The sequence below is a fragment of the Xenopus tropicalis genome, chromosome 9 (genome assembly GCF_000004195.4).
Source record: "Xenopus tropicalis strain Nigerian chromosome 9, UCB_Xtro_10.0, whole genome shotgun sequence".
Lineage (NCBI taxonomy): Eukaryota > Metazoa > Chordata > Amphibia > Anura > Pipidae > Xenopus > Xenopus tropicalis.
In genome coordinates this window covers 82,468,988-82,527,392 of record NC_030685.2, presented here as the reverse complement: position 1 = coordinate 82,527,392, position 58,405 = coordinate 82,468,988, and the positions used below count along the sequence as shown (strand labels likewise).

Sequence of the window (58,405 nt, the reverse complement as noted above, 5' to 3'; positions counted from 1 at the left end):
TCACCCACATTGTTCCCCTGTTCACACCTCAGACAAGACTGTAGGAGCAGTAGAAACCCACAAATAATCCCTGCACACTACAAAAAGAACATATACTGAGGTGGTACTGCAATTAAAAAGTTTTTTAATATATAGTTATTGTACAGACTGTAGGAGCAGTGCCAGCATTGTGTCACTGTATGCTGCCTGTGTGTGCCAGGGCAAGCAGAGTATGGCACACACAGGCAGCATAGGGCAGGCAGAGTATGGCACAAACAGGCCAAGTATGGCACAAACCAGCCAAGAATGGCACACACAGTCAAAGTATGGCACATGCAGGCAGGGTAGGGAAGGCAGAGTATGGCACACAGGCAGAGTAGGGAAGGCAGAGTATGGCACACACAGGCACTCAGGCAGGGTAGGGCAGGCAGAGTATGGCACACAGGCAGGGTAGGGAAGGCAGAGTATGGCACACACAGGCAGGGTAGGGAAGGCAGAGTATGGCACACACAGGCACTCAGGCAGGGTAGGGCAGGCAGAGTATGGCACACAGGCAGGGTAGGGAAGGCAGAGTATGGCACACACAGGCACTCAGGCAGGGTAGGGCAGGCAGAGTATGGCACACAGGCAGGGTAGGGAAGGCAGAGTATGGCACACACAGGCAGGGTAGGACAGGCAGAGAATGGCAGGTTTTTGCTGTACTACAACCATTAATATGGGTATGGTCATGTGATAACATGGGTGTGGTTTCAAGTGGGTGTGGTTTCAAAAAGGGGAGTGGTCAAAACTGGCTTCCATTATCGGCCCTCCACCACGTAGGTCGGAAAAATTCTGGCCCTCGGTACAACAGAAGTTGGACAGCACTGTTATATACTATTATTAACCCCTAGAGCGCAGACAAGGTTTCTTTCTATAATAATATAAACAAATACGGAGATAATTTAAAGGCTTATTTGCTAATTGTTATTAGTGATAATATACCATTAAATGAAACACCACAGCAATTAAACAGCATGGCAGCCGACCTCACCTTCCACATATCGTTGGCCCATGTACTTCTTATGCTGCTCCACTGCTTTCTGCACATCCTCAGCGGACTCAAACTCAATGACAGCGTCCCCTCTCGGCTTGCCATCTCTATTGAAAATGAAGTGCACTCCCTCTGTGCCATTTCTTACGTTGGAATCTGAAAGGTTAACAGCCAGGGGTTCTTATGGGAAGCAGAAACATATACCCCCATATGTAATAAAAGGCACTCAGTTTGCCCAGAAGCAGTAACCCATAGAAACCAATAATGTGTGCTTTTAAACAGGCGACCAGTAAATGGTACCTGCTGATTGGTTGCTATGGGCAACTGCTCCGGGCTAACTTAGTTCCTTTTATTACATAACCCCCATTAAATGACAAAGTGGGTCCTGTAATACACTGCTAATATTGATTTCCATTTAGAACATATAGGGTTTGACATTTCCTGCAATTCCCTTTGGTGTTGGCCATAGTGGAGAAAGGGATTGTGTGTGGCGATTCCCAAAACCCTGTAGAATCTCTAGGCCCCAGGACTCTTTCTGGTACAGGTATCGTACCAGTTATGCAGAATGCGTGAGACCTGGTGTTTTCTTGATACGGGATCTTTCCTTAATTTGGATCTTCATACCTTAGGTCTGCAAAAAACTTATTATATAAACTCAATAGGATTGTTTTGCCTCCAATTAGGATTCATTTTATCTTAGTTGGGATCAAGCACAATGCCCTGTATTATTATTTCAGAGAAAAAGGAAATCATTTTTACAAATTACAATTATTTGCTTATAATACAGTCTATAGAAGATGGCCTTTTTTGTAATTCGGAACTTTCTGCATAACAGGTCCCATACCTGTACTTGCAATTCAGTGCTGTATATTCTCCTATTACCTTCTGATGCAAGGAGCTGTTAAATATTTAACTGTGCAAAATAATAAAAAACATTTTAAAAGGTATGTAGAAAAAGGTGTTTGCCCCGATTTCTACTCAGTGTGACCTCTTTTTTGAAATTGAATAAATTGCCCTTTGGCTGATCAGGAGTATACACCTTCACTTACCCATATTTCTCCACTTTTCCAATTGACACAAATCAGGCCCAGGCTGGCAATCTGTGGGTTCTGGCAAATGCCAGAGGGGCTGCTGTAAGGTGCCACAGACAGTCACTATTTATTGGGCTGGGTGGCTGTATGTGCTTCTGGGTACTGGGAATGCAAGGGGGGCTGTAAGGTGCCACAGACAGTCACTATTTATTGGGCTGGGGGGGGGGGCTGTTTGTGCTTCTGGGTACTGGGAATGCCAGGGTGGCTGTAAGGTGCCACAGACAGTCACTATTTATTGGGCTGGGGGGGGGCTGTTTGTGCCTCTGGGTACTGGGAATGCCAGGGGGGCTGTAAGGTGCCACAGACAGTCACTATTTATTGGGCTGGGGGGGCTGTTTGTGCCTCTGGGTACTGGGAATGCCAGGGGGGCTGTAAGGTGCCACAGACAGTCACTATTTATTGGGCTGGGGGGGCTGTTTGTGCCTCTGGGTACTGGGAATACCAGGGGGGCTGTAAGGTGCCACAGACAGTCACTATTTATTGGGCTGGGGGGGCTGTTTGTGCCTCTGGGTACTGGGAATACCAGGGGGGCTGTAAGGTGCCACAGACAGTCACTATTTATTGGGCTGGGGGGGGGCTGTTTGTGCCTCTGGGTACTGGGAATGCCAGGGGGCTGTAAGGTGCCACAGACAGTCACTATTTATTGGGCTGGGGGGGGGCTGTTTGTGCCTCTGGGTACTGGGAATGCCAGGGGGGCTGTAAGGTGCCACAGACAGTCACTATTTATTGGGCTGGGGGGGGCTGTTTGTGCCTCTGGGTACTGGGAATGCCAGGGGGGCTGTAAGGTGCCACAGACAGTCACTATTTATTGGGCTGGGGGGGCTGTTTGTGCCTCTGGGTACTGGGAATACCAGGGGGGCTGTAAGGTGCCACAGACAGTCACTATTTATTGGGCTGGGGGGGCTGTTTGTGCCTCTGGGTACTGGGAATACCAGGGGGGCTGTAAGGTGCCACAGACAGTCACTATTTATTGGGCTGGGGGGGGGCTGTTTGTGCCTCTGGGTACTGGAATGCCAGGGGGCTGTAAGGTGCCACAGACAGTCACTATTTATTGGGCTGGGGGGGGCTGTTTGTGCCTCTGGGTACTGGGAATGCCAGGGGGGCTGTAAGGTGCCACAGACAGTCACTATTTATTGGGCTGGGGGGGGGCTGTTTGTGCCTCTGGGTACTGGGAATGCCAGGGGGGCTGTAAGGTGCCACAGACAGTCACTATTTATTGGGCTGGGGGGGCTGTTTGTGCCTCTGGGTACTGGGAATGCCAGGGGGGCTGTAAGGTGCCACAGACAGTCACTATTTATTGGGCTGGGGGGCTGTTTGTGCCTCTGGGTACTGGGAATGCCAGGGTGGCTGTAAGGTGCCACAGACAGTCACTATTTATTGGGCTGGGGGGGGGGGCTGTTTGTGCCTCTGGGTACTGGGAATGCCAGGGGGGCTGTAAGGTGCCACAGACAGTCACTATTTATTGGGCTGGGGGGGGGGCTGTTTGTGCCTCTGGGTACTGGGAATGCCAGGGGGGCTGTAAGGTGCCACAGTCACTATTTATTGGGCTGGGGGGGGCTGTTTGTGCCTCTGGGTACTGGGAATGCCAGGGGGGCTGTAAGGTGCCACAGACAGTCACTATTTATTGGGCTGGGGGGGCTGTTTGGGCCTCTGGGTACTTGGAATGCCAGGGCCTATTTTGGATCCCAGTCCAGACCTGATGAACACCACCATCTCCATCTTCTTCTCCCCCACACCCATAGGGTGGCCATTTTCCAACCAAGGCAGTCCAGGCAGGGGGAGGGGGAGGCAGGGACTATGACACAGCAATTGGTGATTGGAAGATTGCAACATCATTCTCTGACCGGGTTCAATCATCCTGTCTGTAGGGATGTAGCGAACCTCAAAAAAAAGTTCGCGAACCCGTTCGCGAACTTTCGCCGAAAAGTGCAAACGTTCGCGAACTTTGCGAACCCCATAGACTTCAATGGGAAGGTGAACTTTAAAACCTAGAAAAGCCATTTCTGGCCAGAAAACTGATTTTAAAGTTGTTTAAAGGGTGCCATGACCTGGACAGTGACATGCAGGAGGGGGATCAAGGGCAAAAATTTCTCTGAAAAATACGTTGTTGACACAGCGTTGCGTTTTGTGCTGTAAAGGGCAGAAATCACACTACATTCCTAAACTTATGTAATAAACTGCTTTAAAAAGTCCGGCGCCTACATGCCAATCAAGTCGTGTAAAGGTTACGGCCAGTTCACACGCAAAGACAAAACGCCGCGTTTACTGCAACGAAAAAAAACGCAAAAAGCTTTAATGATACTGTCAAGTGAGCGAATAATAGTTTTTACTAGTTGCTTGTCACCTCCAGGAATATTTCTGTAGTGGTGTGTTTAGCAGTCACCGTGCTTGTGCGCACGTGCACGGTCAGGCAGAGGTAATTCAATGTACAGTGACGTGAACCAAAAAACACTGATTCTGCAGTGTGGGCCCAGTTTTGTACTACCTTTTTGATCACCTGTGGTGACCATAAAAGATACGATTTTGCCGCTGTTGCAGAACCCTGAAAAATCAGGAATGTGTACATTCCTGAAAAATTATGGTTTTTTTGTTGCAGCCACTGAAGCACGGAGGACAGAAAAAATATGTTAAATAAATGTTGAAAAAGTTTGTTTTTTTGTTGTCGCAGCCACTGAAGCACAGAGGACAGAAAAAATATGTTAGATAGATGGTATCATAACCAATCCTGAGGCAGAACCTTTAAAAAATCGAAGATAGCGTACCAAGCACAGAAGACAGAAAAAATATCTTAGATAGATGGTATCATAACCATGCCCCAGGCAAACCCTTTCAAAGAACTAAGATAGGGTGACAAGCACAGAAGACAGAAAAAACATCAAAGCTAGATGGTATCATAACCATGCCCCAGGCAAACCCTTTCAAAGAAATAAGATAGGGTGCCAAGCACAGAAGACAGAAAAAACATCAAAGCTAGATGGTATCATAACCATGCCCCAGGCAAACCCTTTCAAAGAAATAAGATAGGGTGCCAAGCACAGAAGACAGAAAAAACATCAAAGCTAGATGGTATCATAACCAATCCCCAGGCAAACCCTTTCAAAGAACTAAGATAGGGTGACAAGCACAGAAGACAGAAAAAACATCAAAGCTAGATGGTATCATAACCATGCCCCAGCCAAACCCTTTCAAAGAACTAAGATAGGGTGCCAAGCACAGAAGACAGAAAAAACATCAAAGCTAGATGGTATCATAACCAATCCCCAGGCAAACCCTTTCAAAGAACTAAGATAGGGTGACAAGCACAGAAGACAGAAAAAACATCAAAGCTAGATGGTATCATAACCATGCCCAAGCCAAACCCTTTCAAAGAACTAAGATAGGGTGCCAAGCACAGAAGACAGAAAAAACATCAAAGCTAGATGGTATCATAACCAATCCCCAGGCAAACTCTTTCAAACAACTAAGATAGGGTGCCAAGCACAGAAGACAGAAAAAACATCAAAGCTAGATGGTATCATAACCATGCCCTAGGCAAACCCTTTCAAAGAACTAAGATAGGGTGCCAAGCACAGAAGACAGAAAAAACATCAAAGCTAGATGGTATCATAACCATGCCCTAGGCAAACCCTTTAAAAAAAAATGAAGATAGCGTGCCAAGCACATTAGACAGAAAAATTCAGGATTTACCTGTCCAAAAAGTTTGGCTTAAAATTAAGCCAGTAGGATTTGCACCCTAGTTTGTACGGTGGTGGAGGAGGACGCTAAAGGACAGCTGTGTGTGGTGTCAAGTGGCGCGCAGAGAAGGACAGCTGCATGGGCAGTCAGAACAAGTCTTCCGGCGTGCAGTAACCCTCCGAGATCCATGCCTCATTCATTTTAATAAAGGTCAGGTAATCAACACTTTTGTGACCTAGGCGAGTTCTCATCTCAGTTACAATCCCTCCTGCTGCACTAAAGGTCCTTTCTGAGAGGACACTTGAGGCAGGGCAAGACAAGAGATTTATGGCAAATTGTGACAGCTCTGGCCACAGATCAAGCCTGCGCACCCAGTAGTCCAGGGGTTCATCGCTCCTCAGAGTGTCAATATCAGCAGTTAATGCCAGGTAGTCCGCTACCTGCCGGTCGAGGCGTTCTCTGAGGGTGGATCCAGAAGGGTCCTGGCGCTGCCTTGGACTGAAAAAACTTTGCATGTCTGACGTTACAGAGTGTAATTTGAGTGCAGTCAGAAACTGAGTCTTGGGAAGCCCAACACCCACTTAGGTACAACTGCTATGCGAAGGCACATGAACGCCAAACACAAAGCACTATGGGAGCAACACCTCAAAGGCAGCAGCCAAACACTAAGCCACCCTCCTTCTGCTCCAGCATCTTACTGCTCTACCTCTGCTGTCCTTGACCCGTCTCAACCACCCTCCACTCCGCCTTCCACCTTGACCACCAGTTCCTGCTCATCTGCCCCCAGCCAAGTTTCTGTGAGGGCCATGTTTGAGCGTAAGAAACCAATGTCTCTGAGTCATCCCCTTGCCCGGCGTCTGACAGCTGGATTGTCTGCACTCTTAGCCCGCCAGCTTTTACCATACCAGCTGGTGGACTCTGAGGCTTTCCACCAATTTGTAGCAATTGGGACACCGCAGTGGAAGGTACCCAGCCGCAATTTTTTTTCACAGAAGGGAATACCACACCTGTACCAGCATGTGCAGAGCCAAGTCACCGCATCTCTGTCATTTAGTGTTGGGGCAAAGGTCCATATGACTACTGACACATGGTCCTCCAAGCATGGTCAGGGCAGGTATGTCACCTACACTGCCCACTGGGTGAACCTGGTGATGGCTGGGAAGCAGGGAATGCGTGGTTCAACAACAGTGGAGTTGGTGTCACCGCCACGGGTTGCATGCGGGTCTGCCACCACCTCTACTCCTCCTTTGCTCTCTAACTCGTCTTCTAAGTCGTCTTCTAAGTCGTCTTCTAACTTGGCTTCTTCCTCGGCTTCTTCCTCCTCTGCTGCTGTGTCCTCCTCCACACCTGTGCACCCCCAGCTCCACATAGGCTATTCGACGTGCCAGGTACGCCGTTGTCATGCTGTCTTGGGCATGACGTGCCTGGAAAGTAGAAACCATACCGGATCTGCACTCCTGTCATCTCTGCACTCACAGGCCGATCGGTGGCTGACCCCACACCAACTGAAAATCGGAAAAGGGGTGTGTGACAACGGAAGCAATCTGTTGGCAGCACTGAGACTGGGCAATTTAACACATGTGCCCTGCATGGCACATGTTTTAAATTTGATAGTCCGACGGTTTGTCTCGAAGTACCCAGGATTGCAGGACATTCTCAGGCAGTCCAGGAAGGTGTCTGGCCATTTCAGACGTTCCTACACAGCCATGGCACGCCTTGCTGACATTCAGCAGCGGCACAAGTTGCCAGTCAGGCGTTTAATTTGCGACAGCCAGACTTGCTGGAATTCCACGCTAATGATGTTTGAACGTCTGCTGCAACAACAAAGAGCCGTCAATGAATACCTATTTGAACTGGGTGGTAGGACTGGATCTGCAGAGCTGGGGATTTTTTTCCCCCGTTACTGGGTGCTTATGCGCGACGCCTGCAGGCTGATGCGCCCTTTTGACGAGGTCACAAATATGGTTAGTCGCACTGAAGGCACCATCAGCGACCTAATACCCTTTGCTTTTTTTCTTGAGCGTGCCGTGCGACGAGTGACAGATGACGCTGTAGACCAGCGTGACCAAGAGCATGATTTCTTGGCGGAATCACCAGAACGTTCCCAGGCACCTGCTGCAACGCAGGGAGAGGTGTCAGAAGTGGAGTCAGAGAAGGAAGGTGGCTTTGTGGAGGCAGAAGACCAACAGGAGCAGGCTTCCCGGGGGGCTTGTGGTCACCTTTTGTGGAGCCCTGGTCTTGTACGTGGCTGGGGGGAGGAGACGGTGGTGGATGAGGACGTAGTCCTTGATAATGAGGAAGGGGAGATGGATACCTCTGCATCCAACCTTGTGAGAATGGGGTCTTTCATGCTGTCATGCCTGTTGAAGGACCCCCGTATCAAGAGGCTTAAGGAGAAGGACCTGTACTGGGTGGCAACGCTACTAGACCCTCGTTACAAGCATAAAGTGGCAGAAATGTTACCAACGTACCACAAGTCCGAAAGGATGCTGCATTTCCAAACCAGCCTGCAAAACATGTTGTACAATGCTTTTAAGGGTGATGTCACTCCACATTCCAGGGGCAGAGGTGCCGGTAATCCTCCCACGAGCACACCTGCAAGGACAATGCACTTTGGCCACTCTGCAAATTACAGCGCTTTTGAGGCACACACATTAAAAAAATGCCACACTGCTGAGCCTTTTGATGTGGGCTTTCTAGCAGTAACAGTAGAAGTTGGCGGGTGCATTGGCTGGCTGACCACAGGTGCCGATTCATGTTGTTGCCCTACTGTTCCCTGGGAGCTGTCCCTGCTTCTTCTAAGTCTTATTCTCCTCCTGCCTCTCTGACTCTCCGTCTCTCCATCTGAACTATCCTCCTCTTGCTCTCTTCTTGTGGGCACCCACAAAATATCAATCTCCTCATCATCATTCTCCTCAGATGCATCAATTTCTTCTGACAGCTAACAGAAGACAGCAGCAGCGGGGACCTCATCACACCTTATGTCCATCTCTGTTGTGTTGCCTGCCTGAATTATGATATCTGGTGTAACGTCCTCATCTCCTTCATCTTCTTCTGGCAATAATGGTTGTGCATCACTCATTTCAAACTCATGAGTAAATAACTCCTCTGACTCCAGTGAAGAAGGGGCGGCGGTGGTGGAGGAAGTGGTACGTGGGGTGCCCATAGCAGAGGAGGATGAGGATGTTGTGGCAAAGTTAGAAACAGTAGAGGATGGGGTGTGCTGTGTAAGCCAGTCAACTACCTCTTCAGCATTTTGGGAGTTCAGGGTAAGTGCCTTCGGAAAACTGGGCAATTTCCTAGGGCCACAGGATATCATAGCAGCACGGCCCCTAGTGCCTCTGCGTGGCGGCCTGCCTTTGCCTGGCATTTTTTTTGTTTTTACAAAACAACAACAACTTGGGTGATGTTTCTGGACACGGAATTATTATTGTTATTTAGACAAATTGTGAAAAAGATCACACAGCTAGTTGGCACTTGGTTGCAGACACCGGGCAACATGGCCTGCAAGGGCAACGTATACAGTAGTGGATACGGAATATATTATTGCTGGTGGAAAACCGTCACTCAGGTGATGTTTCTGGACACGGAATTATTATTGTTATTTAGACAGATTGTGAAAAAGCTCACACAGCTAGGCGGCACTTGGTTGCAGACACCGGGCAACAAGGCCTGCAAGGGCAACGTATATAGTAGTGCAGTGTTTTTCAACCTTTTTTGGGCAAAGGCACACTTGTTTCATGAAAAAAATCACGAGGCACACCACCATTAGAAAATGTTAAAAAATTTAACTCAGTGCCCAGCAGCAGTGCCCCCCTAGTACATTGGTGCCCAGCAGCAGTGCCCCCCTAGTACATTGGTGCCAAGAGCAGTGCCCCCCTAGTACATTGGTGCCCAGCAGCAGTGCCCCCCTAGTACATTGGTGCCAAGAGCAGTGCCCCCCTAGTACATTGGTGCCCTGCCTACGGCACACCAGGCAACATCTCACGGCACACTAGTGTGCCGCGGAACAGTGGTTGAAAAACGCTGCAGTAGTGGATACAGAATATATTATTGCTGGTGGAAAACCGTCACTCAGGTGATGTTTCTGGACACGGAATTATTATTGTTATTTAGACAAATTGTTATTTAGACAAAAAATACAGAGCAGTAGAAAGTAGATTACTAGCCAGAAAACCTACTTAAACTCTCCCTCAAATCAATACACAGCTCCTCTCCCCACACAAATACAGAGCAGTAGAAAGTAGATTACTAGCCAGAAAACCTACTTAAACTCTCCCTCAAATCAATACACAGCTCCTATCCCCACACAAATACAGAGCAGTAGTAGATTACTAGCCAGAAAACCTACTTAAACTCTCCCTCAAATTAATACACAGCTCCTATCCCCACACAAATACAGAGCAGTAGAAAGTAGATTACTAGCCAGAAATCCTACTTAAACTCTGCCTCACATCAATGCACAGCTCCTATCCCCACACAAATACAGAGCAGTAGAAAGTAGATTACTAGCCAGAAAACCTACTTAAACTCTCCCTCAAATCAATACACAGCTCTCTCCCTAAACTATCTCTTCAAGCACACACAGGCAGAATGTAAAATGGCTGCTGGGCTTCGGTTTATATATGGAAGGGAGTGGTCCAAGGGGGGGGGGTGGCCCAGGAGGGAGAGCTGCCTGATTGGCTGCCATGTATCTGCTGGTCTGGGGTGAGAGGTCAAAATTTGGCGCCAGCTAAGGCGAACCCAAATGGCAAACATCGCCAAAAGTTCGCGAATTTGCGGACTTGCGAACACCCGATGTTCGCGCGAATTAGTTCGCCGGTGAACAGTTCGCTACATCCCTACCTGTCTGGATTTCAAGATGAGCAAATCCGGAGGATGTTTTGACCTGAAAACTAAGCAGTCAAACCCAGGCAGGCAGAAACCCTACCCACCTGTTTGCTTACCTGCATCGTACTACACTTTTAAGGTCCCCATACAACGTAAGATCCGCTCGTTTGATGATGTCGCCAAGCGAGCAGATCTTATCCCGATATCCCCCACCTACGGGTGGGCGATATCGGGAGAATCCAGGGTAATTCGTTCGCTTGGCCCTGGGACCAAATTATCTAATTATATTGACGGGCAAAGTTGGTCCAGGGACCGTATCAACGAGCCGATGTGGTCCCCAATCCGACTAGATTTTCTAACCTGCCCGATCGAGATCTGCCCAATTTCAGGCCACATATCGGTTGGGCAGGCCCGTCAGTAGTGCCCATACACGGGCCAATTAGCTGCCAAATCAGTCTAAGGGGCCGATATCGGCAGCTAGAATCGGCCCGTGTATGGGGACCTTTACAGCAACACCACGGCCAGAGAAGGCAGCAGTGGCATGTGTGTAAGGCCCTAGCGCCCCTTCCCATTTGCACTCTAGTCACTTGCCTCTTCTACCCAACAGCAATGCTTCTCTATCTCATCTGGAGGGCTGTGGCAGGGGCTGCAGTTGGAGCAGTAGGAGAGGAAAAGAAAATGAAAAAATTTGAGGACTTGCCTGGCCCTTCGCTATATTTTATCTAGGGATGCACCGAATCTCGGATTGGGTTTGGGATTCGGGCCGAATCAACTTTTTTTCAAACCTCTGGTCCCGGCCAAATTGAATCAGAATCATAAGTGTTATAGAATCATATGTTATAGAATGTCCTATTCTTAGCAAATTTGCAATTGGTCTTCATTATTTATTTGTTATAGAAATATGAAATATTTGCCTTACTCTTCTACATCATTTCAGCTTTAAAATGGGGGTCACTGACTCCAGCAGCCAAAAACATTTGATCTGTGATGCTCCAGTTTTATTGTTACAGTTTATTCCTTATATTTATATTCAGTTCCTCTCCTATTCATATTCCAGTCTCTCATTCTAACCACTGCCAGGTTACTAAGGTAAACAGGACCCTAGCAACCAGATAGCTGCTAAAATACCAAACTAGAGAGCTGAAAAAGTGAAATAACTGAAAAACCACAAGAAATAAAAAAACAATTGCAAACTGTCTCAGAATATGGATGTCTATATCATACTAAAAGTTAATTTAAAAGTGAACAACACCTTAAAGCATCTCATGTACAGCACTGTAAGTGGGAACATTGTAACCCATTTTAACTCCTATTGGAGTAAACATGATGTGCGCCATTATGATTAGACGAGCTTTAGTTTCCCTTTAAGCCATATTAACAGAGCTGCCTACATTTCAGAACACGGAAAGGCAAGAAAATAAATAAACTCTGTGTAATGGAACAGAATTAGGAGTCAGTGCTGGGTACATGGGAGCAACAGAGCCGGCTGAGCGCAGACAAAGAATGTGGGAGTTCCCACTGTGCAGCCAGAAGCCTTTCTAGTGATATGGAATGGGCAAGGGGCAGTCACGTGGCCATATTGTGTAACTGACACAGCCATGACAGGGCTTTCCTCTCTTATGCACAGCCCAAGGCTGATCAGGAACATCCAGGCGCAGCTTACAGGCACGATGCCCTCTGCTTCCAAGCTGGGCTTTCTGCCCCTGGGTAGGTGCCGCTGGCTGCTGCACACAGGCAGGGGGGTAAGTGTGAGCCAAGGCAGGGCTGTGGCAGGGGCTGCAGTAGGAGCAGTAGGAGAGGAAAAGAAAATGAAAACATTTGAGGACTTGCCTGGCCCTTCGCTGCTCACCAATATATACTGGGTGTTCCTGAGAGGGTACATACTCTACACCCACGAGCTGCAGGTAAGTGTTTAACCCTTTCAGATTCATATATTATTATTAGCATTTATTTAGAACATATCCCGCAGCGCTGTACAATAAGTGGGTTACATAAATTGGACATACAGAGTAACATATAAAGCAATCAATAACCGATACAGGAGGTGAAGAGAGCCCTGCCCAAAAGAGCTTACACTCTACAAGAAGAAAGGGTTGAGACACAAGGTGTGGGAATGGGCATATACAAACTAGGAACAGATAAGCCCCCTGTTCTCTTGCACCCCTGCCTTCCAGTTTGTTTTCTTTCTTTTTAAAGGCAGCAAAGCATTAACTTTGTTTACATTTTTCCGTTTTTCCTTTTTATACTTTGCTTTTTTCCTGACCTCCGCATGAAAGCTCCCATACACTCTGAATGAGCCCAAAAACGCTTGGCCAACAAACTGCTCTGAACTGCCATTACCCTTAGGGCAGGGGTGCCCAGACTTTTTCCCCGTCAATCTACTTTTCACTCCTCCCCGCGTACGTACACGTATTTCCCGGCTTAGACGCGGCCCACCAGAAATCAACGTTGAGTCAACTGGTGGACCACGATCTAAGTTTTGGCCACCCCTGCCTTAGGGTATTTAGTCTGTGAGACCAAACAAAAAAATTGGAAGGTGGAGGCGGGTTACCCCAATTATTTCTGTATAGAACAGACATTTTTAAGCTGTGGCTGTGCAGCTATTGAAGACGCAATATCCTTTACACTCACACATACCAATATATTAAGGGCATTATAAGATTTTGTCTATAAAGCTACTAAAACTCTCCCCTCCCAGGTGCAGATTTTGCCCATAGTTGATATACAAGAAACACTTACCCTTTCCCTGCAGTGATTCCTCTCAGTGTCACTGGAAATGGGTGACTGCGGGGCAAACAACATTGCACTAACACAGAATAAAGGGAAGAGCCCATGTAGGGTTGCACCCTGGCTTGTATCCCACTTAAAGCCAACATTATTAATAAGAAAGAACGGTGGGGACAGCTGTCTCGGGCCCAGACAAACCTCGCTTTAAAGGGGGCCTGGCCATGATACCATTTTTTTTAGCTCGGGCCCCTTTAAAGAATTACGGGCCCTGAGGACGCGGGGAGGAGCTGGAGGATGCTGGGGGGAGCGGGAGGAAGCAGTGGGGGAGCAGGGAGCGCGCCATAGTATGAGGACACTGGGGGAGGACCAGCAATGTTTTAGGGGGCCATGGGCTGGCTAGCAATGTTTTAGGGGGTCCCTTCCCCGGCACCAATGCAATACGTAACCCCTGGCTACCAATGTTTTAGGGGGGGCCTGGTTACCAATGTTTTAGGGGGGGCCTGGTTAACAATGTTTTAGGGGGGCCCTGGCTACCAGTGTTTTAGCGGGGGCCTGGCTACCAGTGTTTTAGGGGGGCCTGGCTACCAGTGTTTTAGCGGGGGCCTGGCTACCAGTGTTTTAGGGGGGGCCTGGCTACCAGTGTTTTAGGGGGCCTGGCTACCAGTGTTTTAGGGGGGGCCTGGTTACCAATGTGTTAGGGGGGCCCTGGCTACCAGTCTTTTAGGGGGGGCCCTGGCTACCAGTGTTTTAGGGGGCCCTGGATACCAATGTTTTAGGGGGGCCCTGGCTACCAATGTCTGTGTGTCCTTTGTACAGATGGGAGGGGTCATTGGGGGTGGGGTGGGGTGGGGTGTGGGAGGAGGGGGGGACCCAGAAAATCCTGTTGGGAGGGGCCCTGTGATTTCTGATGGCGGCCCTGGCTGATATTGTTCTCCGAAAAGGGGCCACCCTAACCCCCAATTCTTCCGCTATCTGAGGTCATTTAGAAAGGGTTTGGGCTTTTGAAGCAAATTCAGGTTGAGATTATGGGTGGGGGGGCTGTTTGTGAGGGTCACTGAGACTGGGGGCCAAACAAATTAGGAACAATTTAGGAAAAGTGCAGCTGGCAGACATTTACTGTGATGACTCTCTTCAGTAATGTTCAGAGAAATGTTATGTTACTGTATCCTCCTGTCAAGAAACTGTTCTCCCTCACAGGCATAAAAGCAACTTCCTGCTCCTCCATTACTGCTTCCTGCTCTGTGCCCCGCCCACCTGTCACTCACCTGAGCCGCACATTCCCCTCAGATTTGCCTCCAGGCGAATTCCTCAGTCAGTGTCAAGGGCAACTGGTACTCCCTCAAGTGGCAGTCCGGCCTCTCCCAGTCAGTTCCAGTTGGAAGGAGAGATGGTCACCAATAAGAATATATTATAAATAGATATATTTAGGGGTGTGAAAAGTAGGACCCCTTCACAGTACATGTGTCTGTCACTGCCCCATACTGAGGTAAAGGAGTTTGTGAAGTATTTACTATATAGTTACCTGAGGGTCTGTGCCTAGGGTGAAGCTTTAGGGGAAACCATGTGGTCCCCAAGATTTAATTGCTTTGAATTAAATAAAAAAAAAATCACTGATGCTTCCAGTTAAATCCAGCAACAGCACTGGGGGGAATGGGGGTTCCCCTCTCTTTGCAATTGGTGCATATCCAGACTGTCCTGCACGTGTACCAATGGGAAGAGTCCAGGCTGAGGCAACACCGGGCCTAAATACAGCCCTGGGTATAACATAGTGTTAGGGATCATGGTAGCACCAGTGTATGGTATAAGGCAGTTCTGTCGACTCTCCTGGATCCCCTCATGGAGGAAGGTGTGTAGTTTGAGGAAGGGAGGCCTCAAAAAAGCCAGCTTAGCGACTTCTAAGGGCCAGATTTATAAAGTGGATGCCGCATCAGTTAATAGAGCTTCTCCAGCAGAATCCTGCATTGTAATCTGTTTTTCCCATGGGGCTAGCCATATTCTTCATTTCCCAGGGTGCCACAGTCATGTGACCTGTGCTCTGATAAACTTCAGTCACACTTTACTGCTGCGCTGCAAGTTGGAGTGATATCCCCCACCCCCAGCAGCCAATCAGCAGAACAATTTGAAGGGAGCAAGATAGCAGCTCCCAGTAGGTATCAGAATAGCACTCAATAGTAAGAAATCCAAGTCCGGCTTGGGACTCCTCCAGTTACATGGGAGTAGGAGAAACAATAGGTTAGCTGAAAGCAGTTCTAATGTGTAGCGCTGGCTGAAAGCTCAGACTCAGGCACAATGCACTGAGATGGCGCCTACACACCAATATTACAGCTACAAATACATTTGTTGGTACAAGAATAAAAGGTTAAATGGCAGAGGGAATTATTTGCTGTGTAACAGTGTCATTTAGAAATAAAAATTACATTATAAAAATCATGACAGTATCCCTTTAGGCTCCACCAACTAGATAGTCGGGTTAGTAAGTGTAGGAGATGGCCAAGTAGAGGGACAGGTAGTAGTTATAGGCAGAATTAGAAATCCCCCTGAAGAATATGTGTGAGAGAGGGGGCAGTAACCTACTGTGAGTAATGATATTGTAATTTTCCCACTGATATTTCTATTAAGGCCATTTATAAGAAGAATTATGGACCTATGTGGAAATCTACTCTGGGACGCTACAAAACCGTAAATATTGCTGATGTCGACATCTTGGAAACGGTACTGAGGCAGGAGGGAAAGTACCCTATGAGGAGTGACATGGAGGTCTGGAAAGAACATAGACGCCAAAGAGATCTCTCCCTGGGCCCTTTCACAGAGTGAGTCTGCAATAAACATTATTAGAATACCCATAGGCCAATGCCAAAAAGGGGACCAAAGATATTCTAGGGGACCCACACTGTAATTAGATGCCAAAGTCTCCTTCCTTTTCAGTACAAAGCAGCAGTGCTATAATGCTTTAAGTCTAAGGTTCTTGCTATCTGATCCCCATTGTAAGCAGCAGTCCTGCCCTGCTTTATGGCTGAGATTCTAGCTATCTGTATAACAGAGCATTCTGTCACAGTGGCACAGATCCTATCTGATCCCCCATTGTAAGCAGCAGTCCTGCCCTGCTTTATGGCTGAGATTCTAGCTATCTGTATAACAGAGCATTCTGTCACAGTGGCACAGATCCTATCTGATCCCCCCCCATTGTAAGCAGCAGTCCTGCCCTGCTTTATGGCTGAGATTCTAGCTATCTGTATAACAGAGCCTTCTGTCACAGTGGCACAGATCCTATCTGATCCCCCCATTGTAAGCAGCAGTCCTGTCCTGCTTTATGGCTGAGATTCTAGCTATCTGTATAACAGAGCATTCTGTCACAGTGGCACAGATCCTATCTGATCCCCCCCCCATTGTAAGCAGCAGTCCTGCCCTGCTTTATGGCTGAGATTCTAGCTATCTGTATAACAGAGCATTCTGTCACAGTGGCACAGATCCTATCTGATCCCCCCCATTGTAAGCAGCAGTCCTGCCCTGCTTTATGGCTGAGATTCTAGCTATCTGTATAACAGAGCCTTCTGTCACAGTGGCACAGATCCTATCTGATCCCCCCATTGTAAGCAGCAGTCCTGTCCTGCTTTATGGCTGAGATTCTAGCTATCTGTATAACAGAGCATTCTGTCACAGTGGCACAGATCCTATCTGATCCCCCACATTGTAAGCAGCAGTCCTGCCCTGTTTTATGGCTGAGATTCTAGCTATCTGTATAACAGAGCATTCTGTCACAGTGGCACAGATCCTATCTGATCCCCCCATTGTAATTGTAAGCAGCAGTCCTGCCCTGCTTTATGGCTGAGATTCTAGCTATCTGTATAACAGAGCATTCTGTCACAGTGGCACAGATCCTATCTGATCCCCCCATTGTAAGCAGCAGTCCTGCCCTGCTTTATGGCTGAGATTCTAGCTATCTGTATAACAGAGCATTCTGTCACAGTGGCACAGATCCTATCTGATCCCCCATTGTAAGCAGCAGTCCTGCCCTGCTTTATGGCTGAGATTCTAGCTATCTGATATAACAGAGCATTCTGTCACAGTGGCACAGATCCTATCTGATCCCCCCCCCCCATTGTAAGCAGCAGTCCTGCCCTGCTTTATGGCTGAGATTCTAGCTATCTGTATAACAGAGCCTTCTGTCACAGTGGCACAGATCCTATCTGATCCCCCCATTGTAAGCAGCAGTCCTGCCCTGTTTTATGGCTGAGATTCTAGCTATCTGTATAACAGAGCATTCTGTCACAGTGGCACAGATCCTATCTGATCCCCCCATTGTAATTGTAAGCAGCAGTCCTGCCCTGCTTTATGGCTGAGATTCTAGCTATCTGTATAACAGAGCATTCTGTCACAGTGGCACAGATCCTATCTGATCCCCCCATTGTAAGCAGCAGTCCTGCCCTGCTTTATGGCTGAGATTCTAGCTATCTGTATAACAGAGCATTCTGTCACAGTGGCACAGATCCTATCTGATCCCCCCATTGTAATTGTAAGCAGCAGTCCTGCCCTGCTTTATGGCTGAGATTCTATCTTTATTACAGAGCATTCTGTCACAGTGGCACAGATCCTATCTGATCCCCCACATTGTAAGCAGCAGTCCTGCCCTGTTTTATGGCTGAGATTCTATCTTTATTACAGAGCATTGTGCGATAGTTGCACAGATCATATCTGAAGCAACAGTCTAAGATTCTTAGCAATTATCAATTTCCCATGTGAAGCAATAAAGTATAATTAAAGAATAAATAATGTGTCTCGTCCCCCACCCACCAGGGAAGGCCACAAATGGCACACCCTCCGCTCAGTGCTTAACAAGAGGATGCTGAAGCCAGCAGAGGCCATGCTCTACACAGGGGTGGTTAATGAGGTGGTGACGGACTTTTTGGTCAGACTAGAAGAGATGCGATCAGAAACTCCATCTGGTGATATGGTGAATGATATACCAAATGCACTCTACAGATTTGCCTTTGAAGGTACTGGGTTACATCTACTATAGATCTTATAATGCAGTTTTCCTGTTTGCAGTCCCTGGCCACTAGTGTTTCTACTGAAGGCTTCATTCCCTGCCATCTACTCCTTTACCTTCGGTCTCCTGTCTGCCTTCCCCAAGCACTTCTATTGGAATCCTCCTCTACCTCAGCCACATGTACCTTGACCTGAGATTTCCTGTAAGCCTTCCCCAGTCACCTGCACCTTTACTGGAGGCCATCTGCCTTCCTAAGTCACCTGCACCTCTACAGGAACCCAACTCTACCGGAGGCCATCTGGCTTTTCTAGATACCTGTACCACCACAAGAACCCAACTTTCTACCTGACCCAGTAACTTAACCTCTAATAGAGGTCATCTGCCTTCAGTAGTCACCTGTGGAACCCAGGGACCCAACTCTCTACCTGAGCCAGCCACCTGTATCTCTACCAGAGGCCATCTGCCTTCCCTAGTCACCTGTGGAACCCAACTCTCTACCTGAGCCATCCACCTGTACCTCTACATGAGGCCATCTTTCTTCCCTAGACACCTGTAGAACCCCAGCAACCCAACTCTCTACCTGAGCCAGCCACCTGTACTTCTACCAGAGGCCATCTGCCTTCCCTAGTCACCTGTGGAACCCCAGGAACCCAACTCTCTACCTGAGCCATCCACCTGTAACTCTACATGAGGCCATCTTCCTTCCCTAGACACCTGTAGAACCCTAGCAACCCAACTCTCTACCTGAGCCAGCCACCTGTACTTCTACCAGAGGCCATCTGCCTTCAGTAGTCACCTGTAGAACCCAACTCTCTACCTGAGCCAGCCATCTATACCTCTACATAAGGCCATCTTCCTTCCCTAGACACCTGTAGAACCCCAGCAACCCAACTCTCTACCTGAGCCATACTGAAAACATACTGACTTATGTTATTCTGCACAAGAAGCATTTATCCTTAATTATTTGATGGCCTCAAGGCATGGTGCTTCATATCCCTGTAAGACCTCACTTCCCACACATTCCAGATACTGAATCTTTCTGATGAAGTATCATTTCTGGCTTTATAGTTTTACGCTTCTCTTGCAAATTGGCCAGATTTGGGCTCTGCACACCACTATACAAAAAGTATATGAGATGTAACTTTTCCTTCCAAGGCATTTCCTACATCCTGTTTGAGACCCGGATTGGCTGTTTGGAGAAGCAAATACCAGTGGAGACTCAGAGGTTCATAGATTCTATTGGAGCCATGTTAAAGAACTCTATCTTTGTGACTATTTTCCCCCCATGGACCAATAATTTGCTCCCCTACTATAAACGTTATATGGACAGCTGGGACAATATATTTGCATTTGGTAAGAATTTAATGTCTTTATTAAATTGGCTGTGCTTACTAATACAATATTTAATGGTTAGCACCTAGCATTTATGTACCGTATTGTATTCCCAGGGAATAAGTTGATTAATGAGAAGATGAAGAAGATTGAGGCCCGACTGGAGAGGGACGAGGAGGTGCAGGGTGAATACCTGACCTATCTGATCTCCAGTGGCAAACTGACCGATAAAGAAATTTATGGCAGCGTGGCCGAGCTGCTGTTAGCTGGGGTCGATACTGTAAGTAATTGGTTTTCAAGAATATATAATAAAAATAAATATATATACAGGTATGGGATCCCTTATCCGGAAACCTGTTATGCAGAAAGCTCCGAATTACGGAAAGCCTGTCTCCCATAGACTCCATTTTAATCAAATAATTCAGAATTTTAAAACTGATTTCCTTTTTCTCTGTAATAATAAAACAGTACCTGTACTTGATCCCAACTAAGATATAATTACCCCTTATTGGGGCAGAACAGCCCTATTGGGTTTATTTAATGGTTAAAGGATTCCCTTTTCTCTGTAATAATAAAACAGTACCTGTACTTGATCCCAACTAAGATATAAATAATCCTTATTGGATGCAAAACAATCCTTTTGGGTTTAATTATTTTTTTATTGATTTATTAGTAGACTTAAGGTATGGAGATCCAAATTACGGAAAGACCCCTTATCTGGAATACCCTTGGTCCCAAGCATTCTGGATAAAGAGTCCTATACTTATATATATATATATATATATATATGGGTAATCCTGCACCTACAGATGCTGCTGAATGGCTGCTAATTGGGCACTGGGAGTAGTAGTTTAATAATGACTTAAGTCCAGACATTCCTGTTGATGGTTCATTGGAGTGAATGTTCTGCCCCTCACAGACATCCAACACGCTATCCTGGGCACTGTACCACCTGGCTAGAGAACCAGAGATTCAAAACGCCCTGTACCAAGAGGTGATCGGAGTGGTTCCAGGGCAGAATATACCCACTTCTGAGGATATGTCCAGCATGCCCCTGCTACGGGCTGTAATTAAAGAGACACTACGGTAGGACTCAGAGAGAAACTGCTATATTTCCATCATGCTTATTAAACATGAAGAAGGGAGGTTCCATTTAAATATTCCCAAAGGATTTTTAACAGGGGGAGTGGTGAAGTTGTGGGATTCCCTCCCTGAATCAGTTGTGCTGGCTGATACATTATATAGTTTTAAGAAGGGGCTGGGTGGGTATTTAGCAAGTGAGGGAATACAGGGGTAGGGGGGATAGCTCTCAGTACAAGTGAGGGAATACAGGGGTAGGGGAGATAGCTCTCAGTACAAGTGAGGGAATACAGGGGTAGGGGGATAGCTCTCAGTACAAGTGAGGGAATACAGGGGTAGGGGAGGTAGCTCTCAGTACAAGTGAGGGAATACAGGGGTAGGGGAGGTAGCTCTCAGTACAAGTGAGGGAATACAGGGGTAGGGGAGATAGCTCTCAGTACAAGTGAGGGAATACAGGGGTAGGGGAGATAGCTCTCAGTACAAGTGAGGGAATACAGGGGTAGGGGAGATAGCTCTCAGTACAAGTGAGGGAATACAGGGTTATGGGAGATAGCTCTCAGTACAAGTGAGGGAATACAGGGGTATGGGAGATAGCTCTCAGTACAAGTGAGGGAATACAGGGGTAGGGGAGATAGCTCTCAGTACAAGTGAGGGAATACAGGGGTAGGGGGGATAGCTCTCAGTACAAGTGAGGGAATACAGGGGTAGGGGAGATAGCTCTCAGTACAAGTGAGGGAATACAGGGTTATGGGAGATAGCTCTCAGTACAAGTGAGGGAATACAGGGGTATGGGAGATAGCTCTCAGTACAAGTGAGGGAATACAGGGATAGGGGAGATAGCTCTCAGTACAAGTGAGGGAATACAGGGATAGGGGAGATAGCTCTCAGTACAAGTGAGGGAATACAGGGGTAGGGGAGATAGCTCTCAGTACAAGTGAGGGAATACAGGGGTAGGGGAGATAGCTCTCAGTACAAGTGAGGGAATACAGGGGTAGGGGGGATAGCTCTCAGTACAAGTGAGGGAATACAGGGGTAGGGGAGATAGCTCTCAGTACAAGTGAGGGAATACAGGGGTAGGGGGGATAGCTCTCAGTACAAGTGAGGGAATACAGGGGTAGGGGAGATAGCTCTCAGTACAAGTGAGGGAATACAGGGGTAGGGGGGATAGCTCTCAGTACAAGTGAGGGAATACAGGGGTAGGGGAGATAGCTCTCAGTACAAGTGAGGGAATACAGGGGTAGAGGGGATAGCTCTCAGTACAAGTGAGGGAATACAGGGGTAGGGGAGATAGCTCTCAGTACAAGTGAGGGAATACAGGGGTAGGGGGGATAGCTCTCAGTACAAGTGAGGGAATACAGGGGTAGGGGGGATAGCTCTCAGTACAAGTGAGGGAATACAGGGGTAGGGGGGATAGCTCTCAGTACAAGTGAGGGAATACAGGGGTAGGGGAGATAGCTCTCAGTACAAGTGAGGGAATACAGGGGTATGGGGGATAGCTCTCAGTACAAGTGAGGGAATACAGGGGTAGGGGGGATAGCTCTCAGTACAAGTGAGGGAATACAGGGGTAGGGGAGATAGCTCTCAGTACAAGTGAGGGAATACAGGGGTATGGGGGATAGCTCTCAGTACAAGTGAGGGAATACAGGGGTAGGGGGGATAGCTCTCAGTACAAGTGAGGGAATACAGGGGTAGGGGAGATAGCTCTCAGTACAAGTGAGGGAATACAGGGGTAGGGGAGATAGCTCTCAGTACAAGTGAGGGAATACAGGGGTAGGGGAGATAGCTCTCAGTACAAGTGAGGGAATACAGGGGTAGGGGAGATAGCTCTCAGTACAAGTGAGGGAATACAGGGGTAGGGGAGATAGCTCTCAGTACAAGTGAGGGAATACAGGGGTATGGGAGATAGCTCTCAGTACAAGTGAGGGAATACAGGGGTAGGGGGGATAGCTCTCAGTACAAGTGAGGGAATACAGGGGTAGGGGGGATAGCTCTCAGTACAAGTGAGGGAATACAGGGGTAGGGGAGATAGCTCTCAGTACAAGTGAGGGAATACAGGGGTAGGGGGGATAGCTCTCAGTACAAGTGAGGGAATACAGGGGTAGGGGGGATAGCTCTCAGTACAAGTGAGGGAATACAGGGGTAGGGGGGATAGCTCTCAGTACAAGTGAGGGAATACAGGGGTAGGGGAGATAGCTCTCAGTACAAGTGAGGGAATACAGGGGTATGGGGGATAGCTCTCAGTACAAGTGAGGGAATACAGGGGTAGGGGGGATAGCTCTCAGTACAAGTGAGGGAATACAGGGGTAGGGGAGATAGCTCTCAGTACAAGTGAGGGAATACAGGGGTATGGGGGATAGCTCTCAGTACAAGTGAGGGAATACAGGGGTAGAGGGGATAGCTCTCAGTACAAGTGAGGGAATACAGGGGTAGGGGAGATAGCTCTCAGTACAAGTGAGGGAATACAGGGGTAGGGGGGATAGCTCTCAGTACAAGTGAGGGAATACAGGGGTATGGGAGATAGCTCTCAGTACAAGTGAGGGAATACAGGGGTAGGGGAGATAGCTCTCAGTACAAGTGAGGGAATACAGGGGTAGGGGAGATAGCTCTCAGTACAAGTGAGGGAATACAGGGGTAGGGGAGATAGCTCTCAGTACAAGTGAGGGAATACAGGGGTAGGGGAGATAGCTCTCAGTACAAGTGAGGGAATACAGGGGTAGGGGGGATAGCTCTCAGTACAAGTGAGGGAATACAGGGGTAGGGGGGATAGCTCTCAGTACAAGTGAGGGAATACAGGGGTAGGGGAGATAGCTCTCAGTACAAGTGAGGGAATACAGGGGTAGGGATTGTCATCTTGGAGTCAGGAAGGAATTGTTTCCCCTCTGCGGCAAATTAGAGAGGCTTCAGATGCCTTCCTCTGGATCAACTGGCAGTTAGGCAGGTTATATATAGGCATTATGGTTTGTTAACTGATATTGAACGAAATTTGGCCTTGGCTATTCCCTCCACTGCTTGTCCTGACTACACGGTACAATTAATATAATGCGGCAGTGATTGGTTCTGCCCCCGAGCAGGCATACATTCATATTACTAAATGTGATATATGTTCGGGTGCAATTGTGTCTTTTTTCATCTGTCACCTGGTGGAACATTAAAGGGGTTGTACACCTTAAGATTAACTTTTTTTGGTTTTTGAATTTCAGTACCTATTTGGTTCCTAGGGTCTGAATTACCCTAGCAACCAAGTAGTGGCTTACATAAGACTGGAATATGAATAAAAAAAATATGTAATAAAATAAAAATAGGAACTGTAACAATAGTTTTTTGGTTGCCAGGGTCACTGACCCCCATTTGAATGCTGGAAAGAGAAATTGAAACAGTCAGAGCAAGTGAAACATTGCTAAGAATTAGCCATTCTATAACATGCTAAATAATAACAAAGGTTAACTACCCCTTTAACACTGGATGTTCAATTAGATGTGGGACGCTATGAAACTAGCAACTTACCTCTAATTGAACAAACAACTTTTAAATGCTCTGATGAATGTAACCCGTGTAAGTTCTCCCCATAGATTGTATCCTGTTGTACCAACCAATTCCCGAGTGGCTGTGGAGAAGGCCATCACCATTGGAGACTATTACTTCCCGAAAGATGTAAGATGGGGAATTTTAAGGGATTACCAAGGGTTAACAGTTGCTGAGAGCTGTAGTCCAGCAACATCAGGGTTGTATTCTTAAAGCAATACTTCTTTTTAAATCTTAAAAGATAACTGTCATGAGAAAAGCCATCAGTTAATAGAGCTTCCCCTGCAAAATCCTGCATTGTAATCTGTTTTTCCCCTGGGACTAGCCATATTCTTCATTTCCCAGGGTGCCACAGCCATGTGACCTGTGCTCTGATAAACTTCACTCACACTTTACTGCTGCGCTGCAAGTTGGAGTGATACCCCCACCCCCTCACCCCCAGCAGCCGATCAGCAGAACAATGGGAAGGGAGCAAGATAGCAGCTCCCAGTAGGTATCAGAATAGCACTCAATAGTAAGAAATCCAAGTCCGGCTTGGGACTCCTCCAGTTACATGGGAGTAGGAGAAACAATAGGTTAGCTGAAAGCAGTTCTAAAGTGTAGCGCTGGCTGAAAGCTCAGACTCAGGCACAATGCACTGAGATGGCGCCTACACACCAATATTACAGCTACAAATACATTTGTTGGTTCAAGAATAAAATTTTAAATGGTTTTGTAATCTGCCCTTTAAAAACCACCCACCAATCAATACTGACAGTGGAAAGGTATAGAACATCTGCCTCTTTTTTACTAATAACTATGTCCCTCCTGAACCAGAGATACAAAAGGCAGAAGGCTGCTTACGGGCTTTATAGCATAATTTGATGACACCTGTGTGTGCAGGCTATGAGAAAAACCTTTGGAGATGTATGGCTCAGTTTGACAGAGGAATACACCCCCTTTGATTACCAAGCCACACCACCTTCTGACTTTTTAAGGGAATGTAACACAATAGGAGGGCTACAGCAGAAAATAAGAAAGTCATCATCCATATTGTGACTGACTCTAAGGCAGCTTAGAGGCTAAAAATCAGATTAATGCAATTTTCCACGTTAATCAGATAAAATAACAGTGCAACTCTGAATTCCATTGCAGACACTCATTGCTTTACATCATTACCATATATCACGGGATGAGAAAAACTTCCCAGAATCAGATAAATTTATCCCTCAGCGCTGGTTCCGAGAGAGTCGGGTAAAGAACAACCCCTTCAGTTCCATTCCCTTTGGATATGGGGTTAGAGCCTGCGTTGGGCGCCGTATTGCTGAGCTGGAAATGCACATGTGCCTGTCCCGGGTAAGTGTGACGGAGGTCGGACCCTTTAAATCAAATACGCTACCAACTTACAAACACCAAAACATTATTACAACTTTTCTCTGGATCTGACTTTTGAAACAATGTAGCAGAATCAGTTCTCCTTCATTCCTGCTAATCAATATATATATATACATACATATATATATTAATTCATAGGTGGATTGTTGACAGGGTTATGGTGTAATGGAGCGTGTCTGGAAACCATACATGAGTGCGGCTTTTTTTTTTTTTTTTTTATTGGTGTTCCATTCTCCTTGCTGGCAGATCTCTCTCTAGAGTGACCAGTGGGCTAGTATTTGGGCCTTCCGCTGATATAAATATAAAGCGCCATGATTACTTATGTAGGCTCTGCACCCTCGGCATACCTTAAGTGAAAGTCTAAACCACAACCAAAACTTATACACAGCACAGTGTGCCCTTGCCTCAGTTTTAAGCAATATCTCTCCATTTTTCATTCCTTAGATAATAAAGAAGTACGAGGTGAGACCGGACCCTAGTGGAGCTGAAATAAAATCAATGGCAAGGATTGTGCTGACCCCTCACAAACCCATAAACCTTCGGTTCCTGCCGAGGACCCCCTCACCGTCGGCGTGATTATAGTTGCCTTGTGTAGCTGTCTCTGCTTCAAGCCTCCCCTGGCATAAGCACCTTTATAGTTAAAAAAGTTTTGGCAAAATACTTTGAGATAAAATCTCAACTTTACTTTTACCAGGGTTGGACTGGCCTGCCAGAGTACCAGAGGATCCGCAGGCCCCAGCCAAGGACAATTCTTCCTAAACCTTTTCTTATTTCTGCCATTGGTCTAAATGATGCCTATTGCCTTTAGCACTGTCTCCATCTAACTGCTGTGAGAGCAGGTTCTCTTGTGGGCCCTGGGATGCCTATAGAAACACCGTAGACTGGATTCCATGTCAGGGTACTACTATCCCATCTACGTGTTGCACGCTTGCACTCAGGTTAAAATGCTGACCATCGCATAATTACACATAGGACTTATAAAGTAACGGCTTATAACGTAACGACTTAGGACGTATAACCTGGTGATTTATTTTCATGAGGTGCCCCATTGTAGGTGTTTTGCCTTTGCTGGTACCACATGAAACTCAAGTAAATAATGGCTGGCTACCACATAGCTTCTATGAGGCATTCCTAGCACTTAGTTCTGTACATAACCTGCTTTTGTCTATTTGCACTGTCTACAGCACTTGTGTTCCTGAAGGAGTTACGGTCTTATTATATTAATATTTCTTTGATAACAGTGTCCCTGTAAGCCCCAGACTGAATGACTTTCACTTCCAGAAAGAGAGAACAAAGACACATGTTAATTCTGTGTTACTACCTCAATTGTTAGAATATTTCTGTAAAAATCAAATCAAATACTGACCATCTTATACGTGATTCTGTAATAAAAATAGTTTTATGAAATGATGTCCATGCAGACTCTTTTCCTTGTTTAGATATCTATTAGAAAATCTATTAGAGAGCCCCAGTCTCATTAAAAGGACTATTAAAACCTCAGAGTGCTTCGAGTGGCTCTTCATAATTCCCCTTTTAATATATTAGCATATCCTTTAGTAGAACACAGTAATTGAAATAAGATGCATAGCTGTCTCTAATTGGGTTGCAAAGCTGATTAATGGGGAAGGAAAGCTAAAAACTAAGTAATGCCTATGTAAATACAGCCATAAGCACTCACAGAAACGCTGCACTGAGTCCTCTGTCAATAGAAACTTTTTTTGTCTTCCTTTGTATATACATGGGTACCTGACTTCCTCTCTCAGAAAAATCCTTCTTTCCTGGCCAGAGCCTGCTCCCCCCCCCTTTCCATAAGAATTCACTGCCCCTCCCATCAGAATGTGTGATCTGAGCTATCAGCAGCTAGAACTGAAGCACTGAAGCTACTGAGATCAAGCTAAAATGGCAGCTGGTATCGTAAACAAACAGATAGAGCTTCTAAGACTATTTACTAGGTTTTGGTTAAGCTTTCTGCAGAATAAATATAGCGTTCTAGGTGGTACTGATGTGGCTAATCTATTGGCAGTAAAATGCCTTTCCATCTCCTAAAATACAGAAAGTTTTCCTATTTGTTGCTATGATTTAATCCAGAAAAAAACAAAAAGAACTCCATCTCGTGGATCATCTTTAATAAAGTAAACGAAAATCAAAATATGTTAGGAACAAACCCACCACAAGTTTACCAATTTAATGAAGAGGAAATCAAACACTTTCCTTCTGGAAGACTAACAATGAACGACAACGGTTCACTGCACAACTCACCAGCTAGTAGTGTTTTACCGTTCAGTGACGCTATCTATCCGTTCTGCCTTCTGCATTTTGAACATGATTTTATATTTACATGACGTACACGCAAAAACCTACTCGGAGGCCTTGCATCACAAACCACATTCTTATTAACTTAGGCACTTTGATACAAAAAAAAAACAAAAAAAAGTGATAAATTGCTGGTTCACAAAATGAGAAAGGACTAAATTGGCGACAGAGGAAAAGAACATTTTGCACCAGTTAATTGCAGTCAAATCTGCATTAGCCAAGGAGAAATATCTGATCCCTGCTGGATTGGCATTCTTAGAAACCAGCAGGCACAAAAAAAAAAAAAAAACAACAAAAATGTATTAGAAAGATACCAGTTTGTTAGAAACAAACTTCTGTTGAATGGCTGTGTAAGGAGGATGCACACTGGCTAATGTCCATTGGAGGTAAAGGATTGTTGCTTTGTCCTGAAACAAAACGGAATTGTAGAGATTTTAGAAATAAGATACAAACATGTAAAAAAACATTAAGAGTATAGTTTCTGGGAGATCCCTATTGATACTACCAATGCCCTATTGAGCCTACCTCACCCACATATCCCACACTCGGAACAAAAACTCCTGAACTATATATATACAGCAGCTAGACTTTGATTACTTAGAAATCCCCAGAACCCCCAAGCATAGGAGAGGTTACCTCTCACTTACGAAAAAACGTTGGAAGAAATGACAGCAAGACTCAGTCCCACAACATGATAAAGCATGGTCAAAATGGGACTATTTCATCTCCCCAAATTATACACCTCATATAAATAGATTTATGCAATATAGGAGATCACCTCACCCGTATTAATGTATGAACGAGCATAGGGGCGATGTATATAACCTGACACACTCTCCTGGAAAACCGTACTGGAATTGTTATTGTTTTGACCCAGTTTTGTTTCTCTACCCATCTTGTTCTCTCTCCCTCTTTCATTTTATCTACATGTATAAAACTTGATTTGACTTTATATCATATGATCTTTGTTATTGATTACATTATTCATAGTATTGCTTTTCAAAGAATGTATGAAAAATAATGCAGTTAAAACCAAATAAAATTTAAGTTGCAAAAAAAAAAAAAAAAAAAAAAAAAGATACAAACACACAGATTTATAAAATGAGGTTAAACTTCTAATTTTATTGGCGTACATAAAAGAACATAACCATTTAATTAATATGTAAACCGGCGCCTCCAAGTAACAACTCAATCTACATTTTCCCCTGTCAGCTTTTAAAGTAGAACCGATGTTCTATGAATTAGTCTAGACATGTTTCACCATAGGTTTCACTAACAGGACTGTGCACTTCTGCATAAAGGACAAAGTCCTACTGGCTTCTGAAAAAAAGAGCTTTAATACAGTGCACAAGGTGGGGGCCACAGGGCATCCGGGCAGTGGGGGGAAAAATGCCAGGCAATCTGCCCGACAAAAAGGGCCTGTGGATAACCCTTAGCTGGCATACTGGATTGTATGTAGTTGTCCACAGAAGGCCAAATTGTCAGGCCTGGATTTGTGGATGCCACCCAGCTGCATGTACATATGTTCCCGGTGCACTTTGGACTTGGCCCACAGGAGATTTGTCGGTTGTTTAAATCTCCTATGCAAAGTCCCTAGTACTATTGCAATTGGCAAGCGCGCACATATATGAGCAGTGGAGGTGTGGGGAATGGCTGACCTTGGGGCAACCGAGGGACAAATCCAGACCTGCAAATTCTGCTATTTTTGCAGAGAAAACAGGACAATAGTAACAGTTGACACAGAGTAACAGTGAGCCACTAAAATTATCCTGATTGGTGCGTTCCCCAAATTGTTTTTTTTCAATACTGGAAAAATTATCTGTTACAAATCAAGACTTTCTTTAACTTCTATTTAGTAATATTTATAATCATTTCCATCAGAATTTCACTTACCTTTCTAAGAAAGATGTGTGCAACATAATATCAAACACTGCTCTCATTTACTTTCTGGAGATGAATTCAGATAAAGTTCTAAATACCCATGTTCTGCAGGAAAAAAAAAAAGTAGTAATAAGGTCAATTGCATGGCCAATCAATGTTCAGCAATATTTTGTAGCAAACACAACAGTTGCTCCTTCTGAAAGCTCAGACTCAGGCACAATGAACGGAGATGGCGCCTACACACTAATATTACAGCTACAAATACATTTGTTGGTTCAAGTATAAAAGGTTAAATGGCAGAGGGAATTATTTGCTATGTAACAATGTAATTTAGAAATAAAAAGTGCCCCATAAAACTCATGACAGTACCCCTTTAAGTTGCAAGTTGGAACACAAAGAGAATGGCTAGGTCCAAGTAGCTGTAGGGTTTTAAGTTACATAGATATACACCAATGTCTATAAAGATCACACCGGTGATGAAATGCAAGGGGGTAGAGAAAAGCTTAATCTTCATAAAATCTGCCCCTTAATCTAAGAAGTGGGTGTACATACGAGTATGGCATCTGTTTTTAGCCATGGCTGCTACAGCGTCCTCATGAGTCAAGAACCTCACAACCGCTTCTCCAGTAGCGCCACCAGCGTCTGCGCTGTACTCAATGCTGATCTTCAAAGGCATTATCGGATGGAAAAACTAAGGACAATGGCACAATTGTTACCAATAAATGACATTTTCTGCTGAAGAGTTAAGATACAGATATGTAAACATAATTCTATGCATTTTTGTTAAGTGCAGTAAACATACATTTGCAATATCCTGCCCTGAAGCGTGGAACGGGAGGCCTCGAATATGGATATCGTGAACTGGGGACATAACGGTAAAGTCCTGGACATCCATGGACTTAGCAGACATCTCCTTGACGTAATCTGCAAATCGAGATATACATGAGATATACCATTGTATGTTGGCGCGTTGACATCCTTACCCCGGCAGTTTCACAACAGTTCACACTTCCAGTCATGTACTTTGAAGGATTAACCCCTTCATCAATGAGAATCTTGGTACCATTGTGATTGGATCATACCTTCTTACACCTGTCAGTTTCAGCTAACACCTAACTGAACAAGTTCAATGGAACCATTGTGATTGGATGTCTGTGACTCTACTACCATCAAGAGTTTAAATACCGGGGAATTCCCTACCAGTCATTTGAACTGAAGAAGCCACTCGGATGAGTGGTGAAACGTTTTCAAGAAAAACTCAGAAAAGTCCAGTTGTTTTAGACTTAATTCTACTAGATACTGTATATCATGACCTGGATGAATGAGAATCTTCATAGACATACACATATACCTGTTTGTACTATTGCTGAATTGGAAAAAGTGTACAGCTTTGCATATACAGTAGTACTATATGAATAAAAGTATACATACATCCAAGCTTTAACAGTATTGTATTATTTTCTGTCACAGGTTTTATATATTTATATATTATACAAGTTTGGTTCTGTTTATTCTTCCTCATTTACTCTTTCATTTTCACTGTAAACTAGTTCCAGACATGCTCAAATAGAATCATAAATGTCAATGCGCTGCTTTGTCTTTGCTATTATTATTGTTATATCTGTTGTTTTTAAATTTGTTTTGTGAAACAGTGGCTCTGACCTTGAGAGTTTTTCTAGAATCCCTGCCATAAATAAATGATATGTGCCTGTTCAGCAGAAGCCCTGACAGGACATTTTAAACATTATTTTACATATTATTGCAGGTCAAAGTACACTTTTTCTGATAACAGTAACCCTTGATGCACTTCAGTTGTTGCTTACCTTCCACACTAAGGGCTCTGGCAAACGAGGAGATTTGTCGCCTGCGTTTTTTCCCCCTGGCGCTTTGGCGACAAGTCGCCACGACAATACACACAAAGTGATTTCATTCGAGTTTAGCTCCAGGCGATCTGCTACCTATGGTACCACTCAACAGTTACCCCTCCCACATGTTTACTCAAGTCGCTCAGAAAAGGGTCTGTGTGCGATTTGAAACAGCAGGCGACTTGAAGTAGCCTCGTATGTTTTGACGCTGGTGATTTCCATTGGTTTAGCATTGGCGTCTTGTCGCCAAATCGCTCTTTTAAAAATCGCCGGCGACAAATCTCCTCGTGTGCCAGAGCCCTAAAAACATTCCCCAGAGAACCAAAGGTTTTCCCACATGTTTGATGTAAAACTTACGGTTTCAGGTTATTCCACCAATCAGCTCAATGTAAACTTTTTTTTTACAGCTATAGCCTGATCCTAAGGTGTTCTAGTTTATCAATAGCTGGCATTATGTCAAATGCCCTATCGAAAGGACTTCAAAACAAACGGCCAAGCCAACAAGACTATCTCACCATTTATGTGACCATTTTCAGGGACGTCAGATAGCAAGTCTTTACTAGTATTATTTATGCAGTTGTCTGGATCGTAAAGATCTTTTATGGTGGGTGCAAATGTCACTCCTTTCCTTCTTCTAAAGGGGAAACGGGCAGTCTGAATTTCATTCCTCCTGCTTGGAAATATCTCAATGTACCTGGTAAGAAGAGGGTGGGATAAGGAAAACATTTAACACACTATATTAAATATACATAAAGGGCAGTCACTAGGTCATTCGAAGTGCATTGTAATCTGTATGTCAAATACACATTTAGATGTTAGATCTGTAGACGTGATCTCGTTGAAACAGCAAATAGAAGGAACAAACAATTAAACAGAGGCAGATCACTAAACAATACAGTTTAACATTATTCCTGTTGAGTACAAATGATCACTGCTTGGAAGAAAATTATGGCAAATATAGGGTGAAGACACACGGAGCTACTTAGTAGCCAGTTGCTACTAAGAGCCAGAAAATACCCTGCCATAGACAATACTGAGAATTCCCTCTGCTAAAACACATGTAGAAACAATTATCACTGAAAGATCAGCATTGTCAATTTTAGTAGCCTTGACAAGCAGCCAAGTAGCTGCTACTAGTAGCTCTGTGTGTCTTCACCCTAATTCCCTAAATCACTGGCAGTATTCTCCTTGCAGTTACTGCAGTTTTTTTTTTTTTACTGTACCTGCTGCCTATTTCCTGCTTGTGTTTAAGAAGTGCCTGGTCTGCGTGTTCTTGTGATAGAAACTGTACAAATGCTTCCCCAGATTTCCGCCCTCGTTGGTCCAAGACAAATGTTATTCCCTCGTCTGCTATGTCCAAACCTGTAATGGCAAAAATAAAAAATCAGTTTTATAATATCAGATCATTTAAATGAAACATGATAAAATAAACCTTGTAAAGAGGATTCGCAAAACATCTATTTTTAAACTATCATAATTCAAGAGTGTTTAAGAATTTTTAAATTTACCACTGTTTTATTCAAATAAAGCTGTTGAGCTAAAGTCCTGCCTAGCAGTATAAAACTGCTAGTATCTCAGAAACCACTGAAAATAGAAAATGGATGTAAACTGCAACAGTGTTTGGGTAAGCACTCTGTCTATGTTTACACCAGTCCCCAAAAGTAACATACATAAAGTTCTATTAGGGAGATTTAACCAATGCACAAGATAAAATCACCTGAAAAAAAATGTATTATGTCCTGCTCGCTGCAGCTGTATGGGAGCCCGCGCAATCGCACCACGCCATCACTTGGTGGGGAGGCCATTGAAGACTGTGGAGACAGGGACATAGAGGATGGCCTGGTTGGTGACAATGCAGAATGCATTCGGTTCAGCAGCGACTCTGCCTCCTTCTGGTTCATCTCAAATACTGCACATAATGTAAACAAGAGTCATTATCAGACAGAAATGATCTAGTATATGAATTCCAGATAGAATATATAAAGAAATGATCTGCATTTTGTACAGTAATAATGTAACTGAATAGTGCAAATACCACAAACACTTTGTTATTATAGAAGAAATCCTCCCCAAAATGAGTAGCGACTGTTACAGCAATAAAGGTCTGAACCAACTTCATATTAGTTCCCATTGTTTCATGATGTGTGTGTGGGACAGGGAGGTGCTTGGATATTTTCACGTAAACCTAAGCATTTCTACTATTTTCACTATTAATTGTAATTTACTTTTACACATAATATTGGCTTTTTATAAACATAAAGGGTTTGTTTAATTTGGATTAACTTTTAATACAATGTAGACAGTGATATTCTGAGACAATTTCCATTTAGCCTTAATTTTTATGGATTTTCAGTTATGTAGCTTTTTGTTCAGCAGCTCTCTAGTAAGGAATTTCAGCAGCTATCTGGTTGCCAGGATTTTGCTTACCTTAGCAACCAGGCAGTGGTTTACATGGGAGACTGGAATATGTATAGAAGAGGGACTGAATAGAAAGATAAGTAATAAAAAGTAACAATAAAATTGCAAGATCACAGAGTAATAGTTTTTGGCTGCCGGGGTATGTGCCGCCCATTTGAAAGTGGAAAGATGTAGAAGTGGAAGCCAAATAATTTGAAAACTATAAAAAAAAATAATAATAGTAATAATAATAAAGACCAATAGCCAATAGGACATTCAATAACATACTAAAAGCTGAAGTAAAGGAGAACCACCGTTTAAGATTTTATACCTGTAATCATGTCTATAATAATATAAACACATACGGAGATAATTTAACCCTTTTACTGCCAGCCATTTTGGTCAAAGCGGAACTTGTATTGCCAGACAGTTTTTGAACATTTTGCACTGTTTCACTTTAGGGGCCTTTCCTCGGGGGGACTTTTAGTTTACCAAGGAAAACAATATATCGTTTTTTTCAGAACAACCTAAGCTTTCAAAATATGGTAGAATTTTTGTGTAATTCCAATTCTGTAACAAGATATAGGCTTCTAAATGTCTAAAAATGCAAAAAAAATCAAATTTTCCATAATATAATCACACATACTAGAAACAAAAATTATTTTATGCACGAATATACAACTGATTTGGAAAGTCCCATGTCTCCTGAACGTGCCAATACCAAATATATATAGTTTTATGGAGATTTCTCACTTGTATAGGTCAAAAACTCCCAGCAGTACACTACCAAATTCCCAAAGCACTGCTCCAAAAAAACTGCATACTTTGGATTTCAAGGCCAAAATTCCACTAACAGAAGGTTTATCCCAGAAAATTGTACATTTTTGGAAAGAACAGATTCTGGGGAATACAGAATAGGCACAACTGTCTGTCTACTCCAAACTATCAAGTCGCAATGCTTTCCTAAAGTTATTGGTTTTTATCAAAATTTGTGATTTTTTTTAAAAATCGCTTCAAAGCTTCTAGTCTATAGTATCTTATCTCCTACAGGTCATAAAGTAACCAAATAAAACACCCTAAATATGAATGCCTGGGGTCCACTGAACAGTTTGATGCCCAATATGTATAGGTTTACCTAAGTATGTGGCATGTAGGGGCCCCAATGTGAACATACCCCATATGAACTGTCATTTCTGTCATTTCAGCTTCTGCAAAATCAACACATTTACATCATTATATGTGGGATGAAGCTAGTAAAAAGTACGCTCACCCCAGAAAGTCATATATTTTTGGAAAGTACACATTCCCCCGAATCTAAAATGGGTACCCATGTCTTTCTACTCCAAAGTACCAAGCCGCACAGCTTTTCTAAAGTTAGCAATTTTGATGACATTTCCAAAAATCCCCTCAAAGCTTCCACTTTGAAGCATCTTATCTCCCACATAGCATTAGGTACCAAGATAAAACACCCTGAATTTGAACGCCAGGGGTCCACTGAACAGTTTGATGCCCAATATGTATAGGTTTACCTAAGTATGTGGCATGTAGGGGCCCCAATGTGAACATACCCCCATATGAACTGTCATTTCTGTCATTTCAGCTCCTGCAAAATCAACACATTTACATTATTATATGTGGGATAAAGCTACAAAAAAGTACGCTCACCCCAGAAAGTCATATATTTTTGGAAAGTACACATTCCCCCGAATCTAAAATGGGTACCCATGTCTTTCTACTCCAAAGTACCAAGCCGCACAGCTTTTCTAAAGTTAGCAATTTTGATGACATTTCCAAAAATCCCCTCAAAGCTTCCACTTTGAAGCATCTTATCTCCCACATAGCATTAGGTACCAAGATAAAACACCCTGAATTTGAACACCAGGGGTCCACTGAACAGTTTGATGCCCAATATGTATAGGTTTACCCAAGTATGTGGCATGTAGGGGCCCGAATGTGAACATACCCCCATATATACTGTCATTTCTGTCATTTCAGCTCCTGCAAAATCAACACATTTACATCATTATATGTGAGATAAAGCTACAAAAAAGTACGCTCACCCCAGAAAGCCATATATTTTTGGAAAGTACACATTCCCCCGAATCTAAAATGGGTACCCATGTCTTTCTACTCCAAAGTACCAAGCCGCACAGCTTTTCTAAAGTTAGCAATTTTGATGACATTTCCAAAAATCCCCTCAAAGCTTCCATTTTGAAGCATCTTATCTCCCACATAGCATTAGGTACCAAGATAAAACACCCTGAATTTGAACGCCAGGGGTCCACTGAACAGTTTGATGCCCAATATGTATAGGTTTACCTAAGTATGTGGCATGTAGGGGCCCCAATGTGAACATACCCCCATATATACTGTCATTTCTGTCATTTCAGCTCCTGCAAAATCAACACATTTACATCATTATATGTGGGATAAAGCTACAAAAAAGTACGCTCACCCCAGAAAGTCATATATTTTTGGAAAGTACACATTCCCCCGAATCTAAAATGGGTACCCATGTCTTTCTACTCCAAAGTACCAAGCCGCACAGCTTTTCTAAAGTTAGCAATTTTGATGACATTTCCAAAAATCCCCTCAAAGCTTCCACTTTGCAGCATCTTATCTCCCACATAGCATTAGGTACCAAGATAAAACACCCTGAATTTGAACACCAGGGGTCCACTGAACAGTTTGATGCCCAATATGTATAGGTTTACCCAAGTATGTGGCATGTAGGGGCCCGAATGTGAACATACCCCCATATATACTGTCATTTCTGTCATTTCAGCTCCTGCAAAATCAACACATTTACATCATTATATGTGAGATAAAGCTACAAAAAAGTACGCTCACCCCAGAAAGCCATATATTTTTGGAAAGTACACATTCCCCCGAATCTAAAATGGGTACCCATGTCTTTCTACTCCAAAGTACCAAGCCGCACAGCTTTTCTAAAGTTAGCAATTTTGATGACATTTCCAAAAATCCCCTCAAAGCTTCCATTTTGAAGCATCTTATCTCCCACATAGCATTAGGTACCAAGATAAAACACCCTGAATTTGAACGCCAGGGGTCCACTGAACAGTTTGATGCCCAATATGTATAGGTTTACCTAAGTATGTGGCATGTAGGGGCCCCAATGTGAACATACCCCCATATATACTGTCATTTCTGTCATTTCAGCTCATGCAAAATCAACACATTTACATCATTATATGTGGGATAAAGCTACAAAAAAGTACGCTCACCCCAGAAAGTCATATATTTTTGGAAAGTACACATTCCCCCGAATCTAAAATGGGTACCCATGTCTTTCTACTCCAAAGTACCAAGCCGCACAGCTTTTCTAAAGTTAGCAATTTTGATGACATTTCCAAAAATCCCCTCAAAGCTTCCACTTTGCAGCATCTTATCTCCCACATAGTGTTAGGTACCAAGATAAAACACCCTAAATTTGAACGCCAGGGGTCCACTGAACAGTTTGATGCCCAATATGTATAGGTTTACCTAAGTATGTGGCATGTAGGGGCCCCAATGGGAACATACCCCCATATGATCTATCATTTCAGCTCCTGCAAAATCAACACATTTACATCCTTTATGTGGGATAATGCTACAAAAAAAGTACATTCACCCCAGAAAGCCATATATTTTTGGAAAATACACATCCCCCCGAATCTATAATGGGTAAATATTTCTTATTGCTACAAAGTACCAAGCTGTAAAGCTTTCCTAAGTTTGCAGATTTATATGACATTTTCGAAAATCGCATAAAAATGTTGCAATTTGCCGCATTTATCTCTCACAATTTCTTGATAAAGATCAGATAAAGACAAATCACCCCAAAAAGGAACACCGGAGGTCTACTGAACAGTTTGATGCCCAATATGCATAGATATACCAAAGTCTGCGGTATGTACTGAACCCAAAATGAAAATAGCGCATAAGGATTTCTCGCCTGCCAGCTCAGCTTTTGCACACAGAGCCCCCTGTCAGTGTATTATGTGCCAAAACTTCCCCTAACTATACAGATCCCCCACAAAACCATATATTTTTGGAAAGTACACATTCTGACAAATCCAACAAAGGTAAAGAGTCCTTTCTACACCAAAGTACCAAGCCGCAAAGCTTTCCTAAAGTTATCGGTTTTTATGACATTTCAGAAAATCGCCTAAAAATGTTGCAATTTGCCGCATTTATCTCACACAATTTCTTGCGTACAAAGGCAAGTCACCCCAAATAGGAACACCAGAGGCCTACTGAACAGTTTGATGCCCAATATGCATAGATATACCAAAGTCTGCGGTATGTACTGAACCCTAAATGAAAATAGCGCATAAGGATTTCTCGCCTGCCAGCTCAGCTTTTGCACACAGAGCCCCCTGTCAGTGTATTATGTGCCAAAACTTCCCCTAACTATACAGATCCCCCACAAAACCATATATTTTTGGAAAGTACACATTCTGACAAATCCAACAAGGGTAAAGAGTCCTTTCTACACCAAAGTACCAATCTGCAGAGCTTTCCTAAAGTTATTGGTTTTTATGACATTTCAGAAAATTGCCTAAAAATGTTGCAATTTGTCACATTTATCTCACACAATTTCTTGCGTACAAAGGCAAATCACCCCCAATAGGAACACCAGAGGCCTACTGAACAGTTTGATGCCCAATATGCATAGATATACCAAAGTCTGCGGTATGTACTGAACCCTAAATGAAAATAGCGCATAAGGATTTCTCGCCTGCCAGCTCAGCTTTTGCACACAGAGCCCCCTGTCAGTGTATTATGTGCCAAAACTTCCCCTAACTATACAGATCCCCCACAAAACCATATATTTTTGGAAAGTACACATTCTGACAAATCCAACAAGGGTAAAGAGTCCTTTCTACACCAAAGTACCAATCTGCAGAGCTTTCCTAAAGTTATTGGTTTTTATGACATTTCAGAAAATTGCCTAAAAATGTTGCAATTTGTCGTATTTATCTCACACAATTTCTTGCGTACAAAGGCAAGTCACCCCAAATAGGAACACCAGAGGCCTACTGAACAGTTTGATGCCCAATATGCATAGATATACCAAAGTCTGCAGTATGTGCTGAACCCTAAATGAAAATAGCGCATAAGGATTTCTCGCCTGCCAGCTCAGCTTTTGCACACAGAGCCCCCTGTCAGTGTATTATGTGCCAAAACTTCCCCTAACTATACAGAGACCCCCACAAAACCATATATTTTTGGAAAGTACACATTCTGACAAATCCAACAAGGGTAAAGAGTCCTTTCTACACCAAAGTACCAAGCCGCAAAGCTTTCCTAAAGTTATCGGTTTTTATGAGATTTCAGAAAATCGCCTAAAAATGTTGCAATTTGCCGCATTTATCTCACACAATTTCTTGCGTACAAAGGCAAGTCACCCCAAATAGGAACACCAGAGGCCTACTGAACAGTTTGATGCCCAATATGCATAGATATACCAAAGTCTGCGGTATGTACTGAACCCTAAATGAAAATAGCGCATAAGGATTTCTCGCCTGCCAGCTCAGCTTTTGCACACAGAGCCCCGTCAGTGTATTATGTGCAGTAACCCCCCCCTAACTATACAGTGACCCCCAGAAAACCATATATTTTTGGAAAGTACACATTCTGATGAATTCAAAATAGGTAAAGTTATTTTTGTACACCAAAGTTACACCTGGCAAAGCTACGCTAAAAACAGATCAGGAACACTTATATAGGGATAAAATGTGATAAAACCACAAAAATTGTGCAAATCAGTGAAACAACAAAATAAGTTACATGACAGTGTAATTAGTGGCCAGAATATCTGATCCAATAGTTACGCTGTCAAAATAAACAGTTTTTAGGTAAAAGAAAATAAAAACAAAGTGGTAATATGAAAAAAAAAAAAAAAGCAAAACAAAAAAAAACCAAAGTGTTTGTGTATACATGTGTGTACATGTGTAAAAGTTGTGTGATAGTGTGTAAGTGTGTATATGAGTGTAAATAAGTGTATAAAAGTGTGAAAAATGAAAAAAAAAAAAAAAATAAATAAAATAAAAAAATGCTAAAATGTGTGCTGTAAGTGTGTGTAAATGTATGTAAGTGTGTATAAATGTATGTAAATGTGTGTATAAGTGTGTAAAAGTGTGTAAATGCAATAAAAAAAAAAAGTCCTTACCTGTTCCTGAAGACCGATCGCCTCCTTCGTCATTTGGGCCGGCGCTGGGGGAGAGGGAGGAAGCAGGAAGCAGCAGATGCGATGCGATCGCATCTGCTGCTTCCTGGAGGGTCCTGCGAGCGATCGGTTCGCAGGACCCTGATGACAGCCCCCCTGGCACATTGCCCAGGGGGGCTGTCATTGTTAGAAGCCCTCTGCAGCGGCGGCACATGCCGCCGCTGCAGAGGGCAGCGCTTAAACGCCAACGACGTATGAGACACGTCGTTGGCGTTTAAGCCCTTTTACTGCCAGCACGTATGCCATACGTGCTTGGCAGTAAAAGAGTTAAAGGCTTATTTGCTAATTGTTATTAGTGATAATATACCATTAAATGAAACACCACAGCAATTAAACAGCATGGCAGCCGACCTCACCTTCCACATATCGTTGGCCCATGTACTTCTTATGCTGCTCCACTGCTTTCTGTACATCCTCAGCGGACTCAAACTCAATGACAGCGTCCCCTCTCGGCTTGCCATCTCTATTGAAAATGAAGTGCACTCCCTCTGTGCCATTTCTTACGTTGGAATCTGAAAGGTTAACAGCCAGGGGTTCTTATGGGAAGCAGAAACATATACCCCCATATGTAATAAAAGGCAATCAGTTTGCCCAGAAGCAGTAACCCATAGAAACCAATAATGTGTGCTTTTAAACAGGTGACCAGTAAATTGTACCTGCTGATTGGTTGCTATGGGAAACTGCCCCGGGCTAACTTAGTTCCTTTTATTACATAACCCCCATTAAATGACAAAGTGGGTCCTGTAATACACTGCTAATATTGATTTCCATTTAGAACATATAGGGGCTGATTTACTAACCCACGAATCCGACCCGAATTGGAAAAGTTCCGACTTGAAAACGAACATTTTGCGACTTTTTCGTATGTTTTGCGATTTTTTCGGATTCTTTACGAATTTTTCGTTACCAATACGATTTTTGCGTAAAAACGCGAGTTTTTCGTAGCCATTACGAAAGTTGCGTAAAATCTGGCGATTTTTCGTAGCGTTAAAACTTGCGCAAAAAGTTGCGCTTTTTTCGTAGCGTTAAAACTTACGCGAAACTTTGCACCTTTTAAGTTTTAATGCTACGAAAAATGCGCAACTTTTCGCGTAAGTTTTAACGCTACGAAAAATGCGCAACTTTTTACGCAACTTTCGTAATGGATACGAAAAACTCGCGTTTTTACGCAAAAATCGTATTGGTAACGAAAAATTGGTAAAGAATCCGAAAAAATCGCAAAACATACGAAAAAATCGCAAAATACCGATCATTACGAAAAAAACGCAATCGGACTCATTTCGACCCGTTCGTGGGTAAGTAAATCAGCCCCATAGGGTTTGACATTTCCTGCAATTCCCTTTGGTGTTGGCCATAGTGGAGAAAGGGATTGTGTGTGGCGATTCCCAAAACCCTGTAGAATCTCTAGGCCCCAGGACTCTTTCTGGTACAGGTATCGTACCGGTTATGCAGAACGCTCGAGACCTGGTGTTTTCTTGATACGGGATCTTTCCTTAATTTGGATCTTCATACCTTAGGTCTGCAAAAAACTTATTATATAAACTCAATAGGATTGTTTTGCCTTCAGTTAGGATTAATTTTATCTTAGTTGGGATCAAGCACAATGCCCTGTATTATTATTTCAGAGAAAAAGGAAATAATTTTTACAAATTACAAGTATTTGCTTATAATACAGTCTATAGAAGGGCCTTTTTTTGTAATTCGGAACTTTCTGCATAACAGGTCCCAATACCTGTACTTGCAATTCAGTGCTGTATATTCTCCCATTACCTTCTGATGCAAGGAGCTGTTAAATATTTAACTGTGCAAAATAATAAAAAACATTTTAAAAGGTATGTAGAAAAAGGTGTTTGCCCCGATTTCTACTCAGTGTGACCTCTTTTTGAAATTGAATAAATTGCCCTTTGGCTGATCCGGAGTATACACCTTCACTTACCCATATTTCTCCACTTTTCCAATTGACACAAATCAGGCCCGGGCTGGCAATCTGTGGGTTCTGGCAAATGCCAGAGGGGCTGCTGTAAGGTGCCACAGACAGTCACTATTTATTGGGCTGGGGGGGCTGTTTGTGCCTCTGGGTACTGGGAATGCCAGGGGGGCTGTAAGGTGCCATAGGCAGTCACTATTTTTTGGGCTGGGGGGGGCTGTTTGTGCCTCTGGGTACTGGGAATGTCAGGGGGGCTGTAAGGTGCCACAGACAGTCACTATTTATTGGGCTGGGGGGGCTGTTTGTGCCTCTGGGTACTGGGAATGCCAGGGGGGCTGTAAGGTGCCACAGACAGTCACTATTTATTGGGCTGGGGGGGCTGTTTGTGCCTCTGGGTACTGGGAATGCCAGGGGGGCTGTAAGGTGCCATAGGCAGTCACTATTTTTTGGGCTGGGGGGGGCTGTTTGTGCCTCTGGGTACTGGGAATGTCAGGGGGGCTGTAAGGTGCCACAGACAGTCACTATTTATTGGGCTGGGGGGGCTGTTTGTGCCTCTGGGTACTGGGAATGCCAGGGGGGCTGTAAGGTGCCACAGACAGTCACTATTTATTGGGCTGGGGGGGCTGTTTGTGCCTCTGGGTACTGGGAATGCCAGGGGGGCTGTAAGGTGCCACAGACAGTCACTATTTATTGGTCAGTTAGGGGGCTGTTTGTGCCTCTGGGTACTGGGAATGCCAGGGGGGCTGTAAGGTGCCACAGACAGTCACTATTTATTGGTCAGTTAGGGGGCTGTTTGTGCCTCTGGGTACTGGGAATGCCAGAGGGGCTGCTGTAAGATGCCATAGGCAGTCACTATTTATTGGGCTGGGGGGGCTGTTTGTGCCTCTGGGTACTGGGAATGCCAGGGGGGCTGTAAGGTGCCACAGACAGTCACTATTTATTGGGCTGGGGGGCTGTTTGTGCCTCTGGGTACTGGGAATGCCAGGGGGGCTGTAAGGTGCCACAGACAGTCACTATTTATTGGGCTGGGGGGGCTGTTTGTGCCTCTGGGTACTGGGAATGCCAGAGGGGCTGCTGTAAGATGCCATAGGCAGTCACTATTTATTGGTCAGTTAGGGGGCTGTTTGTGCCTCTGGGTACTGGGAATGCCAGAGGGGCTGCTGTAAGATGCCATAGGCAGTCACTATTTAATGGGCTAGTGGGGGGGCTGTTTGGAATCTCAGTCGGGGCCTGAACCATACCCACAGTAGCTGAGAGAAGCACCTCATCAAAATTGAAGCTGGCACCTATCCAGTAACTATGCTAAAACTACTGGTATAAAATGCCATGAAAACAGTTTGTTATATAGCGGTTACATTCTATATCAAACACGCTGGGTAAAAGGTTATAATAAACATACCACCAAAAAAGTTCAGCACGTCATCTGCAGTGCAAGACCATGGCAAACCCCGAACGCGCACAATGAACATGGTGGTTAATTTATTGGCTAGCGGTTGAGGATCATACTCTGGTAAGGGCGGATACCAGTCTTTCTGAAATGAGCCGTCGATATTCTAAAAAAAAAAAAAAAAAAAAAAAAAAAAGAACAAATTAGTAACATAATATTAAGTCACAAACTAAACAAACAGCAGTCCCCACTTCCTTTTAATAAAAAGCCCCTCTCCTATTCATATTCCACTCTTTCATTTAACCCACTGCCTGGTTGCCAAGATAAAAAAGACCCTAGCAACCACATTACTTGTTCTTTTACATTCAACTAACATTCAGCTAAAGGGTAAGATGTAAGTGAACAAGGAATGGGATATTTTTGTATTGTACTTTGACCTATGGGCAAAAAAAAATTAACAGTGACGCCTTCGAGGCTAAACTGCAAAAACTCAGTGATTCTGCTGAAATAAGGGGAACTCAACCCCCAGGAACACAGTAATGTTTTTTATTTATAATTCATCTTATTGTTATCTTGTATAATCAAATGAGTAAGGGAATACATAATGCAAGGGTAGAAGTGATGATTAAGCATATATTCTTATTTCACATTAATGATTCCTACACTTTAAAGGGGATCTTCACCCAAGTACAACTTAAGCTTTTTGAAAAGTAGACAATTTCAAGCTTTGCAATATACATCAATTAAATCCCCCTGAGCAATGCATTGTGGGTTATGTAGTTCCTGCATGCTGTCTGTAAGCTGTGGAGAAGTTGTTACAATTTGTAAGATCAATGTTTTAGTCCCTCCTCCCCTGCCAGGATTTCAAATGATGCAGAAAGAGAAGAACTGTTTTGCAGCTGGATTTCAGCATATAAAAATGACATTTAAACAGATACACTGTAATCGCAAACCATTCCATAGCTTTACAACTACTGCCACAGCTCTTACTCTGTCCATTTGATTTCTGCAAGAGAGAGACAATTTCCCATTGGAGAAAACTCCGTCCACCTTGGAATATACCAGACGGCACAATTTTGCCCAGGGACAGAGCTACTGCTACATTTGGACGTATGGAAACCTAACTTTTGACTTATTAAATACTTTGTGTTTCCTTTATTCCGGCCAGGATATAAGTGGAGCCAGACGTCACTTGAGCTATTAGATAACTGCATTTTCGTATTGCTGAAAACAGATATATCTGAAACTGTCTTTGATTCCAGGGTAATGAATGCTGAAAGCATTTATCAATGGGAGTAACAGGTGACCCTACATTTCAGAAAAGAACTTACCAGAACAAAAGTTGAAGGGACAACGTGCCAAGCATGAGAGAAAAACAAAGAAAAATCAAATTTATCAGAAACATTACTAAATGTAATGCCCTCAGGCTCAAAGAATACCTATCCAACACTGGTATTTTCCCCGGCTGACAGAGCCCTTACTCCGGGAAGGAAAACAATACTGGCAGTATTATTGGGGCACATAGATAAATATAGCCCCCTTCCCAGTAACCGCAATGAAAAGCAGCCACACACCCTGACCTACAGGCCATGTCCCTGATGCAAGTTGCAGATATTCCTTTGGCTGTCAGTGTATAACACCTATGATAAGACTATATCCAGAAGCAAATGGGACTCAAACCCACTGGCTGCCATTTGGTCAGACTGATCTATAAGGAACAGTAACCGACTCTGCAGGCCTGTTACCATGGGCACCTCCATAGAGATTAATGAAATGTTGACCAGCCTTTGTTTTGTATACCAACGCCTACCGACTTCATGGATTTAACAACAGACTGATTACACAGTAATGAAGGCTAACGGCACACGGGGAGGTGGGTGTTTGCTGTCTTTCACTGACTGTCATTTTAATCAATTAAAAGTGCCCCGAGTGCCACACACGGAGCAGCGACAGACAAAATTCGAATTTCTACAATTTCCAACAGCTAAGGCAGAATTCATTCAGTTTACAGAGCTGGGCCATGGTGATAAGGCTAAAGGTGGCCATACAGTGTAAGATCCGCTCATTGGGCGAGGCCGCCGAGCGAGCGGGTCTTCTCCCCTATGGGTGGCTGATATCAAGCTAATAAACAGCGGGTAGAGGCACCGTCGGGTTTGGGGACCACATCAAAGAGCCAATGCAGTCCCTGAAAACCTGCCCGATTTCAGCTGCAGATTTGGTCTAAAGGACTGATATCGACAGCTAAAAATGGCCTGTGTATGGCCACCTTTAGGATGAAGACACACTGGTATACTAGTAGCAGCTACTTTTTTACGGCTACAGAACTCCAGAAAATCCCCTGCCATAGACAATACTGAGAATTGCCTCTGCTAAAACACATGTAGAGACAATTATCAGTAAATGATCAGCACTGTCTATTTTAGTAGCCACAACAAGTAGCTGCTACTAATAGCTCCGTGTGTCTTCACCCTTAGAGTGCGACTATTTTGATTCTGGTGTGGGGAACAAGAGCGGACAAGCACCCAGTGCCGGGGCGATTTCCTGGCAGTAATTATTGCTTTAAAACGACTCTCAGGAACAAACACTTATTAAGAAAGGTCAGCAGTACTTTTAGGCAACTGCCACCCAAAAAGGTGTAAGTGGCGTCAGTTTAGAGCGTTCTGGCCCAAACCCACAGAACTGAATACATCCAAGGCAACCAAACATTAGAAATTGCCCCTTGTGCCACTGCCCTAATAGAGTGATCTGTTTGCTAGGGTGGGGCTGATATCTCCAATAATGTTATTTATTTCTGCTTATTTTGCCTCATTCCCATCACTTTCCCGCTAAGTTATTTTTCTCAAATCCCCGGCCTCATATTCCTGACGGCTCTCGGCATTCCTTCCCTGTGATGCTTTGCCGACACTTGTAACGACGAGAGGCTAATTTTAGCATTTTGTGTTACTTAATTTGAACCAAAGATACTTTCTAATCTTTTCAACAGTACGGACGGCAAAATGCTGCATGTCTCCAAGTCAAGGCCTGACCCGCAAGTGCAGCAATAGGGTCCACACAACTACAGGTATAGGACCAGTTATCCAGAATGCTCGGGACTAAGAGTTTTCTGGATAAGGGGTCTTCCCGTAATTTGGATCTCCCTACCTTAAGTCTACTAAAAAATCAATAAACCATCAATTAAACCCAATAGGATTGTTTTGCCCCCAATAAGGGGTAATTATATCTTAGTTGGGATCAAGTACAGGTACTGTTTTATTATTATAGAGAAAAGGGAATCATTTAACCATGAAATAAACCCAATAGGGCTGTTCTGCCCCAATAAGGGGTAATTATATCTTAGTTGGGATCAAGTACAGGTACTGTTTTATTATTACAGAGAAAAGGGAATCATTTAACCATTAAATAAACCCAATAGGATTGTTTTGCCCCCAATAAGGGGTAATTATATCTTAGTTGGGATCAAGTACATGTACTGTTTTATTATTACAGAGAAAAGGGAATCATTTAACCATTAAATAAACCCAATAGGGCAGTTCTGCCCCCAATAAGGGGTAATTATATCTTAGTTGGGATCCAGTACAGGTACTGTTTTATTATTACAGAGAAAAGGGAATCATTTAACCATGAAATAAACCCAATAGGGCTGTTCTGCCCCCAATAAGGGGTAATTATATCTTAGTTGGGATCAAGTACAGGTACTGTTTTATTATTACAGAGAAAAGGGAAATCAGTTTTAAAGTTCTGAATTATTTGATTAAAATGGAGTCTATGGGAGACAGGCTTTCCGTAATTCGGAGCTTTCTGGATAAAGGGGTTCTGGATAAGGGATCCCATACCTGTACCATGAAAGGGCAAATTCAAGTTACCTAGCCGCTCACAATTGCCCCTTGTGCCATTCCAACACTATTCGAAGAGACCATATAATTTGGGCAGCGTATCCCTACGCCGGCTGAACGTCAGCCTCCAAACAAGCAAAACAACTTGAGCCCTTTCTAGAACTTAAGTGCAGTGACTCATGATGTAAATTAGCTGTGGGCAGACATGCCAATTTATTTCAGCACAGTAATTACCGTATAGAGCGGCTCTATCCAGAGAATGACTCACAAATACACATTAATACCAGCATTACCGATCCCTCATGGCTGAACATATATATTCTCTTCAGACCGCCACAAATGCACGATGCCGAATGGGGTTGTTCACCTTTGAGTTAACTTTTAGTATGATATAGAGAGTAATATTCCGAGACAACTTGCAACTGGTCTTCACTTTTTATTATGTGTGGTTTTTTTTTTTTTTTAAATGATTTCACCACTTGTTCAGCAACTTTCCAGTTTGGAATTTCAGCAGTCAACTGGTCGCTAGGGTTAAAATTACCTTGGCAACCAGGAAGTAGTTTGAATGAGAGACTTGTATATTTATAGAAGAGGACCTGAAAAGAAAAATAAGTACAGGTATGTGATCCGTTATCCAGAATGCTCGGGACCTGGGGCTTTCCGGATAAGGGATCTTTCCGTAATTTGGATCTCCATAACTTAAGTCTGCTAAAATTCATTTAAATATTGAATAAACCCAATAGGGCTGTTCTGCCCCAATAAGGGGTAATTATATCTTAGTTGGGATCAAGTACAGGTACTGTTTTATTATTACAGAGAAAAGGGAATCATTTAACCATTAAATAAACCCAAATAGGGCTGTTCTGCCTCCAATAAGGGGTAATTATATCTTAGTTGGGATCAAGTACAGGTACTGTTTTATTATTACAGAGAAAAGGGAATCATTTAACCATTAAATAAACCCAATAGGATTGTTTTGCCCCCAATAAGGGGTAATTATATCTTAGTTGGGATCAAGTACAGGTACTGTTTTATTATTACAGAGAAAAGGGAATCATTTAACCATTAAATAAACCCAATAGGGCTGTTCTGCCCCCAATAAGGGGTAATTATATCTTAGTTGGGATCAAGTACAGGTACTGTTTTATTATTACAGAGAAAAGGGAATCATTTAACCATTAAATAAACCCAATAGGGCTGTTATGCCCCCAATAAGGGGTAATTATATCTTAGTTGGGATCAAGTACAGGTACTGTTTTATTATTACAGAGAAAAAGGAAATTATTTTTAAAAATTAGAATTATCTGCTTATAATGGAGTCTATGGGAGATGAGCTTTCTGTAATTCGGAACTTTCTGGATAATAGGTTTCCGGATAAGGGTCCCATACCTGTAATACAAAGTAACAATAACAATTAAATTGTAGCCTCACAGAACAATAGTTTTTTGGCTGCCGGGGTCAGTGACCCCCATTTGAAAGTTGGGAAGTGTCAGAAGAAGGCAGCACATAATTCCAAAACTGTAACAAATAAATAATGAAGGCCAATTGAAAAGTTGCTTAGAATTGCCCATTCTATAAAACGCACATCAGGTCGGAAATGACACAGAATTACAGGTGACTCATTACAGGGTAGTAAAGCAATACAACTTCCAGGTGACTCCATAGATCTGAATGGGACTAACAATGCAATCAAATTGAATCCACCACACAAGATATTTATGGAGTCATGCAAGTTGCCTGAAAACCAGCTGCAGCGAAAGATTGCCCTGAAATCGCATTAAACATGCTAATGCGCGCGAGACCCAGCTCGTACAAATAGGGCCTGCGCATTAAATTTGGCACGCAGGACACAGGCTGGAATGAACCAACATAGGGCAGAAATGTAGTCAAAATAAAATGTAATACAAAACACAAACAAAGAAGAGCAAGTACCCACTCATGGTGTCTACAGGAGCCTGGATGGACCAGAAGGGGAAAAGACTGCACTAACGTACACAGTGCCGGGAGGGGGTGCTGAGGCCGAGGGGGCCACACAGTGACACTCACAGTGAGCAGTTCATCTCCATGCCAGGCCGACAGCAGCAGGGACAGCAGCAGGGACAGCAGCACGGAGCAGGGGGGGACACTCACACCAGCAGCTGTACCCCTTCTGCTACAGACGGGGGTGTGACCAACACGCTGCAGCCCCACTGCTTTTTTTTTTTTTCTTTCAACTTTATCAAGATGGAGACAGTGATACAAAGTGTACAACTAGCAAAGAGCTTGTCAGATTTTAGGGTGAAGACACACAGAGCTACTAGTAACAGCTACTTGTCACGGCTACTAAAATGGACAATGCTGATCATTTGGGGATAATTGTCTCTACGTGTGTTTTAGCAGAGGCAATTCTCTGGGGTTTAGTAGCTGCTACTAAGTAGCTCTGTGTGTCTTTAACCTTAGATTTGAAAGCAAAACAAAACCAGATTTTGAAACAAAAACAAAATTAGTGAATTAACCCTCTTGTGGCTGGTTATGGAGAGAGCAGGATCCTAGCTGCATGTATCATGACTATGGAGCAGAGGAGAAAATGAATGGAAATTGCTACGCTGCTCAGAAGAGCACTTTGGGCTATTTTAATTTTGGAGGGGTGATTGGTTCACTGACCAAGTTTCCTGGCATTCCTGCACTGCTGGTTCTGACTACTTTCTACAGCTTAATAATGTCACAGAAAGAAATGCAGCAACAAAGTGCAACCAATGCACCGATTTCCTTAATATCAATATCCCAACAAACATTAAAAAAAGAATTCTCAATAATACAAACACTCACTGTGTACAGGATTCCACTTAATTGCAGATACAAAATAGAGAGTGAGTGGGACACAAGTGTGCACTCATCTGTTTCACCTTCACTTAACAAAACTTTCCCAACATTCAAAGTCCATTGTAACTTCCTGACTGCTAATTACAAGGGTCCCTCATATTTCCATACAGTTATTTACACCACTAGAACATACACATACCCATAGCAATGATCAAAACAGGTTGCTTAATGCTGGCTCAGTACTAGGACTGTAATGCTGCCGCAGTCACATGGCTGGGGGAGTGTGAGACAATTCTAAAAAGAGGGTATGTGGGACAAATAAGGTGATAATTATTAAAGAACATGTGATAATAGTGTAAGAGGGTGGGTATGGAAGAAGCAAAGATATGTCCAGGGGGTGCAGGTAGCAAGGGCTGAGATCAGGAAGGGGCTATGAGGGATGTGTATAGTGAGGGGAGAGGTGGGAGCGCAGTTTGTCAGGTATAAGCACAGTGAGCAGACGGGTGGGGAAGGGAGGTTATAGGGGATGTGTATTGTGACAAAGAAAGGTAAGGAAAAGGGATGGGATGTGAGAAGAGAGTTATGAGGGATATGCACAGCGATGGGTTAAATAGGGATGGAGGTGGGTGTAAGGGATATGCACAGGGACGGGAGAGCATAAGGAAGGGGGGTATGAGGGATATGCACAGGGATGGGAGAGCATAAGGAAGGGGGGTATGAGGGATATGCACAGGGATGGGAGAGCATAAGGAAGGGGGGTATGAGGGACATGCACAGGGATGGGAGAGCATAAGGAAGGGGGGTATGAGGGATATGCACAGGGATGGGAGAGCATAAGGAAGGGGGGTATGAGGGATATGCACAGGGATGGGAGAGCATAAGGAAGGGGGGTATGAGGGACATGCACAGGGATGGAAGAGCATAAGGAAGGGGGGTATGAGGGATATGCACAGGGATGGGAGAGCATAAGGAAGGGGGGTATGAGGGATATGCACAGGGATGGGAGAGCATAAGGAAGGGGGTATGAGGGATATGCACAGGGATGGGAGAGCATAAGGAAGGGGGTATGAGGGATATGCACAGGGATGGGAGAGCATAAGGAAGGGGGGTATGAGGGATATGCACAGGGACGGGAGAGCATAAGGAAGGGGGGTATGAGGGATATGCACAGGGACGGGAGAGCATAAGGAAGGGGGGTATGAGGGATATGCACAGGGACGGGAGAGCATAAGGAAGGGGGTATGAGGGATATGCACAGGGACGGGAGAGCATAAGGAAGGGGGGTATGAGGGACATGCACAGGGATGGGAGAGCATAAGGAAGGGGGGTATGAGGGATATGCACAGGGACGGGAGAGCATAAGGAAGGGGGGTATGAGGGATATGCACAGGGACGGGAGAGCATAAGGAAGGGGGGTATGAGGGATATGCACAGGGACGGGAGAGCATAAGGAAGGGGGGTATGAGGGATATGCACAGGGACGGGAGAGCATAAGGAAGGGGGGTATGAGGGATATGCACAGGGATGGGAGAGCATAAGGAAGGGGGGTATGAGGGACATGCACAGGGATGGGAGAGCATAAGGAAGGGGGGTATGAGGGATATGCACAGGGATGGGAGAGCATAAGGAAGGGGGGTATGAGGGATATGCACAGGGATGGGAGAGCATAAGGAAGGGGGGTATGAGGGATATGCACAGGGATGGGAGAGCATAAGGAAGGGGGGTATGAGGGATATGCACAGGGATGGGAGAGCATAAGGAAGGGGGGTTATGTGCACAATGAGGGAAAAGTTGCAAGAGAACTAAAGTGTAACTAAAGAATTAGGGTAAATATATTGTACATTATATTTTGGGGTTCTGTACCAGCCCAAGGCACCCACAGGCCTTTAGCAGGGAAGATCTGTGCCCCCAAAGATGCCCCAGTAGCCCCCCATCTTCTTTTCTGCTGATTCCCTGCACATGCTCTGTGCTGCTGGCACTTACTGAGCTTAGGGGCCCACTCACTATATACTGTGCGAGGTGAGCTTATGAACAGAGCTGATATGTGACTGGAATGTACCACTGTGTGTGTGTTGGCGGGGGAGCACAGGGGTGCGCATTGGGGGTTTAGTGACAGCATTATAGACACAGTGTGAGGGGGGCTGGGAAAGGTTAGAATGTGGGGGGGGGGGGGGCAGGTAAGAGAACAAGCCTGAAGACAAACACAGGGACACTTTACAGGACTGCTGGGACCGCACGATAACAGCGCAAAGAAACAGCCGGAAACTGGGCTCTGACAAAGTTTGTAGGGGAGGGGTAACTGTTTCTATAGTGGGACAGGGGCGGCTGGAGTGGTATATGGCTGCTCACAAACTAACCTGCCACTTCAACGACCAGACTGCAGCGAGTCAAAATGGCACAGGTTTTGGAGTCAAGAGTAAGAGCTCGAATTACACAAGCCCGGCGGCCGCAATGCATTATGGGGAATGTAGTTTTTTTCCTGAATGAGTCACTAGCAGCGGTTGCTATTAGTTGCAACTAATGATGTCATTGCCCGCCCAGTCCCACTTACTACGTTAATGCTTCAACAGCTTAACATTACGGATAAAAAAAGGGTCGTGAAAGCTATCAATCTGTCTATGTATACCATATAGATAAGGAATATACGTCTATTACAAACACAACGTGTGTGCTTCTCACGGAAGCAGCCTTCACTGCCCCACCTTGTAACGTTCCAGCCTTTTCTGTGCGGCCTTCTTGCCCACCAACAAAATGGCCGCCGCACATGCAATGCAATAAAATGACGATATCTCAGAGGCCTGGGATTGCTAAACCCATTTTCTCACAAGGGTGAGGTGCGGGTCTCTCAGAATCTACTACCCGCGTAATGTAAATCAGTCTGCTTAGTGTTGTGTAATCATAAATCAATTTTGACTTCCATCAATTCTGCCATGGCTGGAGACTTTTTTTCCCCCCTCACAGGACACAGTTTAACCATTTTGAACAGACAGGAGAGCAATCAGGAGCCACACAAATGACTGTTCCTATTTCCATCACTTGGCCCTACTATGCATACAGCAGCCATTGCCTCTACAACAAAACCCAAATAACCCCCCCCAGCCCAATAAATAGTGACTGTCTGTGGCACCTTACAGCCCCCCTGGCATTCCCAGTACCCAGAGGCACAAACAGCCCCCCCCCCAGCCCAATAAATAGTGACTGTCTGTGGCACCTTACAGCCCCCCTGGCATTCCCAGTACCCAGAGGCACAAACAGCCCCCCCAGCCCAATAAATAGTGACTGTCTGTGGCACCTTACAGCCCCCCTGGCATTCCCAGTACCCAGAGGCACAAACAGCCCCCCCCAACCCAATAAATAGTGACTGTCTGTGGCACCTTACAGCCCTCCTGGCATTCCCAGTACCCAGAGGCACAAACAGCCCTCCCAGCCCAATAAATAGTGACTGTCTATGGCACCTTACAGCCCCCCTGGCATTCCCAGTACCCAGAGGCACAAACAGCCCCCCCAGCCCAATAAATAGTGACTGTCTGTGGCACCTTACAGAAGCCCCCCTGGCATTCCCTGTACCCAGAGGCACAAACAGCCCTCCCAGCCCAATAAATAGTGACTGTCTGTGGCACCTTACAGCCCCCCTGGCATTCCCAGTACCCAGAGGCACAAACAGCCCCCCCAGCCCAATAAATAGTGACTGTCTATGGCACCTTACAGCCCCCCTGGCATTCCCAGTACCCAGAGGCACAAACAGCCCCCCCAGCCCAATAAATAGTGACTGTCTGTGGCACCTTACAGCCCCCCTGGCATTCCCAGTACCCAGAGGCACAAACAGCCCCCCCAGCCCAATAAATAGTGACTGTCTGTGGCACCTTACAGAAGCCCCTCTGGCATTTGCCAGAACCCACAGATTGCCAGTCTGGGCCTGTTCAATAATGCCACTGAACAATTGGCAGGAGGTTTAAAGTTGAATTTCTTGTCATATTCAAGTTCTTTGGTAAAGTGAGCGTGATTAGATATTTGTGAGCCCCTCTGGCCTGGACTGGCAAATACCAGAGGGGCTACTGTAAGATGCCACAGGCAATCACTATTTATTGGGCTGGGGCTGTACTTGAAATGCCAGGGCCTATTTAGAATCCCAGTCCAGGCCTGCTATCCCTGACCCTCATGAATCAGGATAAAGCCATTTTTCCTAGTTGCCCCCAAACCATGTTATGATTTCACCACAGTAAAATCAACCTGGTATTTTATAGGAATCAAGAACACATGGCTGTGTCTTCTGCATGGCACAGCTGCTAGTACCTATGTCTGGCATTAACATGCTCATACACGTTACAATAAAATAAATATGACATCTCCATACAAGACAGCTAATATATCTCCAAGGAAATGTTACATCCCTCATTTCTAACTATTCCCATGCTGTGGGATCCTGTCGTTACCTGAGCTTAGGGACCGACTTGTAATGTACATCGTGTAATGATACAACGTTGAATAGTAACGGACTCTGATTTACATTACAAGGAAATACTACATATTATAATCATAATACTCCCTAGGACAGATATCCCCAAACTTTTTTACCTGTGAGCCACATTCAAGTGTAAAAAGAGTCGGGGAGCAACACATGCATAAATAAGTTTCTGGGGGTGCCAAATATGGGCTGTCAATGGCTATTTGATAGCCCCTAAGTGGACGGCAGCCCATAGAAGGTTCTGTTTTTTCAACCAAAACTTGCCTCCAAGCCAAGAATTCAAAAATAAGCACCTGTTATAAGACCACTGGGAGCAACATCCAAGGGGCTGGGGAGCAACATGTTGCTCACGACCCACTGGTTGGGGATCACTGCCCTAGGACATACACAGGTCCAAACACCATATAACACTAGGGGTTCCTCAACCCATCTCCAAGCAAGCACTGAACTAAATGTCCATTCCCCGACAGCCGGTGTGCATCTAAACATCTAGCAACGGGGGGGAATATGTATGTAACACAGTATAAAGATGCATTACCTGACCGCTACAGTATGATCTCTCCAGCCTTCTCCTGTATTCCTGCACTCTGCTCCACTCTCTCCCTGCCTGCCCCCCACCGCTCTCCGGGCAGCTCTTCCCGCCCCACAAGAGCAGCGCGGCCCCCCGGCCTTGTCTCCTCAGCAGCAGCTGAGCTAGTGAGGCGGTGAGAAGCCTGCAGCTCCCGGCCATGTTAAGACTGTCCCAGTACCAATCCAGCCAGTGAAGTCAGGGAGATTTGGGCGCCCATCTGCAACAGGAACAAGGATGGTTTAAGGATGCAGTGATAGAGAACGCTCATTGCTAGTTTCATGCAAGTGACTTCCAGTCTATCTGTTCTTCAGGCGATCTAGAAATTTAAACGGTGGCTACTGATGTTGGGCACCCCCCACCCAGTGAGAAAAAACTTGTGGCCCAGACTGGGCTTCTATTAAAAACAACACAGGCCCATTGTGCCTTCCTCTAGGGCACCACACCACTATGTTGGTTGGTGAATAGTTATCCTTGTTGTTCTACATAATTTCTACCACTATGGGAACCATAAGGGTAAAGACACAAGGAGCTACTAGTAGCAGCTACTTGTCGTTACTACTAAAAAAGACAATGCTGATCATTTACTGATAATTGTCTCTAGTAGGCACATTCATGAAAACGAGAGTTCGAATCCCAAATGGGACAAATTCGGATTGCATACAATAATTTCTGAAGATCGCAAATATCACAAATGTGCTTACGAAAAAATCGTATCAGTCACGATAATATCGTGTTGGCGATCCAAAAGTCACAAAATTTTTATACCGAACGATTGTAAACAGGGGGAAAACCTTTCCGATTTTTTTTTTCGAGCATTCGTGGATTAGTAAATCTGCCCCTAAGTGTGTTTTAGCAGAGGCAGTTCTCAGTATTGTCTATGGCAGGGTATTTTTTGGAGATTAGTAGCCCTGAAAAAGTAGCTGCTACTAGTAGCCCAGTGTGTCTTCACCCCCTAAGGGTGAAGACACATGGAGCTACTAGTAGCAGCTACTTGTCATGGCTACAGAAATAGAGAATGCTGACAATTTACTGATAATTGTCTCTACATGTGACAAGACTATTCTCAGTATTGTCTATGGCAGGGTATTTTCTGGCATTTAGTAGCGATGACAAGTAGCTCTGTGTGTCTTCACCCTAAAACTAAAATACACTCAGCTCTCAGGAACATGGACACACACAGGGTCGGACTGGAATGTCCTAAGCCCCCTTGGGCTGCAACATCAAGGGTCCCCATCACCCATGAGCACCCCATACCTTTCAGCTCCCTCCTATTTAACTTTGCAGCTGCAATTGGGGCGGAGAGGACAATCAGGGCGGGTAAGCCGGCAAGGGCTTTCTCGTCTGCCCAGTCCGACCCTGGACTCAAGACGATCTACCCCCCACTCAGCTCATCACCCCACTAATAAGCCATTGCTTTTTTTTATCCCTATCAAGGGAAACGTCACTTTCCTTTATTACTGAATACATGAGCAAGCATCCTGTGATATTTAGGGTTGCCCCCTTTTCTGTAAAAAAGTAAAAAAACTACTTTCCTATATTTTTAACCTTCACCTCTATCAATGACATTGCCATAAAGCATCATGTTTAGCAGCCAGGTAGGTAAAATACCGGTTAGGTGGCAACCCTATTAGCAACATGCCTCTAGCACAATCTACAGAAAATATCAGTGTTTCAACACCCTTAGAACATATTGTTTGGGAAGATTATCCCCAAGCCGATTGGACGACAGCCTCCAGAGCAAACACTGCAAAGCAAACGACTTTCCCCCTTGTAACCTTGGGTCCACAGCTGTTGCTGGACTACAACTCCCAGCATGCTCCAACATTCCAAAGTAAGTTATTGCCAGAGAGAGGTATCAGGCAGTCCTGACAAATCCTATCACTTCTCCTTGAGTTGTAGAACAGTAAGCTTCATTCATAATAATGGGACTGGCCCCTATTGCAGCCTGCAGTTAACTAATTGAAATGAGTGGAGTAAATCAGATCCAAACTGCACACAATGACAATGCTTATAAACAACATAACAGTGATCACTGCCCATAGTGACCCAGGGAAGGAATAACAGATACACCAGCAATATCCTGTTGCCAGCACACACACTACACATGAGCGACTAAATTGCAACATCAGAGACAATTCTCAGTGCCATATCCATGTAATACATCGCGATGTTGATTGCAGTTGTGATGAGAGTGGTTTATGTTCCCCTGTAATCCCTATGCCTGCAGGTGAATACAATCAATCCTCCCCCTATAGCCGCTACTCACAAACGCTGTTTATTCCAGATGAACAAGTGCAGCCGCTCAGTGTTCCCTTCCCAGTCCCTCCAGCACCTCCCCGCACATGGAGGACAGGAAGTAGCCCGGGGAGCAGGAGGAAGTTACATCACACACAAAGATGGAGGATAGGAAAAAGGCACAGCAGCACCGTGTGCAATTATCCCTTCGGTCAATAGGTGGCAGCACTATGCAATATAGTGTATACAGGCGATCAGCTATGGATACTGTACCATAATGATGTAATTTAAAGAACTACACTTCCTTGCCAGCTCCAGAGCTGCCTTTCTACACTATAGGGCCCATATATCAATGTACAATTGAGTCTGAATACTAAAAATAGGTATTTTTTAAGCTTTAGAACTGTATGTATGTATGTATGTATGTATGTATAACTTTATTTATAAAGCACCACAAGGGTACGCAGCGCTGTACAATCTTACAATCCAGACACAATTACACACAGGGAGGACAAGTGTTATAATAAATACAATAAATAAGTATAAATACACATGGAGTAAGTGCCATGTGGTATGAGACACAGTAGGAAGGAGGTCCCTGCCCCGTAGAGCTTACAATCTAAGTGGTTGGGTAACATACAGGCATGAATCGGAAGGTAAGAGTGCACCAGGTATGGTCCCTGCCCCATAGAGCTTACAGTCTAAGTGGTTGGGTAACATACAGCCTCGAATCGGAAGGTAAGAGTGCACCAGGTATGGTCCCTGCCCCATAGAGCTTACAGTCTAAGTGGTTGGGTAACATACAGGCACGAATCGGAAGGTAAGAGTGCACTAGGTATGGTCCCTGCCCCATAGAGCTTACAGTCTAAG

General features: G+C 44.4%; 2 protein-coding genes across 4 annotated transcripts; one reads left to right on the top strand and one right to left on the bottom strand.

Moving 5' to 3' along the window:
- The first annotated feature begins 12,166 nt into the window (after window positions 1–12,166).
- LOC100496109 (sterol 26-hydroxylase, mitochondrial-like) lies at window positions 12,167–27,037 on the top strand. The gene is made up of 9 exons (XM_002933939.5): window positions 12,167–12,509; window positions 15,952–16,142; window positions 18,127–18,326; window positions 19,475–19,672; window positions 19,768–19,931; window positions 20,571–20,737; window positions 24,301–24,382; window positions 25,388–25,588; window positions 26,072–27,037. Exons 1-9 carry the CDS (start codon window positions 12,204–12,206, stop codon window positions 26,201–26,203), a joined length of 1,641 nt encoding a protein of 546 aa, XP_002933985.3. The 5' UTR covers window positions 12,167–12,203; the 3' UTR covers window positions 26,204–27,037.
- A 698-nt stretch (window positions 27,038–27,735) lies between these two features.
- Window positions 27,736–57,685, bottom strand: grsf1 (G-rich RNA sequence binding factor 1). 3 transcript variants are annotated; one of them, XM_031892565.1, is made up of 11 exons: window positions 57,567–57,685; window positions 55,268–55,517; window positions 43,642–43,795; window positions 40,672–40,827; window positions 33,404–33,595; window positions 32,910–33,048; window positions 32,202–32,380; window positions 30,624–30,745; window positions 30,374–30,512; window positions 29,834–29,926; window positions 27,736–28,347 (listed from the first exon to the last, which is right to left on the bottom strand). In XM_031892565.1, exons 2-10 carry the CDS (start codon window positions 55,457–55,459, stop codon window positions 29,877–29,879), a joined length of 1,323 nt encoding a protein of 440 aa, XP_031748425.1. In that variant the 5' UTR covers window positions 55,460–55,517; window positions 57,567–57,685; the 3' UTR covers window positions 27,736–28,347; window positions 29,834–29,876.
- Window positions 57,686–58,405: the final 720 nt, after the last annotated feature.

What these genes read in the sequence shown, in the direction of transcription:
- grsf1 (XM_031892565.1), bottom strand. Translation starts at nt 55,459, where the DNA reads ATGGCCGGGAGCTGCAGGCTTCTCACCGCCTCACTAGCTCAGCTGCTG. An exon ending in GGGCCAACGATATGTGGAAG is followed by an intron (nt 33,596 to 40,671) that starts GTGAGGTCGGCT and finishes CATTATGTGCAG; the next exon opens with TATTTGAGATGAACCAGAAG. An exon ending in TGAAAATGGTCACATAAATG is followed by an intron (nt 30,746 to 32,201) that starts GTGAGATAGTCT and finishes CTCGATTTGCAG; the next exon opens with ATTACGTCAAGGAGATGTCT.
- LOC100496109 (XM_002933939.5), top strand. Translation starts at nt 12,204, where the DNA reads ATGACAGGGCTTTCCTCTCTTATGCACAGCCCAAGGCTGATCAGGAAC. An exon ending in GGACAATATATTTGCATTTG is followed by an intron (nt 19,673 to 19,767) that starts GTAAGAATTTAA and finishes TTGTATTCCCAG; the next exon opens with GGAATAAGTTGATTAATGAG. An exon ending in ACTATTACTTCCCGAAAGAT is followed by an intron (nt 24,383 to 25,387) that starts GTAAGATGGGGA and finishes ATTCCATTGCAG; the next exon opens with ACACTCATTGCTTTACATCA.